Genomic DNA, 69949 nt, shown 5'->3' with positions numbered 1-69949 from the left:
TAGTAAGTTCTGTTGGGCCTTTGCATTTGTTGTTCTCTTGGAACCTTCTTCCTCTGGCCCTCCGTTTCCTCCTTATGAGTACAGCTTAAATGTTACATCCTTAGAAGTACTTTCCCTGGCCACCCCATTGAAACATGTCTATTAAAAACTGTCCCTCTCTCTCCTATTATGTTTACTCAAATGTAAACCCTGTGAAAGTAGAGCCTTTGTCTGTCTTGTTAGCTCCCTAGTGCTTAGCGCAGTGCCTGGCACATATGCAGCACTCCACCAATATTTGGTGAATGAATGAATGAATGAATGAATGAGGCAGTTTCTCTGAGGATCTGAGGTCAATGTTCATTGATGAGAGGACTGAGATTGGTGCAAGAGACAAAATGCACTAGACAATTAAGGCGGTGATTTTATTCAAGCCATTGCAATAGCAAGACAGTACACTGCCCTAACTGGTGTGGCTCAGTGGATAGAGCTTCGGCCTGCAGACTGAAGGGTTCCAGGTTCGATTCCGGTCAAGGGCATGTACCTTGGTTGCGGGCACATCGCCAGTAGGAGATGTGCAGGAGGCAGCTGATCGATGTTTCTCTCTCATCAATGTTTCTAACTCTCTATCCCTCTCTCTTCCTCTCTGTAAAAAATCAACAAAATTTTTTTTTAAAAAAAGAAAGACAGTACACTACTGGAAATTATCTTGAAGAAAAAGAAGGAGGAGTGGGCTTTTATGGATGCAAGTAGATAGGGGTAGACAATTTCAGAGTTTTATTGTGATGAGGAAAGATAGAGGCAGGTCTTTTCTGAGTCTTTGAAGAAAGGTTGTGCTGCATTTTATTTTTAAGAACTAGTTTATTGATTGTTAGAGAGATGAAGGGAGAGAAACAGTGATGTGAGAGCATAACATCAATTGGGTGCCTCCTGCATGCCCCCTACAAAGGATTGTTGAGCCTGCAACCTGGGCATGTGGCCTTGACCAGGAATCCAACCAGCAGCCTTTTGATGCACTAGACAATGGCCACCCCACTGAGCCACACCAGCCGGGCTGGAACTGAATCTTATCTTGTAATATGTGGGAGCAGGGAGGTCCTTTGCCGTTAGCCCTTTCTCAGAGCACAAAAGGATGGGAAGATTTTTGACCATGGCTGTTTTCCAAGAACATAAGGCTCACAAAAGTTTCAAAATTGTCACTGGTAGCCCTGGCTGATGCCTGGTCAAGGGCATGGACCTGGGTTGCAAGTTCAACCCCTCATCCAGATTGAGGCAACCAATCAAAGTCTCTTTCACATTTATCTTCCTTCCTTCCTTCCTTCCTTCCTTTCTTTCTTCCTTCCTTTCTTCCTTCCTTTCTTTCTCTCTTTCTCTCTCTCTCTCTCTCTCTCTCTCTCTCTCTCTCTCTCTCTCTCTCTTCCTCTCTCTCTCCCCTCCTCCTTCCTCCCTCCTCCCTACCTTTGACTCTTTCTAAAAATCAATGGAGCCCTAGCTGGTTTGGCTCAGTGGAGAGAGCTTCAGCCTGCAGACTGAAGGGCCCCGGGTTCGATTCCAGTCAAGGGCACATGCCCGGGTTGTGGACTTGATCTCCAGTAGGGAACGAGCAGGAGGCAGCTGATCAATGTTTCTCTCTCATTGATGTTTCTATCTCTCTATCCCTCTCCCTTCCTCTCTGTAAAAAATCAATAAAAATATTTTTTTTTAAAAAAAAGAAAGACAGTACACTACTGGAAAATATCTTGAAGAAAAAGAAGGAGGAGTGGGCTTTTATGGATGCAAGTAGATAGGGGTAGACAATTTCAGAGTTTTGTTGTGATGAGGAAAGATAGAGGCAGGTCTTTTCTGAGTCTTTGAAGAAAGGTTGTGCTGCATTTTATTTTTAAGAACTAGTTTATTGATTTTTAGAGAGATGAAGGGAGAGAAACAGTGATGTGAGAGCATAACATCAATTGGGTGCCTCCTGCATGCCCCCTACAAAGGATTGTTGAGCCTGCAACCTGGGCATGTGGCCTTGATCAGGAATCCAACCAGCAGCCTTTTGATGCACTAGACAATGGCCAACCAACTGAGCCACACCAGCCGGGCTGGAACTGAATTTTATCTCGTAATATGTGGGAGCAGGGAGGTCCTTTGCCGTTAGCCCTTTCTCAGAGCACAAAAGGATGGGAAGATTTTTGACCATGGCTGTTTTCCAAGAACATAGGGCTCACAAAAGTTTCAAAATTGTCACTGGTAGCCCTGGCTGATTCCTGGTCAAGGGCATGGACCTGGGTTGCAAGTTCAACCCCTCATCCAGATTGAGGCAACCAATCAAAGTCTCTTTCACATTTATCTTTCTTTCTTTCTTTCTTTCTTTCTTTCTTTCTTTCTTTCTTTCTTTCTTTCTTTCTTTCTTTCTTCCTTCCTTCCTTCCTTCCTTCCTTCCTTCCTTCCTTCCTTCCTTCCTTCCTTCCTTCCTTTCTTTCTTTCTTTCTTTCTTTCTTTCTTTCTTTCTTTCTTTCTTTCTTTCTCTTTCTCTCTCTCTCTCTCTCTCTCTCTCTCTCTCTCTCTCTCTCTCTCTCTCTTTCTCTCTCTCCCCCTCCTCCTTCTTCCTCCCTCCTCCCTACCTTTGACTCTTTCTAAAAATCAATGGAGCCCTAGCTGGTTTGGCTCAGTGGAGAGAGCATCAGCCTGCAGACTGAAGGGTCCCAGGTTCGATTCCGGTCAAGGGCCCATGTACCTTGGTTGCGGGCTTGATCCCCAGTAGGAGGTGTGCAGGAGGCAGCTGGTCAATGTTTCTCTCTCATCATTGATGTTTCTAGCTCTCTCTCCCTCTCCCTTACCCTCTGTAAAAAATCAATAAAATATTTTTTTTAAAAAAGAAAGACAGTACACTACTGGAAATATCTTGAAGAAAAAGAAGGAGGAGTGGGCTTTTATGGATGCAAGTAGATAGGGGTAGACAATTTCAGACAAGACCTGCCTCTATCTTTCCTCATCACAATTTCATTTATTGTGATGAGGAAAGATAGAGGCAGGTCTTGTCTGCGTCTTTGAAGAAAGGTTGTGCTGCATTTTATTTTTAAGAAATAGTTTATTGGTTTTTAGAGAGAGGAAGGGAGAGAAACAGCGATGTGAGAGCATAACATCAATTGGGTGCCTCCTGCAAGCCCCCTACAAAGGATTGTTGAGCCTGCAACCTGGGCATGTGGCCTTGACCAGGAATCCAACCAGCAGCCTTTTGATGCACTAGACAATGGCCAACCCACTGAGCCACACCAGCCGGGCTGGAACTGAATTTCATCTCGTAATATGTGGGAGCAGGGAGGTCCTTTGCCGTTAGCCCTTTCTCAGAGCACAAAAGGATGGGAAGATTTTTGACCATTGCTGTTTTCCAAGAACATAGGGCTCACAAAAGTTTCAAAATTGTCACTGGTAGCCCTGGCTGATTCCTGGTCAAGGGCATGGACCTGGGTTGCAAGTTCAACCCCTCATCCAGATTGAGGCAACCAATCAAAGTCTCTTTCACATTTATCTTCCTTCACATTTATCTTCTTTCACATTTATCTTTTTTCACATTTATCTTTCCTTTCTTTTTCTTCTTCCTTCCTTCCTTCCTTCCTTCCTTCCTTCCTTCCTTCCTTCCTTCCTTCCTTCCTTCCCTCCCTCCCTCCCAGCCTCCCTTCCCTCCCTCCCTCCCTCCCTCTCTCCCTCCCTCCCTCCCTCCCTCTTCCTTCCTTCCTTCCTTCCTTCCTTCCTTCCTTCCTTCCTTCCTTCCTTCCTTCCCTCTCTCTCTCTCTCTCTCTCTCTCTCTCTCTCTCTCTCTCTCTCTCTCTCTCCCCCCCTCCTCCTTCTTCCTCCCTCCTCCCTACCTTTGACTCTTTCTAAAAATCAATGGAACCCTAGCTGGTTTGGCTCAGTGGAGAGAGCATCGGCCTGCACACTGAAGGGCTCCGGGTTCGATTCCAGTCAAGGGCACATGCCCAGGTTGTGGACTTGATCTCCAGTAGGGAACATGCAGGAGGCAGCTGGTCAATGATTCTCTCTCATCATTGATGTTTCTATCTCTCTCTCCCTCTCCCTTCCCCTATGAAATCAATAAAAATATATTTTTGAATAAAATAAAATAAAAATCAATGGAGTGCTTGCTTTGGCAGCACATATACTAACATTGGGATGATACAGAGATTAGCATGGCCCCTGCACAAGGATGACACGCAAATTCATGAAGCACTCCATATTAAAAAAAAACACACACACAGTGGAAAAAATATCCTCGGGTGAGGATGAGCAACAACAAAAAAATTGTCACTGGTCATCTCAGTGTCAGTAGAAGGGCTTGAACTGAAGATTTCAATCTGAGGAATCAGTGCAGAGGCCTGGTCTAGGCATTCCCTCTGGGGGCCTATATGTGTGTTCAATCTGAGTGGATTGCCTATGGCTATCACTGCAGGGAAGTCAGTTTGGAGTCTTAGCCCGAGGGACTCAGTCTCAGGACCTCTATTTGGTAGATCAGTTTCAGGGAGTTCCAGCTAGGAATTTTACCCTGGAGAACTCAGCGTGGACCTCCAATGGTGTCTGCCTCCTAGGCACAGTGGAATGGCTCACTCTGGCTGTGACATACTGGTGCTTTTCATCCAGGGGTTCATTGTGAGGGTGTGGGGCAGGGCCGTGAGTTTCATGTAGGGAGGCTCAGAGTATGCCCTGAGTATGGAGATCTGAAATTTCATTCTGCAAATGGCATCTCTTGTACACAGCCTGGGGAGCAAGTTCTTCAAGGGGCTCAGGCAAGGTGTTTGCTCTTGGGGTATCATTTTGGGAGTTTGGTCCAGAAATTGGACCCTGTACCTCATGGTTGCCTCTAAAGGGCTCAGGCACTGATATCTTTTATATATATAAATTTTTATTGATTTTGGAGAAGAAGGGCAAGGGAGAGAGAGAGATAGAAACGTCAATGATAAGAGAGAATCATTGATCAGCTGCCTCCTGCATGCCCCCTACTGGGGATTGAGCCCACAACCCGGGCATGTGCCCTTGACCAGAATCGAACCCGGGACCTTTCAGTTCGCAGGCCAACGCTCTCTCCACTGAGCCAAACTAGCTAGGGCTACTGATATCTTTTTTTAAAATAATGTTTTTATTGATTTCAGAGAGGAAGGGAGAGGGAGAGAGAGATGGAAATATCAATGAGAGAGAAACATCAATGGCTGCCTCCTGCATGCTCCCAACTGAGGATCAAGCCTGCAGCCCAGGCATGTGCCCTGACGGGGAATCAAACCATGACGCTCAAGCACTGAGCCATGCTGGCCAGGCGGGAATCTATTTTTAATTTGTCATTTGAATTTTCTGGCTGCTGCTGGTATTACATAATGTAACTCATACAAGTTTGTGACCTGTGAAAAGGAAGCATAGATTAACTACATACTTTAAAAAAAATGTGCCCTAGCCAGTTTGGTTCAGTAGATAGAGCATCAGCCCAAGGACTGAAGAGTCCCGGGTTCGATTCTGGTCAAGGGCACGTACCTAGATTGCAGCCTGGGTGCATGCGGGAGGCAACCAATCGATGTCTGTCTCACATCAATGTTTCTCTCTCAGTCTCCCCCCCCCCCCCACCTTTCCACTCTCTCTAAAAATGCATGGGAAAAATATCCTTGGGTGAGGATTAATAACAACAAAATGTATATCTTGTTTTTTACTAACCTCCAATGAAATTTGACAATTCTTTCAATAATGAATGTAGGCAACCAACCACAAGTAGTATTGGCAGCACCTATGACTTTATCATCAATACACAGATACTTTTCTTTTTTTTTTAAAATATATTTTATTGATTTATTACAGTGAGGAAGAGAGAGGGACAGAGAGTCAGAAACATCGATGAGAGAGAGAAACATGGATCAGCTGCCTCCTGCACACCCCCTACTGGGGGTGTGCCCGCAACCAAGGTACATGCCCTTGACCGGAATCGAACCTGGCACCCTTCAGTCCGCAGGCCGATGCTCTATCCACTGAGCCAAACCGGTTTCGGCCACAGATACTTTTCATAGCAGAGCTCTTAAAATATTATTTACACTTGTCATTAATTTGGAATTTCAGTACTGTAGTCATTTATCCTGTTAGTAGATCATAGTATTTCATGAATTAATAAACACATATATTACAAATAGTTTTTGTAATATTTTGATAACTGCATTTTAATATAATTGGTTTTCTTTATAATCCCATATTTTATTGTATGTATTTACAAACATTATTCTGGGGCCCTAGCTGGGTAGCTCAGTTGGTTTAGAGCAGGGGTCCTCAAACTTTTAAAACAGGGGGCCAGTTCACTGTCTCTCAGACCGTTGGAGGGCCGGACTATAGTTTAAAAAAAAACTAGGAACCAATTCCTATGCACACTGCACATATCTTATTTTGAAGTAAAAAAAAAACAAAATGGCAAAAACACCCGCATGTGGCCCGCGGGCCGTAGTTTGAGGACGCCTGGTCTAGAGCATCATCCCAATACACCAAGGTTGCAGGTTCAATCCCCAGTCAGGGTACATACAGGAATCAACCAATGAATGCATAAAGAAGTGGAACAACAAATGGATATTTCTCTCTCTGTGTCTCCCTTCCTCCCTCTCTCTCTCTCAAATTAATAAATAAAGAAATTAAATAAAAAATAAAAACATTATTCTGGGAAGGGATGTATTAGCTTCACCAAATTGGCAGATGGGCGCAAGGCACAGAATAGGTGAAGAAATCTGTCACTTAGTATGTACTCGGCCTGAAATTCAGTCTGAAGGCAAAATGTCAAGGTTCATTCAAAGGCCTTTGGCCCTGTGTGGGGATTTCTAGCAGGCCTACAGTGATATTGTGATTTATAATAAGATATATGTATTTGGATATTTGATCTTCCACCCCTTTTGTAACAAAGCACCCCTAAGTCCCCTTTAGAGTTTCCTAAGCGATGACTGTGGTAAAGGTTCTTTTGCCATGTTAATGAGGTCACTTTGGGAAATTCCCTCCGTATGGAAAGGGGGTTGGTTGCCTGTGGAGCCAACCACGTGATTAGAGGGTTGGAACTTTCAGTCTTATCCCAGGAGCCCCTGGGAGGGGAGAGAGGCTGGAGATTGAATTCAAGCACCAGTGGCCAATGATTTATATATATACACTGAATGGCCAGATTATTATGATCTCTGAACGCATAATAATCTGGCCACTCAATGTATATCCTATATAATAAAAGGCTAATATGCAAATTGTCCCCTCGACCAGGAGTTAGACCAGGAGGCCGGCCAGCCAACCGCCCATGTCCCCTCCCCCTGGCCAGGCTGGCCGGACACCACCCATGCACAAATTCATGCACCGGGCCTCATATATATATATATATATATATATATATATATACATACATATACATACACTGAGTGGCCAGATTATTATGAATTCAGAGATCATAATAATCTGGCCACTCAGTGTACGTTTTTTATTGATTTGCTATTGGAATCTGAAATGTGTGTTGTGGGGAGTGAGTTTTGTAGGACTAAGCCCTTAACCTATGGGATCTAACACTACCTACAGATAGTGCCAGAATTGAGCTGAATTGTAGGACACCCAGTTGATGTCAGAGAATTGCTTGGTGGTGACGGAAATCCCCCCCCTCCCCCATGCACATACTGGAACTGGTGACCAGAATCTAATCTCCTCCCTCCTTATACGTTTGAGGTCTCAGACCCTGGGAACTCAGGCAGAGGTGCCTAATCTCAGTTTCTCCACTTGGGCCTCTTTGAACTCAATCTAAATTGCTGAGTTTAAATTGCACATCTGCTGGAATGAGTGTCTGGAGCTTGGTAGGAGTTTATGCCTCCTGAGTTTATCAGTCTTGGAATGTTCACTCTTCTTATCACATACCATGCTGTTTCCTGCCTCCGAGTCTTTGTATATACATTGTTTCCACGGCATGAAAGGTTTTTTTCTTTTAGGGACATCCCCTCCCTCATACACACAAACTGCCCATCGCCTGGCAAAATGCCTCTCAAACTTTGCATCACCCCTGGTATCATCTCCGAGAGGCTTGCCACAACCCCCACCACTGGGTCAGGGACCCCCCCTGCTGGTCTCTCTTGGCCTACGGCTTTGCCCAGAGCTGGAGAACTCATCAAGCTTAAGCTTCAGTGCCCCACACTGACACAGGCCAGTTCCAAGTCTCTGGTTGTTTTATTGGGCATCGTCAATTTGAAACGTATTTAAGATCTGTCATGGCACAAGAATAGTTACAATACCCCGAAATTTTACAGCTCACATGTAAACGAAACTAGATAGAGGTTTCCCCAAATTTGACAACAATCTTAAAATTCACATTACTTTTTTTTTAAAATATATTTTATTGATTTTTTACAGAGAGGAAGAGAGAGGGATAGAGAAGTTAGAAACATCAATCAGCTGCCTCTTGCACACCCCCTACTGGGGATGTGCCCGCAACCAAGGTACATGCCCTTGACCGGAATCGAACCTGGGACCCTTGAGTCCGCAGGCCGACACTCTATCCACTGAGCCAAACCGGTTTCGGCAAAATTCACATTACTCTTAACAAGTTGCAAGGGTGAAACTTTTCTAAACTACCAATAATAACAAGTTTTGGCCCTGACTGGTTTGGCTCAGTGGATAGAGCGTCGGCCTGCGGACTGAGGGGTCCCAGGTTCGATTCCGGTCAAGGGCATGTACCTTGGTTGCGGACACATCCCCAGTAGGAGGTGTGCAGGAGGCAGCTGATCGATGTTTCTCTCTTATCGATGTTTCTAACTCTCTATCCCTCTCCCTTCCTCTCTGTAAAAAATCAATAAAATATATTTAAAAAATAAAAGCAAATATTTTTTAAAAAGTTTTGATCACCTGAATGGAATTGAATTCTTTTTATTCTCTCTAGGAATTGTTACTATAAAATAATTGTCCTAATTATTTATAAGAGAATATAAAAATGGAAACATTAGTAGAGGGGTGAGTCAGGCAATTAATAAGAATATTTTGGTTTTCTGGCTTGAGGATGTTTATTTAAATAAATGCACTTTAAAAATTGTAATTTGTATGATTTGTGATTTCTCTGTAAATCTAAAGCAATGTTTACTGTCATACCTAAATTAGTATTATTTTTCTTTTTTTAAAATTTGATTTTAGAGGGAGGAAAGGAGAGGGAAAGAGAAATATCTATTTTATAATAACATTTCCTAGAGAGACTAAAAGAATTCCATTCCATTCAGGTGATCAAAACATCTATTGGCTACCTCCTGCAGGCCCCCTACTGGGGATTGAGCCCACAACTTGGGCATGTGCCCTGACCAGGAGGGACCTCTTGGTGCATGGGGTGACAACCAACTGGGCCACACTGGCCTGGGCTGTACTATTTTTCTTAAACAGAGCTTGCAAAATTCTATGTGCTTCAGGCCCTTCAAAACCTAGATTCAGCCCTGGCTGGTTTGGCTCAGTGGATAGAGCGTCGGCCTGCAGACTCAAGGGTCCCAGGTTCGATTCCGATCAAGGGCATGTACCTTGGTTGCGGGCACATCCCCAGTAGGGGGCGTGCAGGAGGCAGCTGATGGATGTTTTTCTCTCATCGATGTTTCTAAGTCTCTATCCCTCTCTCCTCCTCTCTGTAAAAAAATCAATAAAAATATATTTAAAAAAAACTCACAAAAAACCTAGATTCACCCTGAGCACTGATCATGCTCTATGGTCCTTGAACAAATCTTGCACGCCAGACTTTGAGTTCCCTGAGCATCTGACGAAACCCCATGACCCAACAGCATTCAGCACAGGGCCAGGCACAGAATCACCAGACTGTTTGTTAACAAGGATCTAGTCCTAAGTTTACAATCATTGTTGTGAGAGAAAGTCATCTACAATACTTTTCCAAGAACAGCTTTATTGAAATATTTATGTTTCAACTTATTTAAAGTGTACAATTCAATGGTTTTTAGTATATGCACAGTGTTGTGTAACTATTCGTTTGCTAGGGCTGTCATAATAAAATACCACAGACTGATGTCTTCAACACCAAAAATTATTTTTTTTCTAAAGTCTAGAAGCTAGAGGTTCAAGATCAAGGTGTTAGCAGGTGTGGTTTCTTCTGAGGCCTTACTCCTTGGCTCACAGACGTCCACTTTCTGTGTTCAATGGTCATCTCTCCATGCATGCATGTGTCTGGTGTCTCTCTGTGTGTCCTAATCTCTTCTTACAATCACACCAGTCATATTAGATTAGGATGTACTAATATGGCTCATTTTACCTTAATTATCACTTCATTTTTTTTCTTTATTGATTAAGGTATTACATATGTGTCCTCATTCCCCCAGTGGGCCCCCCCCTCATGCCCTCAACCCCTGGTGTCTGTGTCCATTGGTTAGGCTTATATGCATGCATACAAGTCCTTTGGTTGATCTCTCCCCCTTATACCCTCACCCTCCCCTACCTTGCCTCTGAGGTTTGACGGTCTGATCGATGCTTCTCTGTCTCTGGATCTGTTTTTGTTCATCAGTTTATGTTGTTCATTATATTCCATAAATGAGTGAGATCATGTGATATTTATCTTTCTCTGACTGGCTTATTTCACTTAGCATAATGCTCTCCAGTTCCATCCATGTTGTTGCAAATGGTAGGAATTCCTTCCTTTTTACAGTAGCATAGTATTCCATTGTGTAGATGTACCACAGTTTTCTAATCCACTCATCTGCTGATGGGCACTTAGGCTGTTTCCAAATCTTAGCTATGGTGAATTGTGCTGCTATGAACATAGGGGTGCATATATCCTTTCTGATTGATGTTTCTAGTTTCTTGGGATACATTCCTAGAAGTGGGATCACTGGGTCAAATGGGAGTTCCATTTTCAGTTTTTTGAGGAAACTCCATACTGTTTTCCACAGTGGCTGCACCAGTCTGCATTCCCACCAGCAGTGCACGAGGGTTCCTTTTTCTCTGCATCCTCGCCAACACTTGTCCTTTGTTGATTTGTTGATGATAGCCATTCTGACAGGTGTGAGATGGTACCGCATTGTTGTTTAGATTTGCATCTCTCGGATGATTAGTGACTTTGAGCATGTTTTCATATGTCTCTTGGCCTTCCTTATGTCTTCTTTTGAAAAATATCCATTTAGGTCCATTGTCCATTTTTTGATTGGGTTATCTTCCTTTTGTTAAGTTGTATGAGTTCCCTGTAAATATTGGAGATTAAACCCTTATCGGTGATAATTAATTATCACTTTAAAGGCTCTATCTCCAAATATATTTCTACATTTTGAGGTATTGGGGGTTAGGTTTTCAACATATGAATTGGGGGTGTGTGTGTTACAACTCAGCCCCTACAGCATGTAATTGTAGAACATTTTCATCACCCCCAAAAGAAAGCTTGTACCTATTAGGAGTCAGACCTCATTTCTCCCTTCCCTAAGCCCTGGGTAACCGTTAATCTATTTTCTATCTCTATAGATTTGCCTGTTCTGTACATTTCTTATAAATGGTGTCATACAAAAAAAGAAGTACAAAAAAAAATAAATGGTATCATACAATGTGGTCTTTTTTGACTAGTCATAAGTGATGCCACCTTTTTCATTCCTGATTTCCATAACTTGAGTCCTCTCTCTCTCTCTCTCTTTCATTAGCCACTCCTGCTAAAAGTTTGTCAATTTTGTTGATCTTTTCAAATAACCAACTTTTGGTTTCACTGATTTTTGCCATTGTTTTTCTATTCCACTTATTTCCTCTACAATCTTTATCTCCTTCTTTCTGCTTGCTTTGCGGTTATTTTGTCCTTTTTCTAGTTTCCTAGAGTGGAAGGTTAGGTTATGTTTGAGATATTTATTTATTTGTTTGTTTGTTTGTTTATTTATTTATTTATTTCAGACAAACATCGATTTCCTGTTCCACTTGTTGATGCATTCATTGGTTGATACTTGTATGTGCCCTGATCAGGATGGAACCCGCAACCTTGGCATATTGGGGCCACACTCTAACCAACTGAGCTACCCAGCCAGGCATCTCCACATCTTTTCTGCGCAGTATACATGGCCCTGGCCCGGAACCCCGGGGCTCAGAACCCTTGGCCCCACGCCATCCTCCTTGGCTTCTAGCTTCCTTCGGTTTAATTATTGCAGGCCAGTATCTGTGATGGTGTCATCCGTTGCTCGCACAGACTTCTCTATTGCTCTAGTCTTGTGCCAGGTCAGCGGAAAGATGAATGTGAGTTCTCAGGCTCGGCTATCGACTCATTCTGCCTGGGCCGTCCTGCGATCCGATTGGTCCGCTCTGCGACCCGATTGGTCCGCCTACGCATCACATGCTCAGCAGCCCGATGATGGCGGGCGCTGGGGAGGATTTGAGAGCTCTCTTCAGGGCTGGCGTCCGCGCCGCGCTGGAGGCCTGGCCGGCCTTGCAGGTGAGTGGGGTCCGGGACGGGAATGGCTAGGGCCTGGAACAGACTAAGAATCGGCCGGCATTGGCGCTGCGGCTCGGCGGCCTCGGCGGCGGACTCCTGCGTCACCTCCAGCGGGCTGTCGGGCTGACGTGGTCGGCTTGGGCCTGTGTTCGCAGATCGCTGTGGAGAATGGCTTCGGGGGTGTGCACAGCCAGGAGAAGGCCGAGTGGCTGGGAGGTGCCGTGGAGGAGTACTTCTTCCGCAATGGTGAGCGAACGTCAGGAGCTGCGACTGTGGAGGGGGGCGGGTGGGGGAGGGGACGAGGGGGCGGAGGGTGGGGAAGCAGGAGGCTGGGGGTGGAGAGTCCGCACTTCCTCTTGAGCAATTGTCGGCTGGTACCTGAGGGCGAGGTGGCATGCATACCAGCTTTGGAGTCAGAATTATGGGTTCAGATGCCTTACGGGAGGGGGTATTACTCATGCTTTCACTCCGGCAAGGCGTTTTATCTCCCTGAGACTCAGTTTCCTAATTCCTAAAATGGGCATGAAAGTCGCCACCCCAGAGCTGTCCAATGGAAATAGAATGCGAGTCACGTCTCATTACGTTAAAAAAAATTCTGCAGTTGCTTTGCATCATTTTTAGCATTACGTTTTCAAAATCTGGGTATTTTAGTTTTACTAAATTTTTTTTTTCTTCAAATCCTCACCCGAGGATATTTTTCCATTGATTTTTAGGGAGAGTGGAAGGGAGGGGGAGAGACAGAGAGAAACAGGATGTGAGAAACACATTGATTGGTTGCCTCCTGCAGGCGCCCTGACCAGGGCCCAGGCCGGGGAGGAGCCTGCAACTGAGGTACTACGTGCCCTTGACCGGAATCGAACCCAGGCCGATGCTCTAGCCACTGAGCCAAACCTGCTAGGGCCAGTTCTAGCAAATTTCAGTTGGGCCTAGCCGCATTTTCAGTGCTGGATAACCACATCTGGCCACTTGAACAACAGGGATCTACACCTTTGCTGTGTCTTGAGGGCCATAGAAGAATAAGGGGCCTCGCCGAGGGCCTTTGGCATAATACGATTTTTACAAAATTCTTCACTCAGTTTTGTAGTCTTGGAGATGACAGTAGGCAGAGACTTTCTCTCCAGGAAATTGACAATCCAGCCAGGGATCCGGATAAAGAAGTAGGCATTCACACACAGGGTGGTAGGTGTTCTAATATAGAGGCGCTCAGGGTGCGGGGGTAGCATGAGACTGGGGAGGAGGCCTGTTTGGTGGTGGTTGAGCCAAGTGGGAAGAGATGAGAAAGAGTTAACTAGGTGGAGGAGGCAGAGAGAGCAACACTCAAATTCTGTGGTGTGAGGAGATTGTGTGTTATATTTGGAAAGGGGTAGGGTGCTCAGTATTGGAGTAAGTGTGTGTGTGTGTGGTGTGTGCGTGCGTGCATGCATGCATGCATGCTTGCTTGCCTGCTTGCTTGTGGGTGTGTGGAGGAGAGGAGTGGCGCAAAGAGTGAAGCTGGGGGGAGTGGGGAGGCCCCGGAAAAGGGTAGGACGCTGATGGCCTTACATGCCTTTGATTTTGTCCTTTAGGCCAGTATTTACCAAAATGCATGCTATGGAGGCATAGTTCTTAAATGTTCAGTGAAGAAAAAAACTTCTCCAGCCAAATTATGTAAGAAAAGCTCTTTTCTGCAGCTCCTCCTCAAGCGTCACAATAATCATGAACATAGTAAAGGCTTGGAGAAGGGAAGAACTAGTAAAAAGAAGCCTCTTTACCTTGGTTTCCCATTAGCTTTCTGCAATAGATGCCTTTAAAACCGAGCAGGACAGTTACTTCTCAAAAGCCCAATATGAACACTGCAGTAGGTGAGAAAAATTCACTGGCAGGTTGTAAAGTGAGTAATAGGATAGGATTTGCTGACTAATGGGAGGATGTTTCTCTCCCGAAAGTGATGAGGCCTGAACTAGGGCAGTGGTGAGAGTCATGGAAAAGGCGGGGTGGGTTAGGGACTTGGAGATGGCTTGGCCGTAGAGGGGGAAGGAAAAGGAGGCAGGTTTCTGGTATGAGTGACCCTAGTGGATGAGGTGCCTCTCATGGTACAGAGGAACCCTGGAGTGTGCGAAGTACCTTTGGGGGGTAAGTAAGGTGATGAGTCTGGCTTTGGATATGGAGGGTCTGGGGCCCCTGTGAAATAGGTGAAGCAGTCTGAGTTGGAGACAGATTTGGAGGCTATTAGATTAGAGTGGTTGGGAAAGGCAAGGGGGTGAATGAGGTCTTGGGGGGGTGGGGTGGGAGGAGCTTTGTAGAAGACCTTCTTGAGTCATTCTCCAATTCAGAAGAAGAGGGTGGGCCCATAGGGTAACGGAAGCCCGGAGGAGGGCTTAGCCAAAGCCACATAATAGGATGTTGATGTTAAGGCTGTGAGATTTCATCATTGCACGTATTTATATCCATTTCTTCTCATCTATCCCATTGGTCCGTGGCCTCCTGTATCCACGGAGCCACAGTTAGGAAGGGTCTCTCCATTTCAAAAAAAAAAAAAAGGTGATGTTCAAACCCAGAATGCGAATAAAAGGCTCCCTGTGGGGACCCTTCCCCACCAACCAGATGTGGCCCCAGCAAGTAGGCGTTGAAGAGCAGCTGGCAGGAGCGGTGAGGTTGGCTCCTCTCTGACCAACGGGCCCTGTCCTTTCCCATTCAGCTGACTTGGAGCTGGATGAGGTGGAGGACTTTCTCAGGGAGCTCATGACCAACGAGTTTGATACAGTTGTGGAGGACGGGAGTCTGCCCCAGGTGAGCATGTCATGGGCACCGCTGCCCCCTTCTTGCCTATAGCTTTTCTTCTCCCCAAGTGTTTATTTTAGGCCAAGACCCTTGGCTGTAACCATTGAGTCTTACACAAGAACCTTTTATGACTCCCTATTGCCTAGTCTTCCAAGGCCTTTCCAAATCCTACCTCTTCTCTTTTAAAAAAAAAAAAATTTTTGTTGTTGATCTCAGAGACGGAGAGGGAGAGAGAATCATGGATCGGCTGCCTCCTGCACGCCCCACACTGGGGATCGAGCCTGCAACCCAGGCATGTGCCCTTGACCGGAATCGAACCTGGGACCCTTCAGTTCATAGGCCGACGCTCTATCCACTGAGCCAAGCCGGCTAGGGCTTCTCTTTTCTCTTGAGACACCATTCCCAGCCAGGTCTGTTCCTCACCCCCATCCCAAGGGCAAGCCGGGCCAGGTACATCTTTCACCCCTTCCCTGGTTAGCATCACCCCCCTGCTGGGATTGCCTTCCCTTTTACATCTTCCATCTTTCAAACCCAGTTTTACTAGTTGTGCCTTCCCAGCTAGGAGGCCCTCCTTCAGTGCTTCAGGCCATCACCTGAGCTTTTTGTATGTGGTTCCTTCCTGAGTGAACTCCTTGGGGGAGGAAAGAGCCCCATTCTCTTCTGGGAAATTCCAAACCCTTCCCCCACTCTTGCTGCAAACACGGGCTGTTGCATTGTAGGTTCCCTAGGAAACCCAAGCTGGTTGAATGTTTTCTTGATAGGTGAGCCAGCAGCTGCAGACCATGTTCTACCACTTCCAGAGGGGTGATGGGGCCACTATGAAGGAGCTGGCCTCCCACATCACCCAAAGAAAGCGCAGGGTTAGAGCCACTGCACTTTCGACAGACAAACAGACGGATGATGATAATGCGGACAGCGCGGAGGAGATGGAGGTGAGAGGGGTGCCCTTGGGTGGAGAGTTGTAGATTTTTCTTTAACTTATTATTATTGATTTCAGAGAGGAAGGGAGAGGGAGAGAGAAACGGAAACATCAATGATGAAAGGGAATCATAGATTGGCTGCCTCCTGCACGCCCCACACTGGGTATTGAGCCGCAACTTGGGCGGATGCCCTGACCGGGAATCGAACCATGATCTCCTGGTCCATAGGTCAACGCTCAACCACTGAGCCATGCTGGCTGGGTGAGATGTAGATATTTTCAATTTTCTGGGAGATCAACTACTTTCATAGGGAAATGATGGGGATGGGGTGGTAGTGGCTGTATTTTCCAGAGAGGGCAAGGAACTTTCCTAAGGTCACACAGCCAATCCTTGCAAAGCGGGGAGGAGAGCCTGGGTCTTCCAATGGCCACAACTGGGAGGTGTTGTATTTAGCTCCCTTCTGTGTTTCTCCTGCAGGTCACAGCTACAAATGATGGGGCAGCGACCGGTGGGGTCTGCCCCCAGCCTGAACCCTCTGGTCCAGACTCCCAGACTATTAAGGAAGAAGATATAGTGGAGGATGGTTGGACCATTGTCCGGAGAAAGAAATGAGTGGGGCTGGCGATGGTTTGGGCCCTTGTTTTGAGGATTGTGGACCTTTGGACTGGTTATCCCATCTCCATCCTCTCCCTATTCCCCTGTCTAGCTCCCTCCAGGGGAAGAAGAGCCCTTGGGTCCTTGGCCTTGGGTTGGTAGGACCTGGTTGACCACACCCCCTTGGGCCGTAAGTTACGATCCGAATGACGAGGCCTGGTTTCCCAGCACAGGGCCTTGGGTGCAGTCAGTGTGAAGAGTAGGATGAGTGGGTGCGGGTGTGGTTGGAGGCGCTGAATGCTGGTTGACAAGTGGGCAGGTAGATTTATGAAGGGAGAGAGGACCAGCAGAACCAATACTTCTGCTGGGTCAGGAACGATGAGATGAACATGGCAGCTGGAAGAGAGAGTCATGGACAAGGTGAACGGAAGTAGCGGTGTTCCCTCTCCCACTTTCCTGCTGCCCGTACACACACACACACACACACACACACACACAGCAGCTCAGCCCCATCCTGCAGCCCAGCCTCCAGCCCTGGTTCCTTCAGGAAGTCTGACATTGGCAAGGTGGTGAGCTTGGGGGACCTGGGCTTTGTTTTCTGTCTCCTGCAACCTCTTTCCAAACTCTTCATCCAATTCCATCCATGTCCAGGGATGAGGCTTAAAAGACATGAATAAATAACACCTTAAAATGGAACCTGTCGCTTGGCCTGTTGTGAGTAGCCTTGGCGTCATTCTTCGGGGAGCTGAGACGCCGAGCTCAGCAAGGGAGCAGGTTCTGGGCCCGCCCTAGCAGGCTGGTACTTTTTTTGGACAAACACACAGACGGACGAACGGAGCACAGCAGTGCCCCGGAAGTTTCCGTAAGCCTGAAATAAACTGTATTTTTTTTTCTTTAAAAAACAAAACAAAACCGAGAGTATCCATTGTTCTTCCCCCCCCCTGTTCCCCTGTCCTGCCCGGTGGCCCTGCCATGGGTCTGGACGATAAAATACTGGGTAGCCTTGGGGTTGGGTAGAAGCTGTAAGCCATGGAGAGGCAGGAAGGATCTGGTCACTGCCCCACCTCACTCTGGGTGAGGGGGCAGGGGTGGGCCAGGGCCAGGGCCTCGGTGGGAGAACTGGCACTTGAATCCAGGTCTCTCCTGCCTCTGGTGCTTTTAGGGGAATGGGGTGGAGGCAGGATCTGTGGGGTATTAAGGGGATGGGGAAACGGCCTAGTTCAGGCAGGTCTAGCAACAGCTCCCACCCTCCCTGGGGACGGGGATTAAAAAAAATGAACATCACTGTAGGAATATTTCTTTGAAAAGCCCCCATTTTGTGAAAAGATGAATTAAAAAACCCAAGACCCAGCATTCGGGATTGAAAGTGCCCATGATGGGAGTTCAAGTATTGACTGAGCTGGGAGGGAGGGGGCTGGGGCCCCCCGTCGGACATGGGCAGCTAGAGTGTGGGACAGGGGGCCCCAGGTCCCCCCAAACCCTCTAGGTCTTGTCTCGGGTCTGGGGGGCTTCAGAGGGTTCAGCGGTGGCTCCGGAAGCTGCCACCTGTGCCTCCTCCATCTCCCTGTCCTCAGACAGTGTGGGCCCCAGGCAGAACGTGTCCCCACGGCCCGCCCGGCCGAGCACGGCCATCCAGCGCCGCTGCAGCTCCTCTGTCTCGGGGCTGAAGTACCAGCTCAGGTGGCTCTGGGTGATCTTGAAGACATGCCGTCTGTCGGGCCGCTCCCCGGCCTCGGGAGGCCCCACCTCAAAGCCAATGAGGGGCAGGCTGCGCTGGGCTTTCACATCCTGGGGGACGGACAGAGCCAGGGTCACTGGAGGCTGCACTCAGGCTGGGTTCAAATACCTGTTTCCTCCTACACCCCAAACCAGCTGGGCTAGTTCCCTTAGTGTATACCCAGTAATGTCTTCAGGCCTTTGTCTAGGCCAGTGGTCGGCAGACTCATGAGTCAACAGAGCCAAATATCAACAGGACAACGATTGAATTTTCTTTGGAGAGCCCAATTTTTTAAACTTAAAACTTCTTCTAATGCCACTTCTTCAAAATAGACTTGCCCAGGCCGTGGTATTTTGTGGAAGAGCCACACTCAAGGGGCCAAAGAGCCGCATGTGGCTCGCGAGCCGCAGTTTGCCGACCACGGGTCTAGGCTGTCGCCCCCATGTACGCGTTCTTCCCCATCCAGATTGGATCTAGTAGTGCCCCATCTGCCTCCTGCCTTTCTCTGGAAAGCTAGCCCCTCCCCCTACCCCACCCTCCACATTGGCCCACAATCACTCCTTGTTTCTAGCCAGTGTGTTTCACCAAGGGTGGGGGTTCTGATTTCTACTTAGGTTCACGCAATCCCCAAGGCCAAGAGAGGCCAAGGATTGAAGGGGAAGCGGGGTGGGGGGGGGGGAGGGTAGCCTGGCTTTGCCAGGTGGTTGAAGGGACCCAAAGGAGGAGGATGCACACCTGAGGGGCTCCGTAGATGTACAGCACCAAGGGCTCATTCTCAGGGACCACAAACCATGCCTTGTGCCAGCCTTTCCCGCCCTTCTCCATGTAGTGCAGGAAGCTGCAGATGACGCTGTTCTCCGCAGCCACTGAGGCCTGCTTCTGTGGCCAGAGACATAGAGGGCATCAGTGTTGAGGGAAGGCCTGGCCGGGGTCCCCTGGGCTTCAGTACCCCTCTGCCCATACTTCAGATGAGGATGCTGAAGCTCAGGTGGCAGGAGTGATTTGCCCAATGTCCCCCAGTGAGTCAGACAGGCCATGGCTACTACCTCTAAGAGCTGGTGGGAGAGGCACCTAAATGCCAGTCGGGCGTTCTTCCCTCGGTTCATTTATTCCTCAAGTCCTTTCTGCATTTGGACCTCACCTTTTTTTTTTTTTTTCATCTTTTGTCACATATCCATCCCCTACACTCGGCAAGAGGCGACCTGGCATTGTGGTTAAGGGGATGGGGGGGAGTGGGGGGTGGGTAAGGCTCAGAATCCCAGCTCTAGATGATGTATTGACTAGGAAGGAAAACATATAGAGCTACTGTAAGGATTAAGTGGATTAATAGATGCAAAGCGCTTAGAACAGTGCCTGGCACAGAGTAAGAGTTCTTTAAATGTTAAATAAAATAAATACCTCGATTTGGCTAAGAAACAAAACCAAAATGTGCACGCGCCTAGAAAGATAGGAAGCATAAGTGTTAGTGATAATCTAGTGGGTAGAAGAAATAGGGCGTTTTTATTATTTGTTTAGACTGTCCAATTTTCTTCAGTGCACATATCCTACTTCGTAATAAGAAGAGATCGTTTGTTAATTAAAAAACATGCAAGCTCTCCCACTCACTGGTTGTGTAACTTGGGGAAGTAACTTCCTTGGGCCTCGGTTTCCTCGTTTGCAAAACAGGGATAGGAACAGCATGGATAGATTCGTTACTCTGAAGATAAATGCCTAAAGCACTCAAATAAGAAGCCAGGTGGTTTTGCCAGGTGCTCGAAAGGACCCACCTGGCTTTCATCCGGTTGCATTCATTTTACTAGCTCCTAGCTTGGGTCACTTGTTCAGTGGATGCACGTGGCACTACAGTTTCAGAGATACCCAGGCCTCAATCCCTGGGTGGGTGGCTGGGGCCCATGTGCTTGGCGTGTGAGGGTCAGTGCTCATAGGCCTGGCACTTACCTCCAGGATGGACCTCCGGCGCTGGGGTGTATGCTGGCTGCAGGCTGGGCTACTCCCAGGCACCCCGTGCAAGGCCACATAGCAGTCAGTACACACACGGTTGGAGCGGTTGTTGTCATAGATGAGGCGGGCCCGGAACTCGGAGCACTTCCCACAAACCACCTGAAGTGGCAAATGGGCAAGAGATGCCTGATTTCCAGAAGGCCTTCCCCCTTCAGTGTCCCAACTCCCACGATGGACTCCCGGCCTTTCCTCACCCTGCCCTCTCAGAAGTGGGCCTTCAGGTGGCCGGCCTGGCCCCTCCCTGGCTCTGCCCAGCCTCCCAGCACTCACGTGCCCGCAGGCCTTGCAGTGGTGCCTGCGCTTGGTGATGGAATTGAAGGGCTCCTGGCAGCGCATGCACATGGTGACTTCCTTTTCTCGGATGGGTGTCGGGGCACGCTTCCCAAGATCCACGTTCTGGAGAGAGGGCCAGGTCCTGGGTCAGAGGCAGCTACTCCCCAGGCCCAGCCCAGCCAACCCTCGCCCGTGCCCTAAGGCCTGGATCATCATTGGGAGGCAGCAGACAGTCAGAAGACCTGCCTTTCACAATTTTCTTATTTCACAAAATCCTATCATAGCTGTTAAGCATTTTTAAAAATCCTATCCTTCTTGAAGTTACCTATGCTGTGTTTTAAAACAAAGCTGTTTTTTTTAAAAATATATATATTTTATTGACTTTTTACAGAGAGGAAGGGAGAGGGATAGAGAGTTAGAAACATCGATGAGAGAGAAACATCGACCAGCTGCCTCTTGCACACCCCCTACCGGGGATGTGCCCGCAACCAAGGTACATGCCCTTGACCGGAATCAAACCTGGGACCTTTCAGTCCTCAGACCGACGCTCTATCCACTGAGCCAAACCGTTTTCGGCACAAAGCTGTTTTTATAACAGCCCTAGCTGGTTTGGCTCAATGGATAGAGCATCAGACTGTGGACTGATGGGTCCGGTTCGATTCCAGCCAAGGGCACATGCCTGGGTCGTGGGCTCGATCCCCAGTGGGGGGCGTGCAGGAGGCAGCCAGCCAGTGAGTCTCTGTCATCATTGATGTTTCTATATCTCTCTCCCTCTCCCCTCCTCTCTGAATTAATAAAAATATATATATAAAAAAATAAAAAACATGTAACATAGTATTGTACAATAGTCCCATATTCAATGACTAGTCAGTGGTTATTAATAGTTCAGTGTTGTGCCACAATCAGCATAGTTACCCTTTAGTATATGCTTCTGATTTATACGAAATAAATTCCGGGAGATAGAGAATTAATATTGCTATACAGTTTCGTTAACTCCCGTGTTTCTGCTACTGTATTACATGTTACATGTATGCATGTTAAAGGCATTGCTGGAAAAAAAAAAAAAAAAAAGACCTGCTTTTGAGTCCCGGCTCTCTCCCTACCTTATTGTGCTACTGAACACAAGTCATTCCTACTCTCTGGGCCTCCATTTTCCCAGTGATCTCTGCGGCCCTACCAACAAGACTGTGCTTCCGGTCTCCCCAGGTAAGGTGGGACTTGGAGGCCCAGTCTAGAGGGAGGGGGCGGGACTCTTACTGGAGAGTTAGGGGGGGTGTCTTCATCTTCCCTGTTTGTTGAATTCAACAGTTTGAAGGTCTCCAGAGTCTGTTCATGCTTCAGAAGGGTGGAGTTGATGGCCTGGGGAGGAGGTGTAAGAAGTAGGCGGTCAGATCACCTCACAACCCGTCCATTTCCACCCGCACCTCACTTTCCTATGACCTAGCCCGAGGTCGGAAAAGTTGCGTTCCGGGCACAGCTCTGCCCCTTGCTGGGTGGCTGAGTTCTTGTATTTGTGAAATGAGGGCGGCGATCGGTGGCTGAAACACCTCAAAAGGCCTTCCTAGCCACTGTCTGGGCTTCATTACGCTTTTACAGGGCTTAACTCACGGGGCTCACACTCCCAGAGGAGGCAGGTCTCTAAAGGGAAGAATTGGTGAGTTTTTACCTCTGGACCTCAGTGAGCTTATCTGTAAAATGGGGATGGGCAAGTTTGTTGTCCAGGCTCATAGTGGTCAGATGTCAGTTTTAGGGGAGAGTTCACCAACCCCTTGGGAGCCTGTTCATACTCTTCCTGCCCCTACCACAAAGCCTTCTTGGATGTTACCTGGACCCAGTCTTTCTTCTCCTCCTCAGTCCTTGGGGGCAAAAAAAAAGAAAGATGTTGGGTTAGGCAGGCCAAGCAAAGGCGATCAGAGAGGTCAAGAGCAGATGTTCTGGAGTCAGACAGACCTGGGTTGGACCCTCGACTCCTTCACTTGTAACTCATGTGACCTTAGGCACACATCCTTTAACCTGTCTGAGCTATTTATCCAATAGTTACTAATACCTTCCAGACTCGGTGCTAGGGACTTGGGCCCCAGAGGAGACCCTACCCTCAAGGAGCTAGTGGCCTGCGGGGGTGGAGGGGGACTAGGGTGGGGGGGGGGAGACAAACAGGGACAATACAAGGGTATTAGTGCTGTGACAGGCTGAGGAGTCCGGAAGAGGAGACCCGCCCTTCTGCGGTTTGGGTGGGGGTTGCTAAGGAAGGGCTTCCCTTAAGGCGGTGCTGAGCTTCAGGTAGAGGGGTAAAGACGAGGTGTGTGTGACAGTAGGCATATACAAGAAACCATAAATCGTTCCCTCTTGCAGGAATGTCAAGTTTGAGACAGAAGAGCAGTTTCTTTTTCTTCACTTGGAAAACGGAGATGATCATTACTTAACTGAGGTGACACACGCCCAGCACAATCCCTGGTACACCAGATGCTCAATTAGCGTGGATTTCCCCCTCCCTTTGCCTTTCTTCCCTGACTCTCCTGTCTGCCCCGCAGTTTCCAAGGCTCTGCCCTGGTTGCAGCCCCATCATGTGCTCACTAGGACTCAGCCCAACTTCTTGGCTGATTCCCTCCTGGTCTCTTCTAATGATCTTCATATGCACACTCCAGACATCAAAAGTGCTCTTCTAGCCCTAGCCGGTTTGGCTCAGTGGACAGAGTGTTGGCCTGCAGACTGAAGGGTCCCGGGTTTGATTCTGGTCAGGGCACATGCTTGTGGGCTTGATCCCCAGTATGAGGCATGCAGGAGGCAGCTGATCAATGATTCCCTCTCATCATTGATGTTTCTATCTCTCTCTCCCTTTCTCTCTGAAATCAATTTAAAAAATTTAAGTGCTTTTCTAGTATGAAAGTGTGATTATATCTTTAAAACCATTTCATGAAAAATTAAGGATGTGAGCCGATATTTAGCTACAAGTATGTTCACTGCAATGCTGTTTATGCTAGTGAAAAAACTGGAAGTAGCCTGTCTCTGACAATAGGGAATCAGGTGTAAAAAAAAAAAAAAAAAAGGTACATCACTACTGAACACCGGCCAGGGCCAGCATTCTATTTTTGTTTAAAAATTATATGTGAGCCCTGGCCCGTGTGGCTCAGTGGTTGGAAGTTGTCTCTTGTACCGAAAAGTTGCCGGTTCAATTCCCAGTCGCGGCACATGCCCAGGTTTCTGGTTTGATCCCCAGTGGGGAACGTGCAAGAGGCAGCCAATTGATGTTTCTCTCTCACACATCAATGTTTCTCTCTCTCCCTTCCTTTCTCTCTAAACACCAATATAAATATTTAAAATATATACATATGTGACATGAGTATTTACATTTGTCAAAACTCATCAATGCATTTGACCCCCTTAAGGCATATGCTTTTTACTGTTTGAAAATTTTGCCTCAAGAGAAGGAGGATATCTAAAACAAATATTGCACTTTAGTTGATTATATGCACACCAAAGTCTTTAGGGGTGAGGTGTAGCAATGTCTACAAATGACTTTAAAATGCATTTTAAAAATCAGATGGATTGGTAGATGGATAAAAACATAGATTTGCAGAATCTATACAGTGGGCTTATAGGTGTTCACTGTACAATTCTTTAAACTTTTCCATATCTTGGAAATTTTTCATAGTAAAATACAGAAAGAAAACATTGTGTGCTTATATGTGTGTATGCATACACATACACACACACACGCACGCATGCACGCACACATATGTGAATAGAGGAAAGGCCTCAGAGGGGATCTGCCAACACAGCAGCATTGGTTCTCTCTAGGTGGTACAATTCTAGGGAATTTTACTTTATTCTGATTGTACTATTTTTAAATTCTTTTTTGCATATACACTGAGTGGCCAGGTTATTATGATCTCTGAACGCATAATAATCTGGCCACTCAGTGTATAGCCTATATAATAAAAGGCTAATATGCAAATTGTCCCCTCGACCAGGAGTTCGACCAGCAGGCAGGCTGCCCAACTGCCCATGTCCCCTCCCCTTGGCCAGGCTGGCCGGACCGCACCCATGCACGAATTCATGCACTGGGCCTCTAATACACACACACACACACACACACACACACACACACACACACACACAGAGTGGCCAGATTATTATGCGTTCAGAGGTCATAATAATCTGGCCACTTGGTGTATTTTCTAATTTCTTTGCAGTAGAAAAGATTGCTTTTGATTTCTAAGAGCCACAATAGTGTTTTTGGCAATGCACGCCGAAGTATATAGGGGTGAAGTGCCGGGTCTGTAATTTACTTTAAATGGTTTAAGTAAGCCCTAGCTGGTTTGGCTCAGTGGAGAGAGCATTGATTGGCTTGCGGACTGAAGGGTCCCAGGTTCGATTCCGGTCAAGGGTATGCACCTCTGTTGCAGGCTCCGCCCTGGTCAGGGTACATGCAGGAGACAACTAATTGATGTGTTTCTCTCACATCAATTTTTCTCTCTGTCTTTCCCTCTCTCTTCAATCAATGGAAAAATATCTTTGGGTGAGGATTAAAAAATAAATAAACAAACAAACAAATTAATAAATGGTTTACTAAGCCTGGCCAGCATGGCTCAGTGGTTGAGTGTCGACCTATTTGATTCCTGGTCAGGGCATATGCTTGGGTTTCGGGCTCGATCCCCAACAGGGGGCATGCAGGAGGCAACCGATCAATGATTCTCTCATCTTTGATGTTTCTATCTCACTCTCCCCTTCCCTTCCTCTCTGAAATAAGAAGAAAAAAAGAAATGATTCAGTAAAAGATAAATAAGGCAAAATGTCAATAGTTGTTGACTTCTAAGTCAGTGGTTCTAAACCCTTTTGCACACACTAATATCACCTGGGGAGCTGTTAAAACTGCCCATGTTCAGGCTACACCCCACACAAATTAAATCAGGGTCTCTGGGGGGCAGGGTGCCAAGCATCAGGTTTTTTAAAAGCCCCCCAGGTGAGGCTGTCACCAAGGTTGAGATTCGGTTGTCTAAATGGTGGGCATTATGGGTGTTTGTTGTATTTTGACTTTTCTCCATATTTGACATTTTTCATTAAAAAATATATTTTTAAGGGCAGGATTGCAAAGCAAACCCTCCATGCCTTCCTCCAGCCACTAGGAGGACACCCTGCACTGCTCAGTGCGCCCTTCTTTGCCTAGCTTTCCTCGGCAGCCCCCTCTCTCATCCCCAGTAGACTATACACCCTGCTGGGCCCCACACCTGCCCCCCCCCCCCCATACCAGTAGGCTTTGTTCTTCTTTTCCTGGCCGCAGGTCTCCAGGATGCTTTGTCTCCCAGAGCTTCAAACACCCTCTAGCCCACATTCCCCTCTCTCTCCTGCCTCTCAGCAGTCCCAGCAATGAGGGTTCTGACTCATTTCTCACTTCCTTGCAGTCTGTCAGAAACAGATCATCTAGCCATATGCATCCATTCTCTGGCCTCGACCATGACCTGGGTACCTATCACGTGGGCCCTCAGAAGGCAGCATGAGCTCCAATCCCAGCTCTGCTCCCTTTATAGCTGTGGGAGCTTGGGCCAGGTGCATAACTTCTGTGCCTCAGTTTTCTCATCTGTAAAATGGGGTAGATGGTAACAGTAGCTTCAAGGGTTGTTTTGTTTTTTTAAAAAACATATTTTTTACTGATTTCAGAGAGGAATGGAGAGGGAGAGAGAGCTAGAAACATCAATGATGAGAGAGGATCATTGATTGGCTGCCTCCTGCACCCAGGGCCGTGGTCGGCAAACTGCGGCTCACGAGCCACAAGCGGCTCTTTGGCCCCTTGAGTGTGGCTCTTCCACAAAATACCACGGCCTGGGCGAGTCTATTTTGAAGAAGTGACGTTAGAAGAAGTTTAAGTTTAAAAATTTGGCTCTGAAAAGAAATTTCAATCGTTGTCCTGTTGATATTTGGCTCTGTTGACTAATGAGTTTGCCGACCATGACCTCCTGGTTCAGAGGTCAACGCTCAACTACTGAGACACACCGGCCAGGCAAGGGGCTGTTTTAAGGATTGATTACACTTAAATTGTTGAAGCTAAAATTAAGTTAAAACAGTGCCTGGCATAAGAGCAAGTACGTTTTCATTAAATGTGAGCTACTGTTATAACCATCCAAGTAGAGGATAGATAAGAAAGAAGCCTCTTTGGACATTACTTTTAACTTTATTATTTAAATTTGTTTTCTTGTTTGAAAAATGTCAAAAGTCATGGACAACAGTGTGGGGATTGCTGGCGGGAGGGGAGTGGAGGGAGGTGGAAGAGGATATGGGGGCGGGGATAAATGGATGGATGGAGACTTGACTTGGGATGGTGAACAAACAACACAGGGTACAGATGATCTGTTGTGGAATTGTGTACCTGAAACCCCTATCATTTTAACCAGTGTCACCCCAATAAATTCAATAAAAAGGAAAAAAAAAGTTAAAAAAAAAAAGAAAAGTTTTGTCCTAGCTGGTTTGGCTCAGTGTAGATAGAGCATTGGCCTGCGGATTGAAGGGCCCTGGGTTCGATTCCAGTCAGGGCACATGTTTGGGTTTTGGGCTCGATCCCCAGTAGGGGGTGTGCAGGAGGCAGCCGATCAATGATTCTCTCATCATTGATGTTTCTATCTCTCCCTCCCTCTCCCTCTCTGAAATCAATAAAAATGTATTTTAAAAAATAAAATAAAATAATGAAAATTTCAAGCATACTGAAAAACACAGTATAGCACAAGTACATTAAATATCTACCCACTATATAGATGCAAAAATTTAAAATATTTTGCTATATTTGCTTCATTTTTATTATTGATATATATTTTATATATGTGTGTGTGTGTGTAAAAATGTGTGTATATGTATGTATTTTTGGTTGATAAATCATTTAAAAATAAATTACAGATATGATACGAACTCCTCAGCATGCATCATCAGAAAACAAGACCATTCTCTCATTCACTCTCTGAGGAAGTTAGCAGCAATTTCCCAAAAGCTCAATTCACATTTACATTTTCCCCATTGTCTTGCAAATATCTCTTAGGGCTGTTTTTCTCATGCCAGGGATCCAGCATTGCAGTTGGTATTTCTCTTGAATCTCTGAATCTACAATGAACTATTGGTGCTGTTTGTTATTCAAACCCCCCAGAAGAAGCAGCATCTTTGGGGAACATCTCTCCCCTGGGGAGGTAGCCTGTGGCGCATGGCCCTAGGCAGAGAACGCCTCAGCCTATCTGACGGGAAGGTACAGGCAAGGGCAGGTACCTGGCCTGGAGCTCCAGGGAGCGCTGCTTTCCTGACACCAGGAAGGTCCGAGGCAGATTGAGGTTGGAGCTTTCCTTTAGCTGAAATGGAGGGAGAAAGAGGCTTTGTGAGGTCTAGTGAATCCCTCATCCTTTGCACACAGACTAGGGGGGCAGAGTCAGCCGTCTCTGTTACAACCTCCCAGCACCAACCCCCCACTCCGGGTTCCCATTTCCCACGCCCTGGCACTCACCTCCATGCCGTCTACATCGATGCGTGCCCGCACGCTAAACTTCTGGCCAAGGAGCCGCAGCCTGGGCACGCAGTAGAGGAGGCGGTCATTGAACTAGGAAGGAAAACGCTTGGGCTGTATGTGTGCAGGACCCAGTAGAGCTGTGCCCAGCTCCCTTCTATCTTGTAGGACTCCCGAAGCTTTATTACTGGGGGTTCAAGGCAACAGAAGGAGACAATGGCCTAGACAGGACACAAAGGTCGCAAGGAGCCTTAGCCAGTTTGGCTCAGTGGGTAGACCAAAGGATCCCGGGTTCAATTCCGGTCAAGGGCATGGGTACTTTGGTTGCAGGCTCCTCCCTGGCCCATGCAGGAGGCAACCAATCAATGTATTTCTCTCACATCGATGTTTCTCTCTGTCTTTCCCTCCCCCTTCCACTCTCCCTAAAAATCAATGGAAAAATATCCTCGGGTAAGGATTAACAATAGATAGATAAATAGATAGATAGATAGACAGATAGATAGATAGATAGATAGATAGATAGATAGATAGATAGATAGATAAAACAAAGGTGGCAAGGAAAGAGTCTAGGCATGGGAGTCACTTCCTAGGTGAGTGACCTTGGGCCAGTCACTTCTCTCGGTCTTAGTTATATCATCTGTAAAGTAGAGGGAAAACCATTCCTAGTGTAGGTAGTGAAAGTGCAATGAGTCAAAGGAGGAAGGACTGACTAGCAGGAGGTACAGTCTTGAGTACCAGGTCAACATGTGTGGGGGGCCTGGCCCACCCGCAACCCCACACCTGGCACTTACTAATATGAGGTATCGGTCTTGAGTGGTCCCATTCTTGGCTGACAGCTTAAGGATGTGGCCTTCTTTGATGAGCTCCTTGGTGGGGCTGACAATGTCTTCCTCACCCCCCAGCAGCTCATATACTTTCAACAGCTTGTGCATTCGCTCCTGGCAAGAGACAGTGAGCAAAAGGCAGGGTTGGGGTGCTGGCCTCCCCTCCGATGTCGAGGAGCAAGCCCGCCAGGACAGAGACAGGGCAGGGCGAGAGGCCACTCACCATTTTGCGGATGGCAGCGTTAGAGTGCTCCGCGGCGGTGGCTATTAGTTCCAGAGACTCTGTGGGCAGAGTGGGAGGTCAGATGGAGGAAGGCCTAGCAGAGAAGAGGCTCTTGGGAGCTCCTTTGCTTCCTGAGTACCTCCTCCTGGCCTGCCTACACCCTCCCCATCCCAGAAAGCACCAGCCTCAAAGATGTCCATAGCAACATTACACAAAATCAGAAACCGTCTCAATGCAGAATCATAATACATGGAATAGCTGGTGGCCTATACAATGCAAGCTTAAGAAGATTATCATTACCATTAAAAATAACCACAATAGCCCGGCCAGCGTGGCTCAGTGGTTGAGTGTTGACCCATGAACCAGGAGGTCTCAGTTCGATTCCCAGTCAGGGCACACGCCCGGGTTTCAGGCTCGATCCCCAGTGGGGAGCGTGCAGGAGGCAGCTGATGAATGATTCTTTCTCATCATTGATTTTTTTTTCTCTCTCCCTTCCTCTCTGAAATCAATAAAATACATATTAAAAAAAGAAAATGGGGAGCTTGGTCTGGGGCAAGTTAGTCTGGGAGTTGAGATGGAAGGTCAGCCTTGGAGCTTGGCATAAGTAGCTTAATTTGGGGGACTTGAGCTAGGGAGAGGAGAGTCTGAGTCTCTGTCTGGAGCTCAGTCTGGGTAGCTCAGTCTCAGGGTTCTCTCTGGGGTTCACACTGGGGAACTCTAGGAATCCAGTCTGCGGCCTCAGTGGTCTCCGTCTGTGGGATGGATCTTGAGTGATGTCAGTCTTTTGGGCTCAGTCTGAGGGGCAGGAAATGGAGAGATTCATCTAGGGTGCTCAGTTTGGCCATACCCTTCTATAGAATGGTGAACAAGGAGACCAGACTGGGAGAAAGCTGGGGAGACTCCGGGGAGCCCTTTTGGGGGTGTGGCCCTGGGGCTGGGTCTCCTACTGGAGGAATCAGAATGAAACACTTGCTGTGGGGCCCCGATCAGACTCGGAGGCTGTTTGGGGAGGTTCATTCTGGGCGGGGGCTCGCAGACAGGGAGTGGAGCTCTAACTGTGGAGGATGGACAATCCGACAAATCTCAGCTCAGCTGTGGAGGCCGACCTGCGGGTCAGTCTGGACCAGGGGTCCTCAAACTTTGTAAACAGGGGGCCAGTTCACTGTCCCTCAGACCGTTGGAGGGCCGGACTATAGTTTTAAAAAAAAACTATGAACAAATTCCTATGTACACTGCACATATCTTATTTTGAAGTAAAAAAACAAAATGGCAAAAACACCCGCATGTGGCACGCGGGCCGTAGTTTGAGGACGCCTGGTCTGGACTCTCAGCCTAGTGGCTCAGTGCCTTTGGACTTGGACAACTTCCTTTGAGGACAAGTCTAGGGGTCAGCCTTGGGGTCTTGGCCTAGGAAACAGGTGTCTGCCTTTAGGGCAGGGGTCCTCAAACTTTTTAAACAGGGGGCCAGTCCACTGTCCCTCAGACCGCTGGAGGGCCGGACTATAGTTTAAAAAAAACTATGAACAAATTCCTATGCACACTGCACCTATCTTATTTTGAAGTAAAAAAAACAAAACAGCAAAAACACCCGCATGTGGCCCGCGGGCCGTAGTTTGAGGACGCCTGCTGTAGGGGATCATTCTGGGCATGCGCCTCCAACTCTGGCATTCCAGGTGGGAACTTCAGACTGGGGGACTCCCGAATGGTCTGTGTGTGGCCCCAGGCAGAGTTCTCAACCTGGAGGTTCACCCTGGGGTCTCACTCCAGAGCCTCCAGGTGGGCCTTTTGGCTTAGAGATCCCATTCTGGGATTTCAACTGTGTGGCAAAGGAAGGCTGGCCGGTGAATGAGGTCTCGGCAGGGGGGCTGGGCCCGGGGGGGGGGGGTGCACTCACTTTGGGCATCCTTGCTGTCCGGGGAGCCATGGGGCAGCTTTAGAAGGTAGTCCTTGAGGAGCAGCTCGTAGCGGGGGATGCGCTGCACGGGCTCCAGCATGTGGTGCTGCAGCGTCAGGTTGCCACAGGCTTCCTCCTTCTGTGATGGGCAGAGGCCCGGGGGCTCAGGACTGGCCACAGACACCCCACCCCGGGCCCCCGCAGACCTCTCCTCCCGTCTGCCCCATCCCTCTTGGCCGCGTTACCTGCACCTCGTGGATGATCACTTTAAACTGGGTGGAGCGCTCTGTCCAGGTGTTGACCAGCTCCACGGCCCGGTCGAAGTTTTTCACATACTCGCCGTACATCTTGAGGAAGGGCGCCAGCTTCTGCAGGATGTCTCCGATGCGCGGGTAGCGGTCCCTGGGATGGAGGCAGGGGCTGACATGGTCCTGTTGATCCTTGTCCCCAGCCACCCCCGCTGTCCCCTACCAGCCCCAGGCAGAGACCCATGGGGTCTCTTGGTCCTGGACATCTACTTCTCAGCCAGTCTGCTCCTTTGTTGTTGTTGTTGTTGTTTTAATATATTTTTGTTGATTTCAGAGAGGAAGAGAGTGAGAGAGAGATAAAACCATCAATGATGAGAGAGAATCATCGCTCGCTGCCTCCTGCACGCTGCACACTGGGGATCGAGCCCACAACCCCGGTATGTGCCCTGACCGGGAATCGAACCGTGGCCTCCTGGATCACCTGGATCATAGGTCGACATTCAACCACTGAGCCACGCCAGCCAGGCAAGTCTGCTCCTTTGGAAGTTCTGCTTCTGTTATCAGCCAGTTAGGCTAAGAGACTCAGCTTGATGTGAGACTTTGGCCTGGGCTGCCACCTACCCCAATGCTGCCCTGCGCAATACCAGGAGTGACATGTCCTGGATACCTGCCCTGACCTCACTGCAAGAGCCACTTCATACACTGATCATTATTTTTTTTTAAATATATTTTTATTGATTTCAGAGAGGGAGGGAGAGGGAGAGAGATAGACACATCAGTGATGAGAGAGAATCATTGATTGGCTGCCTCCTGCATGCCCCCCACTGGCTGGGGGCCATATACTAATTATTGATTCTGCACCCAGTCTTGTGCTGGGTGATTCTGGGGATATAAATGAGTCAAACTTAGTGGAGCCCCAAGAGGGGAACGGTCTAGTAGGGAAGGCAAAGTGAGCAGGCCTGGTCGCACTCCTCAGGAGTCTCAATCAGCTAGGCCAGTGGTCGGCAAACTCATTAGTCCACAGAGCCAAATATCAACAGGACAACGATTGAAATTTCTTTTGAGAGCCACATTTTTTAAACTTAAACTTCTTCTAATGCCACTTCTTCAACATAGACTCGCCCAGGCCGTGGTATTTGGTGGAAGAGCCACACTCCAGGGGCCAAAGAGCCGCAGGTGGCTCGTGAGCCGCAGTTTGCCGACCACGGAGCTAGGGGACACACAGGATGATGACTGGTCCAGCCTTCAAGGGTCACAGCCAGTTGGGGAAATGTAGGAACTGGCTTCAGCCAGCTCTCTTTGGTCCCTGTCTGATGAGGGGGACATATTTTATCCTGCGGTTGTGGGGAGTGTAGAGATGATTTTAAACAGAAAGTGACATGGTCTGATTTTCCTTCAGAAAGACCATTATGGCAAGTGGTGTAGACTCCAGAGCAGGGGTGCGGAAATCATTTGGTCTGGCCCTGCCAAGGCATTAATTAAATATTTGACCAAATATAGCAGGTGAATTTTTTTGTTTTTTGTTGTTGTTTTTACTCCTCACTCGAGGATACTTTTCCATTGATTTTTTTTTTTTTTTTTAGAGTAGAAGAGAAAGGGAAAGACAGAGAGAGAAACATCGATGTGAGAGAAACACACCGATTGGTTGCTTCCTGCATGCACCCTGACCAGGGCCTGGGCCTGGGAAGAGCCTGCCATGGAGGCATGTGCCCTTGACCAGAATCGAACCCGGGACCCTTAGGTCTGCGGGCTCTATCCACTGGGCCAAACCAGCTAGGGTGTAGCAGGCTAATTTTTTTGTTGTGGTGGTTAGTCTTCACCCAAGGATATATTTTTTTTCATTGATTTTTAGAAAGAGTGGAAGGCAGGAGGAGAGACAGAGAGAGAGGAACATCTGGTGTGAGAGAGACACTTTGATTGGTTGTCTCCCGCTCACGCCCTGACCAGGGCTGGGGATCGAGCCTATAGCAGGCTAATTTTTAAGTTGATAATTTTGTTTGGCCCGCAAATGATGTGATAAACATCCAAATGGCCCTTGGCAGAAAAAAAAGGTTCCCCACCCCTGATCTAAAGGATGGATTGGAAGAGGAGAGCCTGGAGGTTGGGAGATTGTCTATCACCCCTGCCCTCCCACCTCAGGCCTCAGCTTAGGCCTCACCTCCTCCCTGGACCCTTCCCTAACCCCTCCCCACTAGGCTTGGTTTAGTTCGTTTGTCTGGATTCCCACAGCCTCCCATTCTGAGCTCTGTCATAGCACCGGTGAAAAATATCAACAGCTCACATTCATTGAGCACTTATTATATACCAGGTACTGTTCCCTACATGAATGAGGTAATTTAATTCGTAAAGCAACCTTACAAGTGAGCCTACTCTTACTACTTTTATTCCACAGAGAGGAAACTGAACCACAGTAATTTAAGAAACTTAACGTCACAAATCTACATATGACAGAGCTAGAATTTGAACCCAGCCCATTTGGCTCTTAACCTCATACTTTTAAGGGCTTTGCTATCCTATATAATAAAAGCCTAATATGCTAAGTGTCCAGTTGTCCTGTCGGCCGTTCAACCAATCAAACCATAATATGCTAATGATATGCTAAGGCAGCTCAACCGCTCACTATGGCGTGCACTGACCATCAGGGGGCAGACAGTCAACCGGTCAACCAGTTACTATGATGTGCATTGACCACCAGGTGGTAGATGCTCTGACTGGTAGGTTAGCTTGCTGCTGGGGTCTGGCTGATTGGGACTGAGCGAGATGGGCTGGGCACACCCTGGAGCCCTCCTGCAGTCCCTCCCAGGCTGGCCAACCTCCTGTGTCTCTCCCTTGCCCCGATTGTGCACTGGTGGGGTCCCTCAGCCTGGCCTGCACCCTCTCGCAATCCAGGACCCCTCAGGGGATGTCAGAGAGCTGGTTTCAGCCCAATCCCGCAGGACAGGCTGAGGGACCCCACTGGTGCACGAATTCGTGCACTGGACCTCTAGTTCTGTTATAATTTTCTGAGTCCTGAACTGTGTTTCCTATTAGTCTGGGAGGGCCTAGAAGGCAGAGCTTGGGCCTAATTCTTTCTGTGACAGGTGGTAAGTACAGAGGGCAGGCAGCAATGAACTCTGTGCACACATCTGGCCTGAGTCTCAACAGGCAAGTCGACAGGAGGACGGAAGCCTAGATCTGGGGCCCCTCACCATTCTTCCATGCGCTTCTCTAGCTCAGGCAGCAGGAATTGCTGGTGGAAGCAATAGATGGAGCAGATGTTAGAGAAGATGCCGTGGACAACATCGGCCGGGAAGGAACTGCGGTTCCGCGCTTCTTCCAGCAGCCGGGCACAGAACACCTGTGGGGCAGGGCAGGAGGCTGAGCCCAGCTGGGCCTGGGGTTTGGCTAGGGAAGGGGCGGCTTGCAGGTGAGGGCAGTGTTTGTGGGTAGCGCTGTGGACCTTTGGGATCAGCATGGTCTTGAGACCGAGGAGAGAGGGAATGGCGTTAGGTTTCCATGTGGGGTTGGATTTCAGGTGGTCAAGGTTAGGACCTGGAGGTAGGCACTGGAATAATGAAAAGTCAGAATCAGGGTCAAGGTCAGAATTAGATTCAGGGTCAGAGAGAAGGTTGGAAATAGATCTGTTCATTTAGCAAATATTTTTGAGTGCCTACTGTGTGCCAGGCAGTGAAGAAAGCAGTTAAAAGTCCCTGCCCTTTGTGATTCTGGAGGATTTGGGGGTCAGGGTTAGAATGAGGTTCAGAGTCTGGTTTACAGCCAGGGGTCAATTCAGGATCTGGGTCAGAGTTGCAGTTAGGGCTGGTATACCCACCCAGGGTTAGGGATGAGGGTTGGTATAAAAATCAAGCTTGGGGTCATAATCAAAGCAGATTGAGGGACAGGATGGGGGTCAAGGTCAGAGAGGAACCTTACCACCTCTATATTCTAGCCCAAATGGAAGGGTTGAGCTCAGGTCCTATCACTTCCTCCTGGGCATCCATCTACCAGATCCCAGGGCCCCGGGACCCCCGAGGGGCTATTTACCTGATCCAGGAGGTGGAGCCTGGAAACGTAGGCCTTCTCGGTTTGCAGGAGCTCATTGGCAATGTGGAACACCTTCTGCTGCACGGTCAGCTGGAAAGGAGAAGAGCAACCTGACCCACAGTCTTGTACTCTAACCTTTACCCAAGCCCCCAGAATTCTCAGAATAGCTCAAAGGCTAGTCTAAGTCTAATGCCAGAGATAACCCGAAATCCCATTTCTAGACCTTTAAGCCCCCTAGCTTCATCTCTGACTCTCCAATGTATCATAAAAAAGCCACCCCTTGCCCAGCTGGCGTGGCTCAGTGGTTGCGCATCGACCTATGAACTAAGAGGTCACGGTTCAATTCCTGGTCAGGGCACATGCCCAGGTTGCAGGCTCGATCCCCAGTAGGGAGCGTGCAGGAGGCAGCCGATCAAAGATTCTCTCTCATCATTGATGTTTCTACCTCTCCCTCTCCCTTCCTCTCTGAAATCAATAAAAATATATTTTTAAAAAGCCACCCCTCAATCCAGATGCCATGCACTCCTTCACTAGGCCACTCATTCACCCAGCGATCGGCTCTCTCCATTCATTTACACAGTGCAGTGGTTGGGCCTGTGGGTCAGGAAGTCAGACTTCCCGGGTTCAAATCCTAGCTCTGCCACTCATTAGCTTACATAAATTGTGTAACTGCTTTGTATTTAAGTGTCGTTATCTACATATACAGCTAATAATAGCACCTACGTCCATTTGTAATCGAGACAAACGATTGCATACAAGTGAAACAGAGCAGACTGCGGATTAAGTAGTCTATAAATGTTAGTATTTATTCACCCACTCAGTTCACTGTCAGCAAAGTCTTGCTGAGTACCTGGCGTGGGAGGAAAACACAGAAGTCTAAAAATGTATAAAACGCATTGCCTGTTGGCCCAGTTTCCTATTCACTGGACATATATTTGGGGAGTCCCTGGCCTCAGCTCCCACATTTGAGCTGGGTTCTGGTGGAGCAGGCATCCTTGGCCATGACCCAGCTTCTGGCTGCGGCCTAAGGATGCCTTTGGAAGCAGTATTAGCCTGCCAGGGCCCAGAAAGAGGTTCCTGTGGCTGAGAGCCCTCGTCCCCAAAGCCTCGGGTCCCTGGGGCACACCAGCCCCTGTGCCCCTCCGGAAGCCAGCTGTGGAGAAGTCCCTTTGAACGTGAGAGGCTTTCCATTTTTACAAATAAAGAAACTGAGGCTCGTGGTGGGAGAGCCGACACTTGCCCAACATCCCATAGCTGTTAAGTCATGGGATTTTCGAGCTAGAACAAGACTCTGAAGGTCCCCAACTAGGATGGCCATCTTCAAGATGGAAAAACTGAGGCCTAGCCCAGCCGGTGTGGCTCAGTGGTTGAGCATCGACCTATGAACCAGGAGGTCACGGTTCGATTCCCGGTCAGGGCACATGCCCAGGTTGTGGGCTCGATCCCCAGTGTGGGGCGTGCAGGAGGCAGCCGATCCATGATTCTCTCTCATTGATGTTTCTCTCCCTCTCCCTCTCCCTTTCTCTCTGAAATCAATAAAAATATTAAAAGAAAAAAAGGAAAACGGAGGCCCTGTTCTAGTGTTTCTCCAATGAGGGCAGAACCATTTTCCAAGTGGGCATTTGGAACTGTGCAGGGTCAGGCTGGTAGTCACAGTGGTGGCGGGGCGGGGTGTTGCTACTCCTAGTTAGTACCAGGGAACTAACTAGGAGTAGCAACATCCAAAGTGAAAGCACACTCTCTTTGGAGAAGTACTGAGCCAGAGAAAGAACCCAGTGGCCCAGCCAGGCTCCTGGTCCCTCCCCCTGGTCCTGCCACTCAGCGAACACGGGTCAGTACCTCCACGGACTCCTGTCTCTCCATCAGGGGCACTGGGATTTCTCTGTCCTTCTCCTCCTCCTCCTCCTCGTCCTCCTCCTCCAGGTCGCTATCCACCTCCTGAGAGCTGGGCCGGTGGGGGTCAGCCAAGGCCACGGTGACACTGGCCAGGGCAGGGGGCCCGGGGCAGAGGCTGTGGCTGGGGGGCCCGTCATCGCTGACGAAGCAGGTCTCCTCGCTGTTGGACGGTGAGCTGATGCTGTCAATGCCGCTGTCCCGGTTGGGGACCTTCTCGCCATCCCGGGGCCCAGGAGCCAGCAGGAAGAGGCAGCGGGAGGCCTCGCCCTCGGGGAGCTGGGGCACCGGAGGCTGCGGGGGTGGCTGTGGCAGCATGGCTGGCTCTGTGGGACCTGGGCTGGGGCCAGGGGCTGGCCTGTCCGAGGCGACAATCACAGGCTCCCTGAGGCGGGTGGTGGACACACATGGAGGCGCGTGTGAGCTTGACTGCGAGGCCTGTCCTACGACCGCCCTGCCTACCCCGGGCCCCCCTCCCCCTCCCCCCCTAGAGGGTCCCCCAGGCACCACACTCACCTTTCAAACTTCTCGATCAGTGAGGATACGGCTGCGGAACTGGGGCTGGCCTCTGCCCTGGGAGCCAGGCCCTTGGCCACTCGGGGGTCGGCAGGCAGCGGGCGCGATGGTGGAGGGGGGATGGGCTCGGGGGGAGGGGGCATCCGGGGCATCTGCAGGTAGCTGGGCTTTGGGGGGACTGGATGACAGGGGACAAAGAGAGGAGATCCCAATGTGCTGGGTTTGGATGGGGCTGTCACAGCCAGGCCACAAGCCCTGGGGTGAGATGGCAGTGCGTGCGCATTAGCGCCAAGTCACAAGCCTCTGCCCCGAGTCCACAGTGCTCGCCGTTCCCCTCACACGCCTCTCCTCTGCCCCTGGCCAGCCTGTCCCTTCCTCCGTCCCCTGCCCTGGGCCATTGCCCTGCCACTCTCTGGAACAACTTACCCTGTGGCTTTGGGCCTGGTGCCCGCTTCAGTGGCGAAGGACGCTGGCTGGGGGTTTCGGTGGGGGGGCCAGGGTCTGAGCGAAGCCGCTGGGGACCTTCCGGATGAGGCTCAATGCTCTGGCCAGGGTCAAGGGACAAACTTTTCACCAGGATCCGGTTTCCCTGGTGCAGCCCTGCGGGAAGGGAGAGACTGGGTGTGAAGCAACTGCCGTTACTGCAGAGGGGGGCTGGGGAGGAGCACCTCTTTAGCAGGTGTGTGGGGTGTCAGGTTTCCCCGCGCCCCTCTCTTGGCCACACTGCCTTCCCCGGGAAGCCCCTGTCCCGGCCCTCAGCCGGGGAGCCGGGCCCAGAGCTGGGGCTGGGGGTTTTCATCACTGGAGAAGACCTTTGGCAGCAGGATAAGGGTTCTCTGTGATCAATACATTGATTCCTTGCATGTCATTATTTACTTGGGAGTTTACCCAGGTGGGGGTGGGAGCGAGCACCCTATAGTTTGCTTGGTTGTAGGCCTGGTTTATATGACCGAAGTGGGTACATTGGGCCCAAATCATTCTCTTTTTTTTTTGTTAATCCTCACCCAAGGATATATATTTTTTAATATATTGTATTGATTTTTTTACAGAGAGGAAGAGAGAGAGATAGTTAGAAACATCGATGAGAGAGAGAAACATGGATCAGCTGCCTCCTGCACACCCCCCACTGGGGATGTGCCCGCAACCAAGGTACATGCCCTTGACCGGAATCGAACCTGGGACCCTTCAGTCCGCAGGCCGACGCTCTATCCATGGAGCCAAACCGGTTAGGGCAGGATACTTTTTCCCATTGACTTTTAGAGAGAGTGGAAGGGAGGGGGAGAGACAGAGAAACATCGATGTGAGAGAGACACATCGATCGGTGGCCTCCCACACGCCCCTGGACCAGGGCTGGGGATTGAGTTTGCAACTGAAGTACATGCCCTTGACTGGAACTGAACCCGGGACTCTTTGGTCCGCTGAGCCAAAGCTACTAACTAGGGCTGAGCATAAACCATCCTTAACCCTTCTTAAGATCCTGCGGACTTCCTTGCCGACAACTTTATATAGCTGAGTGTCTGGCAAATGATAAGATTGTATTTCATGAGCAAAAGTTTTGCTTCTTTAAATCCCAGATTCTCACTAATCTGCACTACTTTCCTCCACTTACACACACACTCAGCACCCAGAGTTCGGGTCACGTGACCAGCTTTAAGACAGTAACGCATTCAGAAAATGGGAGGCCTTTTTGTCCTGTCCCTCTTGCCTCGAGGTAGGCTCCCTAAACCCACCTCATGGTCACACTTGGCAGAGAAGATTTGGTCTGCCTGGTATCAAGGGAGCCCCTAGAGATGACACGCCCTCAGGGAAGGAATGTGTGTGTGGGGGGGTCTCAGATGATCCAGAAGTGAGTGGAGGCCGGAGCAGAGAGGGCAAGGCTGGATGGCAGGCTGAGGGTCCGGGTGACCATCCTATGGGCAGAAGGGTTTGAGGACAAGACAGCGGCAAAGAGCTACCACCCAATAGAGCATCGGCCTGCGGACTGAAGGGCCCCGGGTTCGATTCCAGTCAGGGCACATGCCCCGGTTGTGGGCTTGATCCCCAGTGGGGGGTGTGCAGGAGGCAGCCGATAACGATTCTCTCTCATCATTGATGTTTCTATCTCTCTCTCCCTCTCCTTTCCTCTCTGAAACCAATAAAAAAAATTTTTTTTTTAAAAAAAAAGAGCTACCACCCACACACGGTGTCAGCGTGTCTATGCCACAGCCATGTGGCCTCTCACGGACATGGAGGGTCTGTTACCCTGTGTCACACCATCTCAGTCACCAATGGGTCCACCCTGTCCCGGAGACACACGTGTTTTTTCTGCATCACATGACTGCAGAGCCACATAAATTCAAAGGTCCAATCACCTGCCATCACGCTCCTGAAAACCCGGTCGTATACAGCCACAAAGACCCCCAGTCACAGTGTCGCCTAGGATCACGCAGTCACACAGTCACCCAACCATTCTTCATCATATACCTGTGCATGTACTCCTCAAACATGGCTCCACTGAGTCTCGAACATACGCAGTGTCACTTACACCGTGTTTCACAACTGCAGGGCCGCAGTATCACGTGGTAACATGATGTCCCAGAGACAACAGTCACCCAGGGCCATTATCCCGTGTGAGACACAACCTCAGCACAGTCACACACTGCCACGTGCCCAGAAACACAAAGACACACACATGTAGCAGAACTTACTAGGTCATACACATGAAACAAGCATGTCCCTGATGCGCCCGGCTCTTAGGGGCTCACCACACACACACACACACACACACACCCACACACACACACTTGCCTCCTGGTCTAATGGGTCATGGGGCCTGTGTTACAGAAACACAGCTAGACACACCCAGAGACAGCCTACAGCAGGGGTCCTCAAACTACGGCCCGCGGGCCACATGCGGCCCGCCGAAGACATTTATCCGGCCCGCCGGGTGTTTTTGCCGCCGCTGCCTGTCCTGCTTAGCAGCCGACTTAGCAGTGTGCATAGGAATTTGTTCATAGTTTTTTGTTTTTTTTAAACTATAGTCCGGCCCTCCAACGGTCTGAGGGACAGTGAACTGGCCCCCTGTTTAAAAAGTTTGAGGACCCCTGGCCTACAGGGTCACACTGGCATAAGAGTCCCAGGCAATTTTAGGTCTCCCGGTCCTGGAGGGAAGGGCTGGCCCAACCCCCAGGGTTCCAGCGGCTTCCCGGACTCCCTGACACCGCCCTGGCCACAGTCCAGCCAGATAGGCCCCAGGGGACTGAGGCCACGGTGGCCTCCTAGTCCTGAGGGAACCTGGCGCCCCAGGGCCCAGACTGAGCCCCCCCGCCCCCACCCTGTACCTGGTTTTGGGTGCCGTTTCCTCACTTCCTTTCCCACCTGGGCAGGCAGGGCCCTGGCTGGGAGGGGGGAGGCGCTCCTCTAGCTCAGCTGGGCTGCTCACCCTGCCCTGCTCAGCACATCCCGGCCTGGTCCTGCCCTGCCCTCCCCCTGGGTGTGGGGTTGAGGAGGATGAATCACCTGGAGGGTGGCACACGCAGAGACACAGTTCGAGAAACACATGGCCAGAGAAAGTGAGAGACACAGACAGGAGCTGCTAACAGGGCCAGGGATCCAGAGAGTAAAGCCGGCCGCTCCGCCACGCAGAGACCCCGATCGGAGGTTCACATGTAGGTGCCGGGGTCCCAGGTGCCCCTTGTCTGCCTCCTCTGGCCTGGAGGACGCGGCCCTGACTCCACCTCAAAGCTGGCAGGCCTCCCTGGGCAAGTCCTCCGCCCCCCCCCCCCCCCAACTCTGCACAGGGCAGCGGGGCCCCGGCCGGGGCTCCTCTCCCTTTGCTCCACTGCCTGTCCTGGGGGATAGGCTGGCCACACCAAGGCGCAGATGTGGCCCAGCCTCTCCTTCTTCTCGGCCCCTGAGCAGGCAGCCCTGCAGAATGGGAAGCTGAATGAAATTCAGCTGGTCTGGGGCCTCTTGGATCCCCAGGTGAAGAGGGGCAGGGATTTTCAGCCCAGGTTCTAATGAGGAGATGAAGACAGAGAGAGGGGAAATGAGCCATGGGCCGTGTTGCTCAGTGGTTAGAGCATTGACCCCCCGCCCCACCCCCACACACACACACACACACAGAAGTGTTGTAGGTTTGTGCCCAGCCCCCGTCAGGGTGCATGCAAGAGGCAACCAATTGATGTGTCTCTCACATTGATGTGGCTCCCTCTTCCTCTCTCCCTCCCTTCTACTCTCTGCACAGATTAATGGGAAAAATATCCTCCGGCGGGCTGGTGTGCTCAGTGGTGAGAGCATCAGCCCATGCACCAGAGTCTCAGGTTCGATTCCCAGACAAGGGAACTTACCTGGGTTGCAAGTTCTATAGATCCCATCCAGGGGTCTCTCTCACATCGATGTTGCTCTCTGTCTCTCTCTCTGTCTCTCTGTCTCTCTCTCTCTCTCCATCCTCCTTCCCTCCCTTCCACTCTCTCTAAAAAAAAAGTTAATTAACTAACTAAATAAATAAATGTCAATAGAAACAATATCCTTGGGTGAAGATTAACACCCCCCCCCCAAAAAAAAAAACAAAAAACGAGGGGCAATGATTTGCCCAAGATCACAGAGCAAGTCCATGCAGACTTCCCACGGACTGGTCCTGGACTGGACTCCTTCCTGAAGCATGCTCTCTCAGGTGAGGCTGGAGAAGAGGGGAGCCAGGGGGAGCGGGGGTGTACCTCGGTGCTTCAGAGACAGGTGAGCTGCAGTGTTGCTAGGGGGAGCCACACCCCCAAACCCACCCATATGGAGATGGAACCATGGGGTTCCAGTTCAGGAGGCTCAGCCTGGACAAGAACCAGGCAAGGCTCCAGTTCAGTGCTCCCCGCCCTGACCCTCTGCCTACATGTCTCCCTGTCCCCCGTTTTCCCTCAGTGGCCCCTTGGCCCCAGGTCTTGCCACTTACCTGCTCAAGAACCTTCTGTGGCTCCCGTGGGGCAAACAGGAACTGCTCAGCTAGGCCTCGGCGGCCCCTCATGACCCGCTGGGCTTTCTGGCTTCCCCTGGGTTCATTTAATCCCCTACATATTTCTGAGCTCTGCTCTGAGCCTGGTGGACACGGAACTGGAGGATATAAAAATCCCATCCGTGCTTATGGGAGCTCCCTCGAGGCCCTCCCCTTCCGAGATACCACAGCCCTGCCCACTGCCCCATCCCCTCCCCGCCCAGCTCCGGCCTGCACTGCTTTTCTCTGGCCTGTTTTTGTACTTTTCTTCCCCTTTCTGTCTTCCATTTTATTTTATTTTATTCAAAAAAGAAGTGTTGTTGTTGTTGTGATTCCTCACCCGAGGATATTTTTCCATTGAGAGAGTGGGAGGGAGGGGGAGAGACAGAAAGACAAACATCCATGTGAGAGAGACACAGTGATTGGTCGCTCTGACTAGGGCTAGGGATCAAGCCTGCAACCCAGGTACGTGCCCTTGACTAGACTCGAACCCGGGACCCTTCAGTCTGCAGTCCCACGCTCTATCCACGGAGCCAAACCAGCTAGCACTGGTCTGTTTTTGTTTTGTTTTGTTTGTTTGTTTTTTTATTGATTTTTTACAGAGAGGAAGGGAGAGGGGTAGAGAGTTAGAAACATCGATGAGAGAGACACATCGATCAGCTGCCTCCCGCACACCCCCTACTGGGGATGTGCCCGCAACCAAGGTACATGCCCTTGACCGGAATCGAACCTGGGACCCTTGAGTCCACAGGCCGACGCTCTATCCACTGAGCCAAACCGGTTAGGGCTGGCCTGTTTTTTTAAATAATCCACAACATTCTCTCCCACACATGTAAGCACATCTACACCCCTGACTCGGTCCTCAACCAGCACTGGCCCCTCCGCCCCTGGGCTCCCCAGAGTCCCCAGTGCCCCTTGAAGCAGAGATCAAAAAGGCACCCCCACTCTAAGTCACACCCCCAAACCTCATGGCTCTCTGTGAAAATGCACCCAGCCCCACGGTGGTGTGCACCGTCCTCAAGACCTAGTGAGAACCTCAGAGCTGTTCACATGTCCGTGTGTGGCAGGCTTGGCTGCATGCACACACACACACATACACACACACACACACACACACACACAGCCACGCTGCCGCTATGCACTGCCCTGCCGCTGCTGCGGGGCGGAGGTGGGGGTTTGCACCCGGACAGGCGGACAGGCCGGAGGGCAGTCTTGACCCTGACCTTCGGGGAGGATCCGGATCTCAAAGACAAGAGACTCTCATTCAGGAGGAGCCCAGTGCGGCTCAGGAAGTGCAAGGGAGTCAGCCAGTCGGGACTGGGGAGGGAGAGGCCAGCCACAGGGTGGCCAGATAAAATACAGGCTGCCCAGCTGTATTTGAATTTCAGAAAAACAATGAATAATTTCGGAGTGGAAGCATGGCTCATGCCTCCTTATACTAAAAACTTGCCGAAACCGGTTTGGCTCAGTGGATAGAGCGTTGGCCTGCGGACTGAAGGGTCCCAGGTTCGATTCCGGTCAAGGGCATGTACCTTGGTTGCGGGCACATCCCCAGTAGGAGGTGTGCAGGAGGCAGCTGATTGATGTGTCTCTCTCATCGATGTTTCTAACTCTCTTTCCCTCTCCCTTCCTCTCTGTAAAAATATCAATAAAGTATATTTAAAAAAAATAAAAATAAAAACCAAAGTCAATATTAGGAACCTGTGGTACTTGGCGATTCCGGAGAAGGGTGGTGTGACCACACTTGCCAAGTGCACGGCATGGGTTAGGTGTCACAACACCTTCATTAGGAACAGCTGGTTCAGAGTTCACGTGGCAGTTAAATCCCGACACCCCCCTTTACTCGCTGTGTGACCCTAAGCAAGCCTCGCCAGCTATCGGAGCCTCAGTTTCATCATTGGAAAAACAGGATAATAACCACAACTCCCTGGTTTGGGGAGTCCGTGAGACAATGAAGGGAAAGGGCATAGTGTCCCCCACCCACGGAGCAATGCGGGTGTATTGGGCTTAACAGCCAACAGAACTGCCCACCTAGTGTGGCTCAGTGGTTGAGTGTTGCCAGTTCGATTCCCGGTCAGGGCACATGCCCGGGGTTTCAGGCTCCATCCCCAGTAGGGACGTGTGCCGGAGGCAGCCAATCATGATGCTTCTCTCTCATCGATGTTTCTCTCTCTATCCCTCTCTTTCTGAAAATCAATAAAACATATATTTTTAAAAAGCCAACAGAACTGCACATCACAGACACGAAACTGCACAAAGCTATGGAGCAGGAGACACTGCAAACACAAGCAAACCAGCCAGAGATGGATTCGGATTCGGATTCGGATTCGGAATCCAGCCCCACTCTCCACTGGCAGTTCCTCAGATCAGGCTGGATTCCCACTAGAGGCAGGTGGCAATGAAAAGACTGTGGCGCTCCATCCCCAACTCCATTCAAATTCCACTCAAGCTGTAAACCACGGCTTGTAAGTAAGTGTTAAAACAGAAGTCTGAATTTTCCCATGACACCTTATTGTTATGGAAATAGCAAAATCATTCCAAAAATTGTCTCTGGTTGCTGCAAGTCCAGGCTTGGTAGGTGCCCTGAGCACATGCTGCTGGGCATACAGGCAGAGCAGGTCTGCCCCCCAGCTGAGTTTGAGGACCAGGACTCCTCGGCTGCCCATTCCCAAGGGAAACAGGGAGAGAAAAAAGGAGGGGGAGAGACAGAGAGACATATCGTTGTGAGAGAGACACATCAATTGGTTGCCTCCCGCACGCGCCTGGACCAGGGCCCGGATGGAGCCTGCAACCGAGGTGCGTGCCCTTGACCGGAATCAAACCCAGGACCAGGACCCTTCAGCCTGTGGGCCAATGCTCTATCCACTGAGCCAAACTGGCCAGGGCTCAAATACATTTTTATTGATTTCAGAGAAGAAGGGAGAGGGAGAGATAGAAACATCAATGATGAGAGAGAATCATTGATCGGCTGCCTCCTGCACGCCCCCTACTGGGGATCGAGCTGGCAATCCGGGCATGTGCCCTGACTGGGAATCGAGGCGTGACCTCCTGGTTCCTAGGTCAACACTCAACCACTGAGCCACACGGGCTGGACTCTCCTCATCTCTTTCGGGGAACTTCAGCTCCCAGCGTTCCCCCTCCCTGGCCAGAAGCACCCCCACTCCCTTTCCCAGCTGTAGCCTTGGCTTAATCTCAACGCAGCTAATAGGGCCTCGGACTGGACCTTGGCCAGGCCATTAAACTCCCTGGTGACCTGGGGAGTCACTTCACAGCCCTGGACCCCAATGTCCCCATTTGCAAAATGTTGAGATGTGCGATGTGAGGAACTGGTGAGATCCTAGAGTGGGATGAAGGCGGCCCCAGCGCTCAGGCCTCCTGATCCCCAATGCACGCCCAGATCTTGGCCTCTCCAGGCTGAGAGGTAGGCCCCTGGGACTGCTGGAATTCCTGGGGTGGGGTGGGGGAGAGGGAACAGAGGGAGTGGAGAAGGAAGAACAGCAGTAAATAAGAAAGTGCGTTTTGGGAAGTCAGCTCCATGTGGGGCAGAGGAGTCTCCCAGTTTGAGAAAAAAGCAGGATAGAGGCAGCGCGCTCCCACCTCTTCCCACCGGCCCTTTGCACATGACATCCACTCCACCTGTGTGGCCAGACTGCACCCAGCCTCGCTGGGCCTGGCAGATGTCCTCTGAAAGTTCAATCACAAAGCTCTGTCAAGTGTGAGCTGTGTGTGTGTGTGTGTGTGTGTGTGTGTGTGGTGTGGGGGGGGGGGGTAGCTGGAAGGTTTCTTCCCTGAAGCAGACGGGTCTTCTGAAACACAAAGACTCTGCATAGCCGAAACCGGTTTGGCTCAGTGGACAGGGCGTCGGCCTGCGGACTCAAGGGTCCCAGGTTCGATTCCGGTCAGAGGCATGTACCTTGGTGGCAGGCACATCCCCAGTAGGGGGTGTGCAGGAGGCAGCTGGTCGATGTTTCTCCCTCATCGATGTTTCTAACTCTCTATCCCTCTCCCTTCCTCTCTGTAAAAATCAATAAAAAAGATATTTTTAAAAAGACTGCATAAAAACGGGGGCACCTTCCTCAGAGTGAAGGCACCTTTGGGAAATGGGAGCCGTTGAATAAGGAGCTTCCCCGAGTGATCCCGCCTATAAAATGGAGACATTTTCTTTAAAACGCAGTCTCTTTGATCAAAAGAAGGTCCCTTCTGTGAAGGGAAGAAGTTTCTAGAAAATGGAGGCATCGTTCCTCAAAGTGGAAGGGCATTCTACAAAGTGAGGAAGAGTTCTATGAAGACCCTGGTGTAGCCTGGCCCGTGTTGCTCAGTGGTTGAGCATCGATCCATGAACCAGGAGGTCACAGTTTGATTCCCAGTCAGGGCACAGGCCCGAGTTGCTGTGGGATGGATCCCCAGTAGGGGGCGTGCAGGAGGCGGTCAATGGATGATGTTTCTCTCTCATTGATGTTTTTATCCCTCTCCCTCTCTCTGAAAAATCAATAAAAACATATTTTTAAAAAAGACCCTTGTGTAAAATGGATGGCCTGTCTATAAGTGAAAGACTCTGACAAAGTAGAAGACTCTTCTGTAAAATGGAGGAAATTTCTTAGCAAAGTGAGACATCTTCTTAAAAGTGAAGGATGTTTCTGTCCAGTGTGGACCTTTGTGTAAAGTGAGGCCATCTCTATCAAATGCTGTAGGGCAATAGGGCATGGTGAGGACTGGGGTAAACTGGACAGCACATGCCTCTCCTAAAATAGGAACCGCAGTTCCTCCTTCCATGCATTTACTTGCTGCATTGAATTAATGGGGCCCTGTATTTATCTTCAGATCTTAAAATATTTTGAGAGAATCAGAAATCCAGACTTTTATGTGAAATAGCCCAATTTTCAAAACAGTGACTAGGCCAAATGAAACTTGGGAGTCAAATTCCACTTGCGGGCCACCACTTTGCAAGACCTCAGTTAGATGGTCCTTAAAGCCCCCTCCATTTCTGCTGTTTCTCTCCTGCTCTATCTTATGTGCTGTGGCTCTTGGGTGGCAGCCTTGGGGGTCCCCTCTTCCGGCCACTGGAAGGCCCAGTCTCCTCTGGACCCGAGGAGGCTCAGAGTGCTGGCTCACGCAATACTTGTCAGCAGTTCCCTGAACTAGAATCTGCCTTTTGTTCTGTCTGGTCCAGTTCACGTTCTGCCCTGGGCAGGACACCTGGAGAAGAGAGCAGGAGGAACTTTCAGAACTCTCTGGAACTGAAGGTGTTCACTTTTTAAATATATATATATATCTGTATTGATTTCAGAGAGGGAGAGAGAGAGATAGAAACATCAATGATGAGAGAGAACCATTGATCGGCTGCCTCCTGCACGCCCCACACTGGGGATGGAGCCTGCTACCCGGGTATGTGCCCTGACCGGAATTGAACCCGGGACCCCTCAGTCCGCAGGCTGATGCTCTATCCACTGAGCCAAACTGGCTAGGGCTGAAGGTGTTCACTTTTTAGTGGAGGATATAAGGTATGGGGATACAACTGTCTGATGCACACCTACTCCGGGCCAGGCATTGTGCTTTCCTGTGTGGCACCCTCCTAACAAGCCCATTGACTCCATGTTACAGATGGGGAAACCAAGGCACAGAGAAGCAAAAAAAAAAAAACCTGCCTGAGGATAAACAGCTAGAAGTGGTTGAGCTGGGACTTGATCCCAAGTGTGCCTTTGTCCAGAGCCACAGAGCACACCACACCCTCAGTCAATGTCTGCTGAGTTGGGAAAGAAATCACACTGGGGGGAGGGGCTTTCTAAAGGAGGCGGGTTTTGAGCTCAGCTGTCCAGGATGGGTGTGTTTTTACAGGTAGAGCCGGACTGAGCATGGTGGTGCAGGCAAGGGGAGAAAAGTGAGCAAAGGTGCGAATACTAGCGGTGGGGAGGTGAAGAGTGTGGTTGAGGGCACAGTGAACAGAGAAGCTGGGTTTCCAAGAAGGTTCCAGAGCAAGAGAAAGGGTCAGGAAAGGCCAAAAGGCTCCTGCCCGCCCCCCCCCCCCCCACATCAGCCAGCACCACTAAGGTACTAGGAGGCATACGGAGATGGACAACAGCACAGAAACACCCCACGTGCACATGCGCACACACACACAAGATCTACATCCAGACACCCACATGCAGACACATCTAGACACCCCCAGGGGCTTAGACAGAGCCAAGATGACACACACACCCAGGCACACAGCAACATACAACATATTACAGACTCAGAGAGACACATGGATATACAGACACACGCTGGAACACACACGGGGGCAAACGGAAACGAGAACATTAAGACGCACAAAACACAGACCCGCAGGGACAGAACGGCCAGGCCGCCAGGCACATGCGCGCGCGCACACGCACACACCACAACCACATGGGAATACAGGCAGCCCTTCCCGCTTCCAGTTCCTTGATTGCTGTGAGGGCCTGGCTACCTCCTCCCAGTGTCTCTGGACCTAAGGCCAGAGCGGCATGGGGGTGGTTGCCCCACCCCCGGGAGGGGCTGGGGACTTCAGAGGACAGGAAGGGAAGGGAGTGGAGCTGCAGCTGGGAGCACTGGGGGCAGTAATTACCCGGTGCCGGGGCTGCCACGCTGGCTGGGATTTCCCTCCCAGTGAGGACAAAGCCACTGGGGGATGGCCCCTGTGACCCCAGCTGTGTGTGACCCCAGGGACCCCACCCATTTCCCCCCCACCCCCTTCCCCTGTCATCAGAGGCCTGGTCGGAATTGAGAGTTGGCGAAAGAGAGATGATGAAGGCGAAAGACTGGGACAAAGACAAGGAGGGAGAAGACGGGAAAACTAGAGACGCAGAGACGCGGACAGCTAGAGAGGGAGACAGGCATCACCGGGGCAAGTCGGAGGGAGACGGGGACAGTGAGGTGCAGGCCCAGAAGCCAAGGGGCAGGGACAGAAAGGGCAGGCGGGGCTTTCCCTGTGGCATTCAATCCTTACAACACCCAGGTGGTGGGGATGATCACCCCATTTTCTAGACGAGGCTCAGAGAGGTGATGTCCCATGAAGCTAGAAAGAAAGTGGCAGGGCCGGATCTGGGGGGGCGGGCTCTCCCCACTGCCTGACCCTGCCAGACCCACGGGGCGCACACAGAGATCTCGGAAGGGACTCTCCCGGGACAGCAGGCTGCGGGGTGTGTAGGCTGGAGCCCCCTACGAGATGCACAGTGAGACCCACACCGTCCCTGCCCCCTCCCGGCTGCCCGGGTGGGGGAGGGGCCGGGTCCACACCTGGAATGCATTAGGCGGAGGCCCCGCCTCGGGGAGCCGGCGGAGCTGGAGGGGGAGCAGGGAAGGTGGAGGTGGAGGCGAAGGAGCCGGCGGCGGCGGCGTGGGCGGCGGCGCGGGCCCAGCAGGCCGGCCGGGGCGGAAGGACGCCCATGCCAGCTGCGGCTCCTTGGGGCCAGCCCTGCCAGTCCTGCCTTTCCCGCTTTCTCCACACGCCTTCCGTCCAGGACTTAACCCCTTCCGTGCACGGGCCACCGGGAAGCGCCCCGATGGCTAGAAGCTTCCAGCAGCAGCAGCAGGCGGAACCTGCAGCTCCCTGTCTGGGCCTCGGCCACACACCTGTGCCCCTCACCGCCTGACGCTGGGGCCCCGAGGGGCACAGCTGATGCCCACTGGGCACCCACACCTAAACGCCCATCTCCAGGCTCGGCAGGCTCTGCACCCTGCCCCACACCCCTGCCCCAGCCCCTGGGTGGCTTTTCTTCCTGCCTGCCTGCCCCATCCTGGGAGGGCACCTCCATCCACCCAGCTCCCCAAGCTACAGGCCGGCTTTCTCCATCGCTCCTCCCTCTCCCTCTGCTCATACATCCAGCCAGCCCCCAACCCTGCAGACGGCACTTCACATCACTCTACAACCCATACATCTTCTTTCACTCCAGCCTAACTCCCTTTTCCCTTCCATCCTTAGCCCCCCCCCCCCCCCCCCCCCCAGCCACAAGGCACTCAACACCACGGCCAGTTTGTGAAAACGGGTCCCCTCCGATTCCTGCAGCCCCACTCCCTTTCCCAGGGTGAACTCCAAACTCCTGCGCTTGGGGACCAGTAAGGCCCAGCTCAGGAACATTCCCCCCCCCCACCCGCCAGTCACAATGGCCTCTTGTCTGTTCCTCGAAAGTGCTCTCTTCCGCCTGGGGCTTTGGCACATGTGGCTCCCGTGGCCCCAGCGAGCGGCAGTCGCTGCTTCTCCTTACCTCTGGACCCCTACTTTCCCTTCGGGTCTCATACAAGTGTCCTGTTTCCTGGCCCGCCCCCTCCTCATCCGTTCCTCCGGCAGCGTTCGCGCTTGCCATCAGTTGTGGTGTCTGTGTCCCTGCTAGAAAGGAGCTCCACCAGGACAGGGATCCACGCCTGCCTCGTGGCCCATCCATGACCTCTCCCAGGACCCAGCAAATAGTAGGTGCTCAATAAACGCTTGTTCAATGAAGACATGCCCTCCTGGCTCCCCTGTCGCTCTTGCTCAACCACTCCCCAAGTGTGTATACACTATTACCCCAATCAGAGCCGATGACCGGGTCCACAGGCTTACAAATGGGGAAACTAAGGCCCCGAGGGGAGAAGGGATGCCTGGGGGCACAGTGAATCCATGGCAGAGCCATGAGTGCTGAGGTTTTTTTCCGCTGCTGCCCTGCAGCCCTGTCTCCAGCCCTGTGCGTTTTGAGGCACCTTTTGGAGGTGTGATACCTTCTGGGTCCAAGGAACTGGGTATGGGAGACGGGAGCGGCTGGGCTCACTGCCCCAAGGGTACCTGCTCTCTCCAGATGCGGGAACTGAGCTCTGAAGGGCAGGCCAGTGGCAGATTGCGCTTCCTGCCCCCATTCCAGACAGGTCTTAGCCCCACCCAGCCCGCGTCTGGCCAGCTCCACATCTGCCTAAGGCATTTAGCTGCCCGGCCCCCAGAAAGGCCCGGTGTGAGTCCCCATCTGGGGGACTGTTAGCTGCCACTCCCCCTGGAGGCAGCAGGTAGCACCAGCTGGGTCCCGCCCTGGGGACAGAGGCACCTGAAGGGGCGGAGGAATGGGGGCCCCAACCACCTGCAACTTGGAAACTTCAATTCTCTTAGTCTGGTCCGGGGAAGTCCTTCTCCCAGCTACCCAGAGGCTTTCCATTCTGTTGTGTGTGTTTAAGGCCCCGGCTGATGGTCTTTTCTCAAGACACCCCCCTGGAATCTCCAACTGCGGCTCTCCAAAAATCCCAGCAGAGCCCACCCCCTCCTGTGATGAGTCCCCTCGTCTCCTTACCAAAAGCAGCCTCCGTCTATGCCTCTCAGAATGCCCTCCACAGAGAGAACCCCTACAGAGCCACAGGAATTCAGGAGTACCCCTCAGTTCTTGGCAGTAGCCACTGCCCTGGGTGTCTACGAAATGGTCTTTGCTTTATGCAAATATGCTCTAAAAACGGCCCCCTACAGGCATGTCCAAAGCAAAGTCTGGGCAGGTAGTGCATGATCTACCCAAGCAAGTGTGACTGCCACCCCACTATCCGTCTTCAAGGCTGGGACTGGCCCCCAGAGCCATGAGCAGTTGTGTGGTCCGGGGTAAGCGCTGGCGGTGAGAAGGCTCAACTATCTCTGGCCAACATCTCTCTTCTGAGCTTCCCAACCCTACTGGCCACCTCCACCTGGATGCCCCTCCAGGCTTCTCGGACTCAAACACATCTCAAACACAACTCAGGTCTTCCCCCCAAACCTGCACCTACTTCTAGATGGTTCCATCACCACCCACCAGAGGATTCTGACGTCTCCCTCTTCCTCAGCCTCTATTCCCAAGCCATCACCAGGGCCTGCCCATGTTAGCACCTCTCAGATCTTACCCTCCTCGCCTGCCACTGCTCAAACCGAAGCTACCATCACCTCCTCCTGGGATGACTGCAAACCCCACCTGCTTGTCTCCCTGCTCCCACTCTTGCACAATACCCCCCCCCCACACACACACACACATACCAGCTCTGCACATGCATCAGTCCCTTGCTTGGTAAACTCTCCAGGGTCCCCTCTTGCCCTCAGCATAAAGTCCCTTTGCCGGCTTTATCTCTCCGCTCCTCTCAGTACTAGCCCCGGGGGCCCAGGATGCCCCATGTCTCAGTGCCTTTGCTCCCACTGAACGTCCTACCTAAACGCCCTCCATGCTGCTCTCCAGAGCCTTTCCTTAGGACCCGGCCCTGTGCTGGGCGCTGCGGAATGCCCAGAGTCCCAGAACTGCAAGTGCCTTCCAGCTTGAACTGCCAAATGGTAGGCATTCATGAGAGCTGGGCATAGAGGGTAAACCGAGGCAGCCAGTGTTTGGGTGTATGCGGGTGAGGGGTTGACTCGAGTTTTGTGACTTCGATCTTATGCCTCCTTGTATTGAGAAGACGTTTTGATTGATTTTGAAAGAGAGAGGGGCGGGGAGAGAGAGAGAGAGAGAAACACCGAGGTGAGAGAAACATTGATCATGGACGGTTTGCCTCTCTGGTATGCACCCTGACCAGGGATCGAACCCACAACCTGGGCATGTGCCCTGACCTAGAATCACACCGGCGACCTTTCGGCGCACAGGACGATGCTCCATTAACTCAGCCACACCAGCCAGGGTCCATGCCTTCTTTTGGGGTTGGGAGGAGTGAGTGAGGCCCACAGGGGCGCCAGGGAGAGGACCTCAGAGGAAAGCCCGACGCATTCTCCTGGTCCTAATGATGCTGACTCACTGTAGGACCGTGGTAAACTGCTAATGATGCTGACTCACTGTAGGACCGTGGTAAACTGCCTCTCTGGGCTTCCATGTTCCACCTGGGAAACGGGCTTGCCCAGTGGTTCCTATTCCAGGCTGGGTATCAGAATCACTGAAGGCAGTGATCGGCAAACTCATTCGTCCACAGAGCCAAATATCATCAGGACAACGGTGGACATTTCTTTGGAGAGCCACATTTTTTAAACTTCAACTATATAGGCAGGTACATTGTTATTAACTTCATTAGGGTCCTCCTCAGCTGGCCTTTGCTAAAAACTCAAGGGGCCCAAGAGCCGCATGTGGCTCGCGAGCCGCAGTTTGCCGACCACCGACTTAAGGCGTTTTGAAAATACATTCCTGGGTTGCAACCCCAGGATTCCGGAGCTCTGGGGTGGAGTCTGGGAATCACATTGATTTTTTTCAAAGTCCACAAGGGATTCTGACGCTCACCCAGTTTGGGAGATCCAGGAAAGGGATCTAGAGCCTTCCCCGTTCCAATCCTAAGTCCTAGGGTCTCTGAGGGTGCCCCAGGCTCCAAATCCAAGAGAGCCAGCTCCACTTGCTGCCCCTGCAACTGGCTCAGTCCTTGCACTAGCCAGGAAAAATCATCAGGTACAACTCTTTCCACCGAGGGAGAGTCAGGCCCCAAGGGCCGCCCCCCCCCATACCCAGCACCTGGAAGAATATTCTAGGCCTGAGAAATGGGGTAGGTTTTCCCCCAAAACCGCTATGAGCAATCAATCCTACACCTGGGAACTCCTTTCGGCCTCTCTCAAAGCCCTCTCTGGCATCGCCCTGCGGAGGCCACAGGTTTTATCAATCTGGGAAATGGGAGACACACACAATGGCCCCACCCCCTACCAGGAACCAGAATAACTAAAAGAGAAAGCACTTCGAAGCAATTGAAGACGCTTCGCACGGATCAGCGGGTCGGCAAACCGCGGCTCGGCCGCGGCTCGCGAGCCACATGCGGCTCTTTGGCCCCTTGAGCGTGGCTCTTCCACAAAAATACAGTGCGATGGAAACTTCGTGGCCCACGCGCAGAAGTCGGTTTTCGGCCTGGGCGAGTCTATTTTGAAAGAAGTGGCGTTAGAACACCCAAGGGGCCAAAGAGCCGCATGTGGCTCGCGAGCCGCGGTTTGCCGACCGCTGACACGGATGATACCAATATTCTTCAAAACCCCCTCTGCCCAGAATGGGCCACTGGATCCTGAGGATGGCGATTCAATAAAGGCCTCAGCCTTCTGAGAGAGGAAGGTGGCAGGCACACAGAAGTCTTAACATGTGGACCAAAATGTTTCAACACTTTAATTGAAGCTCAGGACTCTCTCCCCCACACGCTTTTCACACATACACACACACACACACACACCCCTGACAGTCACCAACCCTGTCCTCTCTGGGCCAATTAGAGGCGAGGACTGTGCAGAGAGAAGCAAGTCATTTGTGCCTACCCCTGAGCCGGCTGGGCAGTGGAGGAGGCGGGCCCCTCACGCCTCATGCTGCTGTGAATCACATGGCCCAGCACCCGCCTTGCCAGGGCCTGAGTAATGCCTCCTCCGCCTCCTCTTCAGGTTTTCCTCTTATTTTTTTAAAAAAATATTTCATTCTGCAGGCCTTGCCACCAGTACCTCCTAGATGCCTCATGGCATTCTCCACATGAAGAAACGGAGGCTCAGACAAGGGAAGTCACTCACCCGGGGCCACACAGCCAGTCGGTTATGGATGGTTGGCTGGGAGGCCAGGTCCTTCCCTGACACCCTTCTGAATCCCAATCCTCAGCTCGGGGTTCAAAAAAGACACCCACCAATGACAGAGGCAGGGACTTCACTGGGAAAAGGATCCTGGAAACTTTTGCGGGGAGGAAGGGGGCAGTTCAGGGTGGGTATCGTGATGGGTAATTTGGAAGGACTGGTGGAGGGGGGAGGCGACTCGGAATCTCCACTGTGTATTGATCAGAGGCCAGGGACGAGTGTTCGAGGCGCTGCCCAGCTACTGACTAGCAGACCAAGCGCATCTGGCGGGCAGGAATTCGGTTGTCCTTCTCTTAGACCAGTGGTCGGCAAACTCATTAGTCCACAGAGCCAAATATCAACAGGACAACGACTGAAATTTCTTTTGAGAGCCAAATGTTTTTAACTTAAACTTCTTCTAACGCCACTTCTTCAAAATAGACTCGCCCAGGCCGTGGTATTTTGTGGAAGAGCCACACTCAAGGGGCCGAATAGCCGCATGTGGCTCGCGAGCCACAGTTTGCCGACCGTGGTCTTAGACAATAGTTACTGAGGGTCTTCCGTGTGCTCCCTTGGAATTTGTTCAGTCATTTGTTCAGCAAGGATTTCTTGAGCGCCTACTGTGTGCCGGGCACTGCACTAGTCTTGGGGATACAATGTGAACCAAACAGATCCGATCCCCTTGCCCTCACGGGAAGGCACATTCTAGTGGAGGGAGCCGGGCCAGACACAAGTAGCCACGTACAATGAGATCACTGCGGACTGTGATGAGTACCGGGACGGGAGTGCGCTGGCACCTGCCATGGAGACTCACAGGTGGCCCTACCTAAGTGGTCAGGGAAGGTCTCTCGGAGGAGGTGACATCTGAGCTGAGACCTGAAAGATGAGGAACAAGCCAGGTGGAAAGCAGGGGGGAGAGCTGCCAGGCAGAGGACAAAGCAGATGCAAAGGTCCTGAGGTGGGGGGTGCTTGTGGCCCGTTTTGGGATCTGAAAGAAGGCGCTGCAGTCAAGTGGCTGAGGAGCCTGCCCCACCCAGTGGATCGGGGGAGTTTGGAAAGTGGCAGGAGCCAGATGTAGGGGAGGGGGCTCAAGGCCATTGTCAGCTGGATATCTCTTGCCCACGCCCAGGGAGCCCCTGCAAAAATACCAGAGGCTCCATGACTAGCCCAAGGTCATAACAGTAGCAAGGGATCCAGCTTGCCTGGTTTTTGTTTTGTTTTGTTTTGTTTAAATCCTCACCTGAGGATATTTTCCCACTGATTTTAGAGAGAGTGGAGAGAGAGGGAAAGACAGAAACATCATGTGAGAGAAACACACGGATTGGTTGCCTCCTGCATGCGCCCCGAAGGGCCCGGGGCCGGGGAAGGAGCCTGCAACCGAGGGACATGCCCTTGACCGTCATTGAACCTGGGACCCTTCGACCACAGATTGATGCTCTTTGCGCTGAGCCAAACCGGCTAGGGCTCTTGCCTGGGTTTTGATGCTTCGCTACTGCTACCTGGTGCTGGGTCGCAATCCCAGAGACCTGTGGAGCCTGGAAGCTCAGGTTCCCACGGGGATGTCCCCAGATGGGGAGGCCCTGCCGGACTCCTCAGACACTAAGTGACCTGACCAAGAGCTGCTCCCCTGCCGAAAAGCCAAGTTCGAGCATCCCGATTTCTCCTCACAGACAATCTTGTCGCCTTGCAGCCCTCCAGCTGGGTGCAACTGGCTTATGCCTGCCCTTACCTTCCTGCTGTCTCCCTCCCCACCAGCCCCTCCAGCCCTCCCCTCCGGCTTGACCCCCAGGCTCCCCTGGTCCACCTTTCTCTCTCATCAGCACCTTCCATTCCCTCCTTCCCTTGTCCTCCCCGCCACACACACCTGGCAAAACCCCAACCTTGGATCAATCCGCCATCCTTTTTTTTTTTTTTTTTCCACTCATACTCCAGAGCTGCTAACAGCACAGGAGAAAATCACATAAGCAGAAGGCTTGGCATTACTTACATGGTCTCCAACCTCAGTTTGGGGGAAGCAGGAAGAGCACAGACTTTGGCCTCAAATCGATCGGGTTTGGAAACCTGGCCCCCGCACTAGCTGCGTGACCTTGGGCAAGTTACTTAAACTTCTCTGAGCCTCCCCCTGCGAAATGGGGCTAATGATCCCTCCTTCACAGGAGGCTCCTGAAGATGAAATGAGAACCCATGTAAAGCACCCAGCCTGGTGCCTGGCACAACGTAGGCGCTTGGCAAATGGGAGACTCCTTTCCTCCGGTTCCCCCAAACCCCGCTTCCCCAACCAAACCCCCCCCCCCTTGCTGCCTTGCCATCCTGCCCCTTTTTCTTGGAGTGCTCCCTCTCCCATTAGCCTCATCCGATGGAACAGAAGGGGGTCGGAGGGGTTGAGGGGGCGCAGGGGCCAGAGAAAAGACTGGAGACAGAGGCTGAAAGGGCTGGATGAAGGCCTAGGAGGGAGGGAAGGGGTTGGAGGTTGAGAAGGCTCCAAGGGTTTAGGGTGAGCGGGCCGGCCCCAAGGTGGAGCTTGGAGAGCCCGAGAACTGAGAACCCCCTCCCGGCACCAGGCCCGCGGCCGGGCTCCCATGCTCTCTCGATCACTCACCAGGCCGGGGCTGCGAGCCCTCCAGGTGGTAGGAGAAGCGCAGGGCCCGGTGGTGCTGTGGGCTGGGGCCGCAGGGCAAGACCCGGGGGCCCGGAGCAGCTCCGAGGCCAGCGTCCGAGGGTCCGACAAACTGGGGCTCCAGGGCTCCGCCGAGAGCCAAGCCCGAGTCCCTGAGCGCCGGCGGTCCAGGCTCCGAGACTCCGGGGTCCGAATCGGCACAGGCCGGTGGAGCGGCGCCGGGGGGGTTCACAGCCGGGTGTTCGGGCTCAGAAGGCCCGGCGCCCCCCGGGGCTCGGTGGCCATGCATGGTCCGGGCCTGGGCGCGGGGCCCGGGCTCCCCGCTTGGCTCCAGCTCCTGGGGTGGAGGCGCGGGCTGAGGAGGCCCGGCGCCCGGCAAAGCAGCGGCTTCAGGCTCGGGGGGCGGGGCTGCGGGTTCAGCCCCACTGCGGAGCCTCGAGTCCCCAGCCCGGGCCCGGGCCAGCGGCCGTGGCAGCGGTGGCAGTACCAGCAGCAGCCGCGGCCACCGCCGCTGCCGTGCCTGGCATCGCCGGCCCGGGCCCCGCGCTGGGAGTGGGCTCGGCGGGGCCGGGGGCCCGCGGGGGAGCGCTGTCTATGCGGCAGCGGCCGGGCGAGGGTCGGGGCTCCCCCGCAGGCGGCGAGCCACTTCCGAGGCCCCGGGGCGAGTCGGGCTGGTTGGAAAGCGGGGTCTCTTCTTTCTCCCCGAATGGGAATCGATCTGGGCTCCCCTGGCTGGTCGGAGAGGGTTCTTCCTCCCGCCGCAGCGGAGGCTGGGGGGCGGAGGGGCGGGGAGGGGAGGGGAGGGAGGGGGAGGAGGACGGCGGAGGCGGGGGGCGCGCGTGTCCGCCTCGCGCTCCGGCTGCGGGGCTCGCCCTCGGCCAATCCGTCCGGATGATGCTCCAGCCGCGGGGGCAGGGGAGAGGCCAGGGCCTGGCTCTGCCGTCCTCCCCAGCCTCGGCCTGGGTCTCCGCGGCGGCGGGCGGGAAGGAGCCCGGGGAAGGGGGGTGGGGAGGCGGGAGCAGCGTCGGAGGCAGCCGCAGGCACAGCGGCGCTGGGACCCAGTTACCCGGGCCCCGCCCCCTCGCTGGGATTGGCTCTTGGCCACGCCCCCTTGCTGGGGGCCGCCTCACTTCTCCCTGCGACCGCCTCCAAGTCCCTCCTCCCCCCCCCCACTTGAAAATTCCCCCTCTCCCTGCCTTCCCCATCCGTTCCTGGACCCACACAGGCAAGTCTCCTGGTTCAACCCCCCAAATCTGCCTTTCTGTCCCATCTCAGGTCTTCCTCCCTCCACTTGTCCTTCAATGTCTTTTCCAGAAGCTTTGCCACATGTTCCAGAGTTTCCCTATGGCTTGGCTCATAAAGGGCTTGTCTTTGATACTCTTCACTCAGCTCGGAGGACCGGACCTCATGGTCGTTTACTTCGCCCTTTTCTTGCCAACAGCCTCAGTTCCCAGGATTGTCGCATACGCCTGGCAACACCCCAACCTTGGGTCAGTCCAACTATCCGCCTTTTCCATGTCTGTGCCCAGGCAGCTAAACACTGCTGGAGAAAAGCATCCAACCCCATAAATTTGTGCCACTAGAAACTCTTGGCCCCTAGCTTCCACTTAGGCCCTCAATGCTGACCTACAACTCTGTGTCCCTAGGCAGCTCTCCCTCGCGCCCGTTCTACAGCAGCCATTTCAAACCTCCCCCTCCTCACACACCCAACTTCATCAGCCCCCTGACCCTCAGCAGATGACCCCCTCCTACTTCACAGAGTCACCAAGAAGGACGTTTTTGACTTTTTGCCACCAAACCTACTGAGTCTGTCCCTTGCTCCTTCCCATCAGTATCTAAACATACCCAGGTCTCTTCCATCTCTAAACAAATCAATTACCACAAAGTCTCCCTCTCCAACAACCTCCCTCTCTTTTCTATAAACTTCTCAAGAGTCGCCTACACTTAACTGTCTTAATTTTCCCACTTCCCACTTATCTTTCAACCCACTCCAATCTGCCTCCACTACTTGCCTGATACTGCTCTCTCATCAAGGTCTGTGTGGCCTGTATAACTAAACCCAACAGAATCTTTTTAAAAATATGTATCTTTATTCATTTCAGAGAGGGAGGGAGAGGGAGAGGGAGAGGGAGAGAGAGAGAGAGAGAAACGTCAATGATGAGAGAGAATTACTAATTACTGATCCAACTGCTTCCTGCATGACCCACACTGGGGATGGAGCCCATAACCCGGGCATGTGCCCTGACTGGGAAGCGAACCGTGACCTCCTGGTTCATAGGTCAATGCTCAACCACTGAGACATACTGGCTGGGTCCCAACAATCTTTTCAGAGGTAATCCTACCTGACTTTTTGGTAGCATTTGACCCTGGTGACCACTCCCTCCTCCTTAAGCCACTTCCATGACACCACATTCTCATTTTTCTCCTACTTCTTTGTAATTCCTTTTTACTTTCCAGGATCTTCTTTGTCCACCCTTGAAATGATGGTGCTCATTAGGGCTTTGGCTTGAGCATTCTTGTCTTCTTTCACATTGGCCCCCATGGCTTCAATTACCATCTCTTTGCAGATGACTCCCAAATTGATGCCCCAAGTCCAGATATTTCTCTTTTTAAAGAAGAGATAGTGCCCTAACTGGTTTGGCTCAGTGGATAGAGCGTCAGCCTACGGACTGAAGGGTCCCAGGTTCGATTCCGGTCAGGGGCATGTAACTTGGTTGCGGGCACATTCCCCAGTAGGGGGTGTGTAGGAGGCGGCTGGTCGATGTTTCTAACTCTCTATCCCTCTCCGCTCCTCTCTGTAAAAAATCAATTTATATATATATATCTGTTTATATATATATATATATACATATATATATATATTTTTTAAAAGAGATAGTATTACAGATATCTCCCATTTCCTCCCCTCCCCCACTCCTCCCAGCCCCTACCCACCCCAGGTCTTCACCACCCTATTTAGTAGTTCTTTGGTTTAACTCTTCTTGTCCCCCCAACCCCACATTGAGGTATGTCAGTCTGTCCTATACCTCCCTGCTTTGGGTCTTATTTTGTTGGTGAATTCTTTTTGTTCATTAGATTCCACAAATAAGTGAGATCATGTGATAATTTGTCTCAGATATTTCTCTTGACCTATGCATTCAACTGGTTACTAGACAGCTCTACCTGATACCTCAGAGACACCCCAAATCTTAGCGTCTCCCCAACTCAACACATTCTCTACCCAACCTGTTTGTCCTTCTTTGTATTTTGCCTTAGTGACTGATCCCAATCAAAGCCCAAACCTGAGCTATACCCCTGATTCTTCTCTCTTCTCCATCTGCTGCAATCACCAACTCCCACCTTTCTTTTTTAAATCCTCCCTGAGGATATCTTTTCCATTGATTTTTTTTAGAGAGAGTGTAAGGGAGGGGGAGAGACTGAGAGAGAAACATCGATGTGAGAGAGACACATCGATTGGTTGCCTTCTGCACGCACGTGGACCGGGACCAGGACCAGGGATGGATCCTGCAACTGAGGTATGTGCCCTTGATGGGAATGGGACCCGGGGCCCTTCAGTCCTCAGGCCAACTCTCTATGCACTGAGCCAAACTGGCTAGGGCAAGTCTCATCATTTTAACCTCCTGAATATCTCCCAGATTGATTTCCATAGTCTCTTTCTTTCTGCTGCCACTTCCCGAGGTTAGGCCAGCATCATTTCTAACCCGCAGTGCTGTCCCTGCCTTCCCATTGCACGCCTGTTCCCTGGAATCTATTCTCTACATGGTAGGCAGTTGATATTTTGAAAAGGTAAATCAAATCATATCACTTTGATGTGGAGAACCTTTCAATGAATCCCCTTTGACTCAAAAGGAAAGTTACCTTCCACAACAGGGAAGGTTAAGCTGCGCCCTGCATGGTCTGGCCCCTGCCAGGCTGTCTAGACTCCAAGCAAGTGAAAGCTAAAATTCTTAGACCGTCTTAGTCTCTCTAGCCTCTGAGTCTTTGCATATGCTGTTGCCTCTGCATGAAACTCTCTTCCACTTCATTTGTTCTTCAGATCTCCACTCATTTAAAAAAATATATATTTGTATTGATTTCAGAGAGGAAGGGAGAGGGAGAGGGAGAGAGAAAGAAACATCAATGATGAGAGAGAATCACTGATCGGCTGCCTCCTGCACGCCCCACACTGGGAATGGAGTCCGAAACCCAGCCATGTGCCCTGAGCGGGAATTGAACCATGACCTTCTGGTTCATAGGTCGATGCTGAACCATTAAGCATGTTGGCTGGGCACCACTCATTTTATGAATGCCTTTTGAGCACAAACTATGGGCCAGGAACCACGTGTAGTTCATTATATACAGACACACGCTGTGGTGAGCCCTGGCTGGTTTGGCTCAATGGATAGAGCATCGGGGTCCCTGGTTCGATTCTGGTCAGGGGCATGTGCCCGGGTTGCGGGCTCGGAGATTCTCTCTCATCATTGTTGTTTCTGTCTCCCTCTCCCTCTCCCTTCCTCTCTGAAATCAATAAAAATATATTAAAAAAAAAAAGACTGTGGTGAACAAACTTGGCTCTTGCATTTTACAGTCTGGTGCTGGAGGGACCATGAAGTAAACACACATAGTGAATACACATAAACATGCATAATTACTAAATGTGATCCCAAATAATAAAAGGGTAATATGCAAACGGATCAAACGACAGAACGACCGGTTGCTATGACATGCGCTGACCACCAGGGGGCAGACTCTCAAATGCAGGAGCTGCCCCGAGCCCGCAGGCCCTGATCGCCTGATTGGGGCCTGCCAGCCAACCTCTCTGTCCCTCCCCCCAGCGAGGGTGGTGGGGGACACCTGCGGCGCCAGGCCAAGGCCCCCACCCCGCTGGTTGCCCACACACAGAGGGCAACCAGTGTTGGGGGATGGGCTGGTGAGTGGGTGGGCAGCCAACCTCTCGGTCCCTCCCCCTGGCTGGCAGGCTCCAATTGCCTGATGGCGAACTGGGACAGGGGATGGCAGCAGGGTGCGGGGCCAGCTGCCAGCAGCCAGGGAAGATGGCCCTGATCACAGGCCAGGCCTGGGGACCATACCCGTGCACGAATTTTGTGTGCTGGGCCTCTGGTAAGGCTATAAAGGGACAGAACAAGGTGATAGGAACTAGATCATGGGCGGGGGTAATTTGAGGGGTCAGACAAGGACTGATAGTTAAGCTGAGATATGAAGGAGTGGGAGTTAGCAGATGATGAGTGGAGGCAAGAGTGTTGCAGGCAGAGGACACAGCAAGTGGGAAGGCCCTGGGGAACGGTATACTTAGGAACTGTAGGAAGGCCAGAGTGTCTAGAGCAGGGGTCCTCAAACTTTTTAAACAGGGGGCCAGTTCACTCTCCCTCAGACCGTTGGAGGGCCGGACTATAGTTTAAAAAAACACACAACTATGAACAAATTCCTATGCACACTGCACATATCTTATTTTGAAGTAAAAAAAACAAAACGGCAAAAACACCCACATGTGGCCCGCAGGCCGTAGTTTGAGGACGCCTGGTCTAGAGCATAGTGAGCTGAGGCCAAGAGGGGTGGGATATGAGGTAGAAGAGGTAGGCGGGAGCCAGCTTACATAGGGCTTTATTGACATGATAAAGGAGAAGGGGTCATATTCTATGAGCAACCAAAAGCTATTGAAACAGTGCTTTTAGCCCTAGCTGGTTTGGCTCAGTGGATAGAGCTTCGGCCTGTGAACTGGAGGGTCCCGGGTTCGATTCCAGTCAAGGGCATATGCCCGGGTTGTGGGCTAAATCCCCAGTGTGGGGCGTGCAGGAGGCAGCCAATCAATGATTCTCTCTCATCATTGATGTTTCTATCTCTCTCCTTCTCCCTTCCTCTCTGAAATCAATAAAAATATATTTAAAAACAAACCAACAAACAGTGCTTTTAAATGTGGGTCAATTTGCAGAAGGTACTTAAATCATTTTGAGAAGAGAATAGAAAATATCAAAGTGTATCATAGGCTTCCCGGGAAGGGTATGTTTTATGAAACTTTTGTTTCAGTTTGTATCATAGGTGAAGTGAATCACGATGAAATAGTATCTCTTATAGATAAAAATGCTGAATACACTACACTGAAAGGTTTTAAGCTTGCGATTGACATGGTATAGTTAATGTTTAAAAAAATTACCTTGACCCAGCTAGCATGGCTCAGTGATTGAGCGTCGACCTATGAACCGGGAGATCATGGTTCAATTTCCAGTCGGGGCACATGCTCAGGTTGCAGGCTTGACCCCCAGTGTGGGGTGTGCAGGAGGCAGCTGATCAATGATTCTCTCTCATCATTGATGCTTCTGTCTCTCCCTCCCCCTTCCTCTCCGAAATCAATAAAAATATATATTTTTAAGTTACTTTGGCTGCTGTGAATTGCACTGGAGGTGGACAACATTAGGACCCTACTGCAATCAGATGATGGTGAGTGGAAGAAGGTGGGGTGGTGGAGATGGAGACAGGTAAACAGACTTGAGAGATATTTAGAATTGAAAGGGCTTGGTGTGGTGGCTTGGGGGTGGGAGAGAAAGGGAGAAATCAAAGATGCCGCCCAGGATTCTGGTCATGTGGAGCCAGGTCATTCACTAAGGTGAGTAAGACGGAAAGAGGGACAGGTTTTCAGGGAGCACCAAGAGTTTAGTTCCACATGCTGTTGAGATAGCCCAGTGGGGAAGTCAAGCCAGTAGCAGCACATCCCAGAAGAGTGGTCAGGGTTTCACATATAAATGAGAGGTTAGTGGTAAACAGAGCACAAAGAAAGGATGAGGATCCTTGACTGAGCCCCAAGGAACTCAGGGGCGAAGAAGCAGGAGGTGGCAAAGAGACTGAGAAAGAGGTAAAGAGATAAGGACAACCAGGGGTCCGAGGACCGAGGTCCAAAAGGTTGGTGACCGCTGCACTGGAGGGTGTGTTGGTGATGTTTCAAGAGTGCTGAGAGCCCTAGCTGGTTTGGCTCGCTGGATAGAGCGTCGGCCTGGGGACTGAAGGGTCCCAGGTTCGATTCTGGTCAAGGGCATGTAACTTAGAGGCCCGGTGCATGAATTTGTGCATGGGTGGGGTCCGGCCAGCCTGTATATGTATGTGTGTGTGTGTGTGTGTATGTATGTATGTATATATATATATATAAAATCTGGCCACTCAGTATATATATACTGAGTGGCCAGATTATGCGTTCAGAGATCATAATAATCTGGCCACTCAGTGTAGGTATATACCACAGAGCAGTGGTCCTCACAGTGCGGTCTGGGGATCCTGGGGGTGGGGAGGGGGTGGTAGGGCAGGAAGCCCAAGCCATGACACTGGTAAGATGTTATTTGCTTCTTTACTCTCATTTTCTCAAGAATGTGGAGTGGAGTTTTCCAGAGGCTGCATGGTATGTGACAGCACAACAGATCGAATGCAGAAGCAGATACGGGAATCCAGCTGCCTTCTATTAAGCAATACAGTGAAGAGATTTGCAAAAATGTAAAACAGTGCCACTCTTCTCACTAAATTATTTTCATTTTGGAAAATATAGTTATTTTTCACGAACATGTTTTTGTGTTAAATGTAACAGGTTTTATTGTTATTGAACATTTAATATATTTAAGCTTTCTCAGTTTTCATTTCTAATACAGCAAATATCAATTGATATAATCCACAAAGACCAAAGCTCTTTGGGGTCTACAATATTTTTGTTGTTGTGTGTTAATCCTCACTCAAGAATATTATTCCATTGATTTTTAGAGAGTGGAAGGGAGGGGGAGAGGCACACAGAGAGAAATAGCCATGTGAGAGAGAGACATCAATTGGGAGCCTGCAACCAAGATACATCGAAGCCAGGACCCTTCAGTCCACGGACTGACCATCTATCCACTGAGCCAAATCGGCTAGGGCTGCAATGATTTTTAAGAATGTCCTTAGCCCTAACTGGTTTGGCTCAGTGGATAGAGCGTCAGCATGCGGACTCAAGGGTCCCAGGTTCGATTCCGGTCAAGGGCATGTACCTTGGTTGTGGGCACATCCCCAGTGGAGAGTGTGCAGGATGCAGCTGATCGATGTCTCTAACTCTCTCTCCCTCTCCCTTCCTCTCTGTAAAAAAATCAATAAAATATATTTAAAAAAGAAAAAAAAAAAAAAAAGAATGTGCTTAAAGGAAGTCCTGGACCAAAAAGTCTGAGAATCACTCCCCTAGAGAAATCCTTGCACATGTGTACTGGGAGACACTACAAGAATGTTCACCAAAGCCTGTTTTTAACTGCAAGAATGCAAACAAGAGTATGGGATGAATAAATTGAGACATATACAGAATACTGTATGGAGATAATGAATGAACTGTAGCTATATGTATCAACATGGATGAAACTCAGAAAACCCAATGCTGATGCAAAAAAAGTCATAAAAATGCTTAAAGTGGAAAAACGTGTAAAATTACACAATTTATGGATGCAGTCATATGTTGTAAAACTATAGAGAAAAGCAAGGAATGAAAAATAAAATATTCATGCCTAGCCTGTTTGGCTCAGTGGATAGAGTGTGGGCCTGCAGACCGAAGGGTCCCGGGTTCATTTCCGGTCAAGGGCATGTACCTTGGGTGCAGGCTCCTCCCGGGCCTGGGCCCCGGTCAGGGCGCATGCAGGAGGCAACCAATTGATGTGTTTTTTTCACATCGATATTTCTCTGTCTTTCCCTCTCTCTTCCACTCTCTCTAAAAATCAATGAAAAAATATCCTTGGGTGAGGATTAAAAAAAAAAAAAAAAAGAAAAGCCCTAGCCAGTTTGGCTCAGTGGATAGAGGGTCGGCCTGCAGACTGAAGGGTCCCAGGTTCAATTCTGGTCAAGGGCACATGCCTGGGTTTCGGGCTCGATCCCCAGTGTGGGGTAGCATGCAGGAGGCAGGTGATCAATGATTCTCTCTCATCACTGATATCTCTCTCTCTCTTCCTCTCTGAAATCAATAAAAATATATTTAAACAAATAAAATAAAATTTTTTAGGAGAGTGGTTCTTCAGGGAGGGGAAAGAGATGTCACTGGTTTGGGCTGACTACACAGGGGGGGGTGCCATTTGGAAATGATCAGTTTTTGCAGGTGGGTGATAGGTATACTGGCTATTTCCTATATTATTTACTCAAACTGTATGTGTGTGTGTGTATTCTAAAATTTATAATGTATGAGAAAAGAAATAAAATCAATTTAAAAGACAGGAAGAATTGGTTAGTGTGTGGGTGGGAGTGCAGCTTGTTAAGGACCCTCCCCAAAGTCAGAGGGAACAGAACAGCCCGCCCACCCCACTGAAGTGCAGCCAGGTGTGTAGGCAGTGCCCTTGAGAACCTGGCTGGGCATGGGCACAGAGCTCAGAGAGATAACATAATGGTAGGAGGACAAAGGTAATATTTTGAATGATGGGAGATACTTGCCCGGCCAGTGTGGCTCAGTGGTTGAGTGTCGACCCTATGCCCTCATTGGTCTTTCTTTCTTTCTTTCTTTCTTTCTTTCTTTCTTTCTTTCTTTCTTTCTTTCTTTCTTTCTTTCTTTCTTTCTTTCTCTCTCTCTCTCTCTCTCTCTCTCTCTCTCTCTCTTTCTTTCTTTCTTTCTTTCTTTCTTTCTTCCTTCTTTTTTTGGTTTACCCTCATCCAGGGACATTTTTCCATTGATGTTTTTCAGAGAGAGTGTAAGGGAGGGGGAGAGACACAGAGAGAAAAACATCGATGTGTCTCTCTCACATAGATTGGTTGCCTTCCACATACACCCAATGGGCGGGGGGTGGGGGGGGGATTGAGCCTGCCACCGAGGTACATGCCCTTCACTGGAATCGAACCTGGGACCCTTCAGTCCGCAGGCCGACACCATGCACTGAGCCAAACCGGCTAGGGCTCTTGTTGATGTTTCTATCGCTCTCTCTCTCTTTCTCTCCCCCTTCTTCTCTAAAAATCAATGGAAACATAGTTTAAAAAAAAGATGGGAGGTATTAGACTACGCTTGTTTGCTGCTGGGAACAATCCAGTAGAGAGGTAGAGGATGAAGACCCAGAAGAGAAAGGGAATTACATCAGGGAAAGGAAGGGCTGGGCCTCAGAGGAGCGGAGGTCCTGGGGCCTCTCACTGTAACAGGAAGGAAAGAGGCAAGGAGCACTGCAGACACTGGGAGGGTTCGAGATGCAGTGGTGGGTAGAAGAGGGCCTTGCGACAATCCTCAATGTGTGAGGGCTTCTATTTGTATCATTGAAGCATGAGGTAAGGTCATTTTCTATAGAGAACAGAAATATTAGTCAGCCTTTCTTAATAGCACTGTTGATAGACATTTGTGTGTTTTTTTTAAATATATTTTTATTGATTTCAGAGAGAGGGAGAGGGAGAGATAGAAACATCTATGATGAGAATCATTGATGGGCTGCCTCCTGCACACCCCCACTGGGGATCCAGCCCGCAACCTGGGGCATGTGCCCTTGAGTGGAATCATACCTTCAGTCTGTAGGCCAATGCTCTATCCCCTGAACCAAACCAGCTAGAGCTGATCCACTTTCTATAGATTTGTCTCTTCTAGACAGTTCATATAAATGGGATCATACAATATGTACCTTTTTGTGCCTGCCTTCTTTCATTTAGGATCATTGATTTCAGAGAGGAAGGGAGGGGGAGAGAAACATCAATGATGAGAAAGAATCATTGATTGGCTGCCTCTTGCACACCCCACACTGGGGATCGAGCCTGCAACCTGGGCATGTGCCCTGACCCAGAATTGAACCTCCTTCATAGGTGGATGCTCAACCACTGAGCCACATCAGCTGGGATAGCTCTGGCCTTCTTGCTCCTGTTCTCACTCTCACCATGTTGCCAATGTTGGGGGGATCACCTTTTCTCCATCCTGTCTGCATCTAACTGATGGTTCTCATTTGGTTCGTGTCTCCGTCCTCACATATATAAGACCACATGTTTCTGAATTGGTGTGTTCCAGAATTTCTGTTTTGTCTGTTTCTCTTTCAATTTCCTTTGGCTCCTTGGCCTCTGTTCTGCCTGCCTCTCTGTCTTCATCACTCAACCCCTATTTATTTGATCTCTGGCTATCTCCCAGGCCTCGTCAATTTGTGTTGCTGTCAATCTGGGTTGCTGCGTTCATCTGCCTCTGCTCTTCACCCGTCTTGCTCTATGCTCACCTTTCTGTTCTACCTCTGTCTTTACGGCCCCCCACGCCCCCCAATATTTACATTTGTTGTCTCTCTCTCATACACACACATCCCTATGTTGGGCTTCTTGCTCCCTTTCCCCTATTTGATTCTCATTTCTCTTCCAGCCCTTTTCTTTATTAAATATTTTATTATTACTTAATCCTCACCTGAGGATATTTTCGTGTTGATTTTTAAAGAGAGTGGAGGAGAGAGGAAAGACAGAGAGAAACATCGATGTGAGAGAAACACATCGACTGGTTGCCTCCTGCACGAGTCCTGACCAGGGGAGGATCCTGCAACCCAGGTACATGCCCTTGACTAGAATTGAACCCGGGACCATTAGGTCTGCAGGCTGATGCTCTATCCACTGAGCCAAACCGGCTAGGGCTCTGCCACCCCTTTTCTATCTCTGCTACCATCTTGCTGGGTTGCTCTCCTCATGTGTCTGAGCATTCCAGGAGCTAACTAACACATGTACAGCTCCTAGAACCATGCCTCAGACATAACATATGCTCAGAAGTCTTAGTTTCTACATCATTAATCTCTTCCTCCTAATCTTCATCACCTTCTCTTTTCTATCTTTGTCTATATAATCTCAGTCATTCCCTCCCAATCTACCTGGCTGTTATCATCTTTGTCTCTCTCCCCTCATCTTTTTTTTAAAGACAGAATCTTTATATATATTGGTTGCCTCCCTTGACCAGGGCCGGGGATCGAGCCTGAAATCGAGGTATGTGCCCTTGACCAGAATCGAACCCGGAATCCTTCAGTCTGTAGGTCGATATGCTATCCACTGAGCCAGATCAGCTAGGGCTCTCCTCATCTTTTATGTAGCTGCCTCTGTGGCCCCAATCTCTGTCTCCATCCCCATCCCCATCCCCATCCCCATCTCTCTCTCTCTCTCTCTCTCTCTTCCTCCCTAAATTCCTGTCTTATTTCTGTCATTCCCTCTGTTCCACACTGTTCACTCCATCTTTCTGTGTATATTGCTCAGTCGCATCATTCTTTCTTTTT

At 50.7% G+C, this 69949-nt stretch overlaps 2 protein-coding genes and 1 non-coding gene across 3 annotated transcripts; 2 read left to right on the top strand and 1 right to left on the bottom strand.

Annotated features, from left to right (window-relative positions):
- Positions 1 to 4096: 4096 nt before the first annotated feature.
- LOC114228598 (U6 spliceosomal RNA) lies at positions 4097 to 4200 on the top strand. Its single transcript, XR_003614740.2, has one exon. It is a non-coding gene; the product is annotated as a U6 spliceosomal RNA (small nuclear RNA).
- Positions 4201 to 12257: 8057 nt separating this feature from the next.
- TSR2 (TSR2 ribosome maturation factor) lies at positions 12258 to 17334 on the top strand. Its single transcript, XM_008158298.3, has 5 exons — positions 12258 to 12364; positions 12520 to 12610; positions 15042 to 15133; positions 15886 to 16056; positions 16522 to 17334. The coding sequence occupies exons 1-5, from the start codon at positions 12266 to 12268 to the stop codon at positions 16654 to 16656; spliced, it is 588 nt and encodes a 195-aa protein (XP_008156520.2). The 5' UTR covers positions 12258 to 12265; the 3' UTR covers positions 16657 to 17334.
- Positions 17335 to 17452: 118 nt separating this feature from the next.
- FGD1 (FYVE, RhoGEF and PH domain containing 1) lies at positions 17453 to 58236 on the bottom strand. Its single transcript, XM_008158297.3, has 18 exons — positions 57762 to 58236; positions 38154 to 38327; positions 37728 to 37905; positions 37158 to 37596; positions 35319 to 35408; positions 34484 to 34632; positions 31293 to 31449; positions 31048 to 31186; positions 29154 to 29212; positions 28898 to 29044; positions 28107 to 28199; positions 27875 to 27954; positions 22455 to 22485; positions 21887 to 21988; positions 20627 to 20752; positions 20294 to 20455; positions 19091 to 19234; positions 17453 to 18426 (listed from the first exon to the last, which is right to left on the bottom strand). Exons 1-18 carry the CDS (start codon positions 58066 to 58068, stop codon positions 18121 to 18123), a joined length of 2883 nt encoding a protein of 960 aa, XP_008156519.2. The 5' UTR covers positions 58069 to 58236; the 3' UTR covers positions 17453 to 18120.
- Positions 58237 to 69949: the final 11713 nt, after the last annotated feature.

Source organism: Eptesicus fuscus, chromosome 1, assembly GCF_027574615.1.
Source record: "Eptesicus fuscus isolate TK198812 chromosome 1, DD_ASM_mEF_20220401, whole genome shotgun sequence".
NCBI classification, from domain to species: Eukaryota; Metazoa; Chordata; class Mammalia; order Chiroptera; family Vespertilionidae; genus Eptesicus; species Eptesicus fuscus.
The sequence above is the reverse complement of the archived record's forward strand: the minus strand, read 5'-3'. Positions and strand labels throughout refer to the sequence as shown.

Bases quoted from the DNA above. Each gene is read 5' to 3' on its own strand.
- TSR2 (XM_008158298.3), top strand. From the start codon at position 12,266: ATGCTCAGCAGCCCGATGATGGCGGGCGCTGGGGAGGATTTGAGAGCT. The intron at 12,611-15,041 runs GTGAGCGAACGT...TTTCCCATTCAG, and splicing joins GGAGTACTTCTTCCGCAATG to CTGACTTGGAGCTGGATGAG. The intron at 15,134-15,885 runs GTGAGCATGTCA...TTTTCTTGATAG, and splicing joins AGGACGGGAGTCTGCCCCAG to GTGAGCCAGCAGCTGCAGAC.
- FGD1 (XM_008158297.3), bottom strand. From the start codon at position 58,068: ATGCATGGCCACCGAGCCCCGGGGGGCGCCGGGCCTTCTGAGCCCGAA. The intron at 37,906-38,153 runs GTAAGTTGTTCC...CCTGTCATCCAG, and splicing joins ACCAGGCCCAAAGCCACAGG to TCCCCCCAAAGCCCAGCTAC. The intron at 19,235-20,293 runs GTAAGTGCCAGG...CTCTGGCCACAG, and splicing joins GCCGGAGGTCCATCCTGGAG to AAGCAGGCCTCAGTGGCTGC.